Here is a 72089-nt window from a genome sequence, read left to right on the forward strand (position 1 = left end):
CTGTTAGCGTATTTCGATGTGAGGGAGGATGGGAGGATGTTACTTTTATTCCAAAACACTAATAATGCTTGTTAAATGAAGATATTGAGTTGAAATTAGTGCCATAGACATATTACAAACAAGGTCATCCTTTTATCATAATTGAAGTTTAGAAAGATTGCCCCAATATAAGAACCAACATCTAGCATTCGAAGAAAATGAAATGAATAGTATACACATAACTTATGTATTCGACCCAGTCAAATGCGTTACCTACAAATTCGTAATTTTCAGCATCATCTGGGAAATGGCTCACCTACAAAGACACGATTGAGTGAATTACCGATTTTCGATATGTTTTTGTACACATCTCCATGAAGTGACACAGACACATATACACACATGTACATACACGTACATTCACAGTCCCACGTACACTAACACATACATTCACATCCTCACAGACCCATTCACAGATCACTTTGCTCCGTAAAGCGCATCTCGAAGCGAGGGATAATGGAAAATTGCATCCTCCATTTCCGACAAATGATAACAATGTTTGTTGAACAAAAGCAAGTTAAATTAGTTTCTATATTCATTTATATGACGGACGAAGTCATGTTTATACATTATCATAAATAAAGTTTCTAAATATGGGAGCATATGTCTGCGTCTACCATTCTAACGAGTTCGGTGGTCTGGAGGCTGTCGCTTCTACCTTGTAGGCGGGAGGTCGTGGTTTCACTTCCGGGCTCGTCCCTTTCTTGTTTTGTGTTTCTGTCTTACTTCTTTCTGTGTTTACGGTGCACCGGGGCGATTCCTGCTGCTGTAGCCCTCCACACGGTCCCGGGGCCTCTGAGAGGTCGTGGAGTTCTCTGCGTCTTTCTTGAGTGGGTGTCCGGCGGGCCATCCCTCCCCTTCCTCAGCGTTTGCAGGGACGTGGCCGGGGCTGGTTTCGACTGATGGAGGGTGCATTGCTACCGTCTGAGAGTTGGGGATTGGTCCCAGATCGGTGGATGTGGGGGAGGATGAGAGTGATGCTGCTTCATGCAGTAGTCTTGGCTTGTGCCACCTGAGAGTTTGTGCGAGCTGCAGAATGCTAGTGCTAATATGTCTGCGTCTACCATTATATAAAATTGAAGAATATAGTGGATATAAACTATTATACCTCCATACATTTGTGAATGAGAAGATCTTGTTTTTGAACAGCAGGAATTCAATGTGTTGGTAAGTAAAATTTTGCATAATTATCTGCATTTTTATGTACTTTTCCATTCCATGTACTTTTCCATTTTAGGTATCCCGAGGAATGACCTGATTATAGAGTACTAGATCTACCAAACAATCGGACAAAGTAAGTGTGATCATCGAATATCTGTATACGTCTTAACGTTAACCAAACGATTCCCATTGTTAAACCTTTCCCCCACTCCAAAAAACTCCCGGGACACCTATGAGAGGTCGTAGAGTTCTCTGCATCTTTCTTAAGTAGGTGTACAACTAACTATCCTTCCCTTTCCTCAGCATTCGCAAGGACGTGGCCAGGACAGATCTCGACTGTTGGAGAATGTACTGCTCTCGTCTAAGAGATGAAGATTAGTCCCAAATCTTTTTCTGTGGTTACGGACGAGAGTGATACTACCCTTGTACAACAGTCTAGGCTTGTACCACCTACGATATTGTGCGAACTGCTCAATGCTAATGCTAATGCTAATGCTAATACTCCAAATTCGATACAAACATCGGTGTTCTAATTTTAGATTTACAACAGCGATTGATTCAAGGGGTTTTGTGTCACAGTTTATAATTGAGAATCTAAATATATTCACAAAGCTAATAGCTGATCCTGCTTATTTTAAAACCTTTTTGAAAACTATTAAACTCTACACCTTATCAATTGAACTGTTGAGTACTCCGATTCATCTTTTCAATAAAATTCTGATATTTTCATCTGAATCCTACACAATTTTAGATACATTTCCTGACAAGTTAGACATCCGAAACTGCATAAACTTTGGACATTCCATCAAGAAAAATCGTTAATTTTTAAAGATTTTTATTATCTTGAGTTTGACTGCCTCACCGGTTGTTTGCTCGAACTTTTATTATTGTCATTATCAACAAAACTTTCGGCCCTTGGCCGTATCTCGAATTTCTTGTTTAGGCTTTTTGAAATCCTAAAAAAAAATCAGGTTTATAAACTTTATGAGCCAAATTAAATCTATGTCGAAAAATTATTTAAATGATTTTCCATCATAAAAAAGCAAGCAAAGATTTTCCAAATAAGTTCGAACCCATTAGGGTGGCTCAAATTAGTATGGGAAAAACTTTTTTAAATGTTATGGCTATGTTATTAGCATTTCCCTGAAGTGGGGTTTGAGCAAATTTCGTTTCTTTTACCTTTGAAAAGAAATAAATTCACCCCTACAACACTCCAGTAAAATGCTAATATCATCGTCTAATAAACTCTTATCTTCTCGCGGTTTTCAGCATAACATTCTGTATTAAATTCTACAAGAACTGAATGAGTATCATGGTTCTTGATCGTAAATTGTGCCGTCCAACTGCAAATCACTATTTTTGGATGTTTCTGCATACATTTTTCCATATAAACATCCAACGAGTTTAGCACCGACCAAATGTTGACCGATTTGGCTGAAATTTCGTCCAGAGCATCAGGGCATCAAATAAAACCGAATAAGAGGGTGGCCCATCCAAAATTGTGAAAAAGTGTTTTTTGAGCCACCCTAGAACCCATATTAAACATTATTGCGCCATATTCTGTATAACTTGCCTTTTAATTCCATCACTTTGTAAACTTTAATAAGTGTCTCATACTTGACTCGACTTGAAAGACTAAAAACGTCATTACCGTCATTACTGTTGAGGTCGAAGTACGTATACTTGTAAAGATTGCAAAGTAATGGAATTAAATAATTCAGGACAAGTGAAGACATTCCACTATATAAGAACACAATTTTCTTTTCATCGTTTTTGTTGAATAATGTTTTGGCAATTCATAATTTTTGTGGAATTTATTGCTCCTTCAAATAGAAATTTTCGACCAAAAGATATTAGAGGGAGACATAATTTTTGAAAATTATTTGTATCGGCCTTATTAAATTCATATAAAAGTCAGTTTTTGTCACTGCAAATAGAATTAAAAATCACTATTTGGCCACTATTTCTGCAGCTGGAAGTCACTATTTGGTCCCTTTTTTCACCAGTGTTGGTCACTAAAGTCACTTTTTTGAGCGGCATTGACCGCTACCAGCCCTGCTTCAGGGATTTCCTCCGAAATTCCTTTGAGATTCCCCCCGGGAATTCATTTGAGAATTCTCTCCGGAGCTCCTTAGGGAGAACTTCCCCGGAGCTTCTTCAGAATTCCCCCGGAATGTCTTTCTGGAATCCCGCCCGAAATTCTTTCGGGGATTCCCCCTGTAATTCTTTTGAGAATTCCCTTCGCAATATTTGGGGAACTTCTCCTGGAGCTCCTTCATAATTTCCCCCGGATCTCTTTTGGAAATTCCGCACTGAAATCTTACGGGGATTCCCCGGAATTTCTCGGGTAATTCTCCTCATGATTCCTAAAGGATTTCCCCCATACTTGCTTCAGGAATAATTTCCCTCAGAATTCATTATGGACCTCCCGTAATTTATTCTCGAATTCACCCCTAAATTCTTTTGGGATTTTTCTCCAGATTTTATTCGAGAATCCTCTCGGCATTTATTCGAGAAATTTCCCGGTTTTCAATCGCGAATTTACTCCGGGATTCATTCTGTACTTATTCGAGCATCCCCGGAAGTTCATCTGCAACTCTCCCGAGTTTCCTTCTGGAATTCATCTCCCCCGGAATTCCTTCGGGAATTCCACTTGGAATTACTTTGGGAATTTAATCCGAAGAATTTCTTCAAGAAATCTTCCCTTCGAAATTCCGAAACCATTTCCGGTATTCCCCCTAGAATACCCTTGAGTATTTTTCGCGAATATTTCCCCCAGAATTCCATCGAGGATTCCTCTTCTAGATCAAATAGGGTCTCCTCCGAACAACGGGAAATTTCTCCGACGCTTCATTCACAGACAAACAGACATAACACTCATGAAACTTTCATCGTTCTCTGATTTACTGGTCAATTTAAATAATCATTAGTTGGCCAATAACTTACTCGTGGCGCGCACATCTAGTTCGTGCTTTGCCCAACTAAGTGAAAACAACAGATGTCGTTGGTGTTTCACGACGATGATTTTGTTGAGAGAATGTTCAATGTGTTATGTCTGTTTGTCTGTGCTTTATAGGTAATACTCTCCCGAATTGCATCGGGAATCTCTCCCCCCCCCAGAACACTATTGGCAAATCAACCTGGAATTCTTTGATGCATTCCTGCTGGATTTTTCCGAAGTTCCTTCGTGAATACTTTTGAAAAAAATATAGAGAAATATGAAAGCAGCAAATCTTTCTCTACCTAAAAGCGAATTTTAGTTATCTGAAAGGGTTTAGCTATACTTTGGTGCCAAATTCGGTCAACCATGGGAACACAGATTTTCCAATAATGATTGATCAGTTCAATCAGCTAGCAAAAAAAAGCTTATTAAATCCTAGGAAAAAGTTTAACTTTTAATGCGTATTTTTTTTCAATTGAATTTTGAATCCGTGAGCTATCTTGATGACATTTCCCCATACCTAATATCAGTCCGTAGTTTGACCGGTCCATGAACCTCCAAAAAGAAGAATGATTCGAAATTCAAATGATCTGGTTTTATAATACTGCATCCGCTCCAAGGGCAGCAGGGACAGCAGGGCAGCACGGGCAGCAGGGACTATGTCCAAGGGCTTGACGATCCCTCCCCAGGCCATCTGCGAGTTGTGGGGCTTGCCTAGGATGTGGTGGGGTTTGACAGTGGGCCCTGTTAAACCTCTATAAAAAGCTGCATGTATCCGCAAGTAGGCTCCACCAAAGCGACCGTGTGCCGCTCAAAGCGCACAAGCCCAAGTCCTGGTGTTAGGTGGGACGCTAAACAGCCCTGACACGACGGCCCTCCGACGAGACAGGAGGTTTGCGCAGGCCCAATAAGCCGCCTAGAAAACCAATCATTACGAACAATATAAGAGATAATGCGACTCGATATAATCGGCAAAGACCTAGGCGACGAATACAGGATCACGATTGGAAGCTTGGAACATGGAATTGCAAGTCGCTAGGTTTCGCAGGTTGCGACAGGATGATCTACGATGAATTACATCCCCGCAACTTCGACGTCGTGGCGCTGCAGGAGATTTGCTGGACAGGACAGAAAGTGTGGAAAAGCGGGCATCGAGCGGCTACCTTCTACCAAAGCTGTGGCACCACCAACGAGCTGGGAACCGGCTTCATAGTGCTGGGTAAGATGCGCCAACGCGTGATTGGGTGGCAGCCAATCAACGCAAGGATGTGCAAGCTGAGGATTAAAGGCCGTTTCTTCAACTATAGCATCATCAACGTGCACTGCCCACACGAAGGGAGACCCGACGACGAGAAAGAAGCGTTCTACGCACAGCTGGAGCAGACATACGATGGATGCCCACTGCGGGACGTTAAAATCGTCATCGGTGACATGAACGCACAGGTAGGAAGGGAGGAAATGTATAGACCGGTCATCGGACCGGATAGTCTGCACACCGTATCGAATGACAACGGCCAACGATGCATAAACTTCGCAGCCTCCCGCGGAATGGTAGTCCGAAGCACCTTCTTTCCCCGCAAAAATATCCACAAGGCCACATGGAGATCACCTAACCAAGAAACGGAAAACCAAATCGACCACGTTCTAATCGACGGTAAATTCTTCTCCGACATCACGAACGTCCGCACTTACCGCAGTGCGAATATTGAATCCGACCACTACCTCGTTGCAGTATGTCTGCGCTCAAAACTCTCGACGGTGTAACACGAGGGCGAACGAGGCACGATATAAACAGGCGCGGAACAGACAAAACTCGATTTTCCGGAGGAAAAAGCGCCAGCAGGAAGATCGAGACCGTGAAGAAACGGAGCAACTGTACCGCGCTAATAACACACGAAAGTTCTATGGGAAGTTAAACCGTTCACGTAAGGGCCACGTGCCACAGCCCGATATGTGTAAGGACATAAACGGGAACCTTCTTACGAACGAGCGTGAGGTGATCCAAAGGTGGCGGCAGCACTACGAAGAACACCTGAATGGCGATGTGGCAGACGAAGATGGCGGTATGGTGATGGACCTGGGAGAACGCGCGCAGGACATAATTCTACCGGCTCCGGATCTCCAGGAAATCCAGGAGGAGATTGGCCGGCTCAAGAACAACAAAGCCCCTGGGGTTGACCAACTACCAGGAGAGCTATTTAAACACGGTGGTGAGGCACTGGCTAGAGCGCTGCACTGGGTCATTACCAAGATTTGGGAGGAGGAAGTTTTGCCGCAGGAGTGGATGGAAGGTGTCGTGTGTCCCATCTACAAAAGGGCGATAAGCTGGATTGTAGCAACTACCGCGCAATCACATTGCTGAACGCCGCCTACAAGGTACTCTCCCAAATTTTATGCCGTCGACTAGCACCAACTGCAAGGGAGTTCGTGGGGCAGTACCAGGCGGGTTTTATGGGCGAACGCTCCACCACGGACCAAGTGTTTGCCATTCGCCAAGTACTGCAGAAATGCCGCGAATACAACGTGCCCACACATCATCTATTCATCGACTTCAAAGCCGCATATGATACAATCGATCGGGATCAGCTATGGCTGCTAATGCACGAACACGGTTTTCCGGATAAACTGACACGGTTGATCAAAGCGACGATGGATCGGGTGATGTGCGTAGTTCGAGTTTCAGGGGCATTCTCGAGTCCCTTCGAAACCCGCAGAGGGTTACGGCAAGGTGATGGTCTTTCGTGTTTGCTATTTAACATCGCTTTGGAAGGGGTAATACGAAGAGCAGGGATTAACACGAGTGGTACAATTTTCAATAAGTCCGTCCAGCTATTTGGTTTCGCCGACGACATAGATATTATGGTACATCAGACTGAAGAGGGAAGCTAAGCGGATCGGACTAGTCATCAACACGTCGAAGACGAAGTACATGATAGGAAGAGGTTCAAGAGAAGACAATGTGAGCCACCCACCGCGAGTTTGCATCGGTGGTGACGAAATCGAGGTGGTAGAAGAATTTGTGTACTTGGGCTCACTGGTGACTGCCGAAAATGACACCAGCAGAGAAATTCGGAGACGCATAGTGGCTGGAAATCGTACGTACTTTGGACTCCGCAAGACGCTCCGATCGAATAGAGTTCGCCGCCGTACCAAACTGACAATCTACAAAACGCTAATTAGACCGGTAGTCCTCTACGGACACGAGACCTGGACGATGCTCGTGGAGGACCAACGCGCACTTGAGTTTTCGAAAGGAAAGTGCTGCGTACCATCTATGGTGGGGTGCAGATGGCGGACGGTACGTGGAGGAGGCGAATGAACCACGAATTGCATCAGCTGTTGGGAGAACCATCCATCGTTCACACCGCGAAAATCGGACGACTGCGATGGGCCGGGCACGTAGCCAGAATGTCGGACAGTAACCCGGTGAAAATGGTTCTCGACAACGATCCGACGGGCACAAGAAGGCGAGGTGCGCAGCGGGCAAGGTGGATCGATCAGGTGGAAGATGACTTGCGGACCCTCCGTAGACTGCATGGTTGGCGACGTGTAGCCATGGACCGAGCCGAATGGAGAAGACTCTTATATACCGCACAGGCCACTTCGGCCTTAGTCTGAATTAATAATAAATAATCCGCTCCAAAAAATGATAACACATAAAATTACCATCACATGTTGTTAGTGACTGTTCGTGATCATGCGAATTGGCAAGGCTGAACACAAATATCTGTAAACCGCTACCAAAATTTATTTGATGTCAGCTTAATCCTACTCGCAGATAAAATACTTATAGATCGAATGTTTATTTAATATAATTGAACCGTTTGTTTGAAAAACTGCATATGTAACATTTTTGGCCAAAATGAGATTTTCATATATTCTGAATCCTCTTCCAAAAATACGTATTCTGGCAAAAAATACGAAAAAAAAAATCAGGAATGTATGATTTTTTTTCGTTTGTTTGAGAAACTACATATGTCCACGCACTTTGAAGAGCAATTATGGAGTACTGCTTACAGTTTTTGCACTGGAAGTGCCCCAGGGTGTTGAGTTTTGCCAAAAACTATTGATCTGTATCAAAGAAATCGAAAGGTTCGGTGCCAATTTGTTCAAAAACAGTTTTTTGTTGTTTTCTCGAAATTGTGTAAAATGGACTTATGCAGTTTCTCAAACAAATGATTCAATTGCATATTACGTCGAATAAATGTCAGTACCATCCTTCGGAATAAATCTTAGTATATGGCCCGGATAGCTCAGTCGGTAGAGCGTTGGACTTTTAATCCAACGGTCTAGGGTTCAAGTCCCTATTCGGGCGTGGGATTTTTTTACTACAATAGTTATGTATATTCATTATCTAGAATTAAATAAACATTTCTCCATTGAATCATGAATGACACGCTGCAAAAGATCTTGTCAGAAGTGGGATTCGAACCCACGCCCTCAGAGAGGACCAGAACGCTCTCGGGATGTAAGCCCACACTAAATCGCGCCGGTTGCGTATGGGGGCAAGATTGCTCTTGAGTCTGGCGCCTTAGACCGCTCGGCCATCCTGACATATTGGCAGCTGTGATTTCAAGCGTGAGTGCGCATTTAATGTTACTCAAAGTATTTAATAGATACGATTTAAGTTTATTTTAATGAAAATATTTACCAAACAGTATCAACATGCAAAGAAATGTAGCTTACTTTAAATTGATTTTCCGTTTATTTTTCATGTTTAATTTAATTTTGATATTTCATACTAAATTTTTACTGCTTTTTGTTTTACAATCAAATAGTCTATGTATTCAAAAATTTAAAAAAAAAATCAGATGAATCCACATAACGGCGATGATGCCTTTCTCGTGCATCATAGAATGTAAAATAGGAAAATAGAAATAGATCGAAATATTTTCTAATATTTTGCATGATTTTACATTCGGTTTTGAATGTTTTTTCAACTAAGAAAGCAATGATTTTTCAATAATTCCGAAATGCAATGTCCTAATATCCCATAGCAAACAATAGGACTGTATACCCCATCGAGTCCAACTTGTTGCTAGTAAATCGGGTAATGCTAAGTTCCAAAAAGTGTGTCCATAAAATTTGTACACGTACACACATACAGACATCACCTCATTTCGTCGAGCTGAGTCGATCGGCATATAACACTATGGGTCTCCGGGTCTTCTATCAAAAGTTCGTTTTTGGAGTAATGCTAAAGCTTTTCAGTACAACTTTGTTGACAAATGGTCAACTGTGATACTAATAGTTTTGCATGCATTCTATGGCAGTATTATAAACGCATAGTAATGATAACAATATAGAATCTTATATAGTTATAGAAATAATATCTATTGGCCAATTTGATAAAAAAATTCGCGTTGTCTAGCCTTTTAAATACAATGCACCTCCCCTCTTACGCTCCGTTTGATTCTTATAGGTAAACAACATCATTTTAAAGCGTGACGACGCGTTTTTCTCAGTCCGCGTAAAGTTATATGCAATAGTACCCATCCATTTGAGATCATTAAAATAACGGTCATGCGGTGTGATCGCATCCTGGTAATATGACAATGAAATAAAATTAACAGTCTGTAATCTGCATAAACGTTTTGCGGCATCCGAGAAGCTTAAAAAATTGATAATACGAAATAAAATAGAATTTCTTGTATGACAAAAAATATGATTAAATATATATGTGAACTTTGATTTTCTCGTAACACCAAATCAATTCGATCAATGAATCAACTCCGAAAACCCAAAGAGAGTTATATTTTGGAACATTTTTTCATTACGTCGCTAATCCAAAAAGGCTCCTGTCAGAAGTGGGATTCGAACCCACGCCCTCAGAGAGGACCAGAACGCTCGTTTCACACCCTCCGTTTATAATTCGTGGGCAAGATTGCTCTTGAGTCTGGCGCCTTAGACCGCTCGGCCATCCTGACATATTGCGATTTTATGTTTTGTTTAATATCTGGCGGATATTTTGTGTCGATTGCATAAGTTGTTAACAATTATTGCGACTCAGTATGGCCAACGAGATATTTCGACGTACTGTGGAATAAACGCTCTACATTGAACACAAACAATCCATTGATAAAATTAAAGCGAATCCAAAAATAGCTGAAAGGCTTTTCAAATTTGACTAGTAAGTTTACAAAATGTCCTTTCGGCTATGTATGCAAGTAAAAATATTGGCTTAGAGGTTTCAATATGCGTTCTTAAATAAATCGTTTGACTCGTATAATTTCGAAAAACTTTCTATTCTGTATCAAACATGGATAAATTGGAGGATACCCCGTACTAAACTTTAATATTTTCTAATCTCCTTTGTATATATGTACAAACTACATTTGGTCATAATTTATCACTCCCAATAATGGTGGGCCCTCGTTCAAAATCAATTTGTCTTCATCGTTCCGTTGTTGAACTCACTTCATCGAGTTGGCACGACTGTGACAAGAAACATTAGATTTTTGTACCACTGCAATGGAGGGGCTCCTCTCTAAAAGAAAAGGGTAACGACACATCTCAATTGATGATTGACGGTCATTCATTTGGCTTGTTCGTTCCAATTTCGAAGAACTTGTATCTGGTTAGTGACATATTGCGACACACATACTCGATGCTCTTATCGCATGGCCCCTTCTCCGGTTGGCTCGCTGGGATGCAATGTGACTCTTCCACCGGAAAATGTTTCCAATTAGTGCCTACAATCTTGTTGGAACAGTGATAAAAATAGCCATTCGAAGGAGCTTTTGCAAAGCGAATCACGAGTTCGATGCGTGCGTACTTGCGGTTCACTTCCGTGGAGCGAATTGGGCGGAACGGTTCTTAGGTCTACTGTCGCTCGCGGGTTGACGTTGGAGCACTTGCTGATTGAGTTAACAAGGTGGAAGATGTTTTGTTGGTGGGGTTGGATACATGGAGAGGACCCTACATGCTGCAATCGATACTTTGTATTTATTTATTGGCACACAAAGCTGGCTCCGCGCCAGTTGAGAATGAAACTGGTTACGCAATTTACCCACTTATGAAATGGGATATGACTAGATACGCCTTGGTTGATTAAACCGCAGACCGAGTTTTGCCGGTCGATAGATTTGCTTCATATTAAATCTCCATTAATTGTTAAACGATATGACATCTTGCGTAACTTTGAAAGACTGTGAAATACAAATAAAAAAGAAGAAAAGTTTGAAGGTAAATTCATGCTAAAGCAAGCATTTCCTGAGAAAACCACGGTATGTACCGACAAAAAAAAGCTTTCCTCTGTCAGGTTAGGGAATCAGTTTTAGAGAAAATCACTTCCATTCTACGTATCGCCCAAATCGCAAATCGGTCCCGAAGTGTAGATTAGAAACTTCAGAACAAAGTGTATGCTATGTATGTATTCCTTTTTGTAATGTAAAGCTCTAGAATCGTGTGAGATTACTAATTAGTGCTGATGGAACCTCCGTCAAGTATAATAGAAACAACGTACCTATGTCAGTTCAGCTTTACATTGGACTTCCTTCCATTAAATAATAAATTAGATGCCTGTAATGGGATTATTGTGTTTTTTAATAGGACCAATCAGATAGAATCCGAATGAATCTCCACAATTTGCTACCACTCGCAGAACATGAGTTTTGTTTCGTTAAATATGTAAATAACAATCAACGTCATCTTAAAGTGGAATAAAGAATCCGCGAAACGTAATTTCCTCTCCAATTGGGACTAAGGCGAGCTCGGGTAATGGGACTTTATGAATTATTTATGACGATCGATTCATGACGCCAGCTTGGACGAGTTGTTTTCCTCATATTGCTGGGGCTGCAAAAGTAAAGAACTACGTTCGTTAAGGAAGTTATAAATTGGAAGACCAAAATTCTAAAGACGAATCGTCTGATGTTATCGATCATTTAGTAATCTACGTTCGATCATTTAATAGTTTGTCAATAACTCATTTCAGAGACTGAATTTCAAAATCTGTTATATGGTGGACTTCTAGTGCATAGGTTTATCAACAACTCACAACACGATGTTTGAATTTTACTAATAATGGAGCTATATAGCTAGTAGCAGTAGCTTAAACTAAATTATTGATATTTTGTAATCATTCAGTATGAGCTACTGCAACTGGCATCTTAACTGTGGAATTTAAAGTGGAATTTAAACATCGATCTGTTCGGCAGAGTTGTAGTGAAACCTTCGCGCTAGAAGTCCACCATTTTTTCGGAATTTTTTTGACGTTTTTCGATTTTTTGCAATCGTAAAATGTACCCTAATATAGAAAAGACAGACGTAGTTCTACGTCAAAACAAATCTAATTATAGGATGGGATATATTAATAAGTGATGCTCTACTAATACAATATACTAGGCATGTGTCGTAGCCAAATGATTTGTCTTCCTTCTCCGTGGAAAACAGGCTATCAAAATACCGATAAAGAATCATCGTCCGTCCGCCTCAAAAAACGAACACTGAATGATCTTCATTTATATTCTGTCATCCTTCGAACAATCTAGTATTTCTTGTTAGCGTACTGCGATTGAATTTCAATTTTCTTTTCATTAGCTTCTTAGTATGCTGGCATTTTAAATACCTGCTTCTATTCAATTTCAAATTTGTTATCTTTTTTCATTATTGTCATTTGAAAATATTTTAGTTTATTTATTTATTTTTATTATGAAATAAGAAATACATTTTACTTTATCTATCAATTTAATCAAAAATGCGAATGATTTATTCAGGCTCACTTTATTCCCCACAATATTCACCGTCTCTACTCTTTCACTGTTTATTCTGATAAGCTAATTATTTGGAGTTGTTTATACGAAAACATGAATTTAATTGTATTCTTTTTTTTAAACCGGCTTTTTTGTTTAAATATCAATAACAGCTGGGAATTTATTATTTGAAGCTATAAAGCATTGACACTGTCCTAAAACTGCTCAGTTAACTCTGTTAAAAAATATTAATTTACTAAACCATTAACTAAACCAATCTAATCCTAATCCCATCCACATCCAATACAAATCAAATAAACAAAAACCAAATCCAATCCAAATTCAATTTAAACCCAATTCAAATCCAAATTCAATCCAAATTCAATCCAATTCTAATCCAAATCAAACCCAAATCCAATCCATATTCAATCAAAATCCATTCCTAATCCAATCCAAATCCAATCCAAATCCAATCCAAATCCATCCAAATCTAATCCAAATCAAAATTTAATCCAAATCCAATCTAAAGCCAATGCTAGTCCAAATCAAATCCAAATTCAATCCAAATATAATCCAAATCCAATCCAAATCCAATCCAAATCCAATCCAAATCCAATCCAAATCCAATCCAAATCCAATCCAATCCAAATCCAATCCAAACCAAACCAAACCAAATCCAAACCAAACCAATCCAAACCAATCCAAACCAATCCAAACCAATCCAAACCAATCCAACCAATCCAAACCAATCCAAACCAATCCAAACCAATCCAAACCAATCCAAACCAATCCAAACCAATCCAAACCAACCAAACCAATCCAAACCAATCCAAACCAATCCAAACCAATCCAAACCAATCCAAACCAATCCAAACCAACCAAACCAATCCAAACCAATCCAAACCAATCCAAACCAATCCAAACCAATCCAAACCAATCCAAACCAATCCAAACCAATCCAAACCAATCCAAACCAATCCAAACCAATCCAAACCAATCCAAACACAATCCAAACCAATCCAAACCAACCAAACACAATCCAAATCCAATCCAAATCCAATCTTAATCCAATCCAAATCCAACCCAATCCAATCCAATCCAAATCCAATCCAAATCCAATCCAAATCCAATCCATATCCAATCCAATTCCAATCTAAATCCAAATTCAATCCAAATCCAATCCAAATCCAATCCAAATCCAATCCAATCCAATCCAAATCCAATCCAAATCCAATCCAAATCCAAATCCAAAATCAATCCAATTCAAATCCAAATCAAATCCAAAGCAAATCCAACCAATCAAAACCAATCAAAATCCAATCCAAATCCCATCCAAATCCAATCCAAATCCAATCCAAATTCAAATCCAATCCAAATCCAATGCAAATCTAATCCAAATCCAATCCAAATCCATTCCAAATCCAATCCAAAGTCGAGTCAAGTACGAGACACTGAAGACGGCCTTACTGTTGAGGTCGAAATACGTATCTGTCAAGATACAATTAAGTGGTGGAATTCAATGGGATGGTATAAACTCGTCTTAGGACAAGTCTAAATCCAATTCCAATGAAGGGGTATGAAGCATTTTTTGTATGATTTGTTCAATTCAACGCAAACTCATTTTAATCCAATTTCTAATGATCAATTCATTTAGTACCTGGTGGATCGCAAGGAATATGGGGTTCTGTCAGGTGAGTCGCTAATTCAAAAGGTTTGGGAACTTCTGATCTAACAGCATTATAGGAAATGGCAACTCACTGAATCTCACATCACTTCGAGTCGAGCTCACGATCTTTAGATCAATAGCCCTTAACTCTTTATACGTCCAGTTGGATTTCACCTTTCAACTTTCAGATAGTGGACAAACTTCAAAATTAAATCCACGATGTTTCAATTATGCATTTCTCAATGAAGCTTTTTCCATAAAATTTGCTTCATGGCTTACCATTATTTTTTGCCATTTTCACTTATCATATGAATGGCTTACCATTTTCTTTTGCCATATATTCTATGGCTTACCTTGATTTTTTGCCATTCTGTTTGTTGTCTGCAGTTTACCTTTTTTTTACTACTGACATACTTTGGCTTATCATTATTTTTGCCATTTTGTTTATAGGTACATAGGCTTATCAATCTTTTTTTGCCTTATTTCGCTTATTTTTTTTTCAATCGCCTAAAAAAATATTACCTTGTAGGGGAGCAACAACTACACCATTGTCGTAGCCAAATAATTTGTCTTCCTTCTCCGTGGAAAACAGACTTTGGATACCGATAAAGAATCATCGTCCTTCCGCCTTAAGAAACGAACACTGAATGATCTTCATTTATACCCTGTCATCCTTCGAACAATCTAGTATTTCTTGTCAGCGTACTGCGATTGAATTTCAAATTTCTTTTCATTAGCTTCTTAGTATGCTGGCATTTCAAATACCTACTTCGATTGAATTTCAAATTTGTTATCTTTTTTTAATTATTGTCATTTGAAAATATTTTAGTTTATTTATTTATTTTTATTATGAAATAAGTAATACATTTTACTCTATCTATCAATTTAATCAAAAATGCAAATGATTTATTCAGGCTCACTTTATTCCCCACAGCTTGTACTACCTATGACACTGAATTTCTTGTTTTCTCAAGAGTTCCACTCCGTCCATACTCTCATACCAGTACGAAATTTGATGAATCGGTGGAAGCAGTCAGCGTACATCCAATCCATACATACAGAGCCCATTCGATTTTGGCAAGACGTTCGGAACGTTTATGTTGAGAAAATCAAATGTTGCCAAAATAATCAATAGTGCATATTAATGCAATAGCGTTGACTTCCTTGATCTAATGGTCAAAGAAAATGGAAAGTCCATCGAGAAATGGCTGAGATATTAGCGATCAAAGTCTATTATATTTTCGTGACGTTTTTCGATTTTTTTGCAATCGTAAAGTGTACCCTAACATAGACTAAGGCCGGAGTGGCCTGTGCTGTACAGAAAAGTCTTCTCCATTCAGCTCGGCCCATGGCTGCACGTTGCACACCATGCAGTCTGCTGAGGGTCCGCAAATCGTCTCCCACCTGATCGTCCACCTTGCTCGCTGTGTACCTCGCCTTCTTGTTCCCGTCGGATCATTATCCATCGGACCATTTTCACCGGATTCCTGTCCGACATTCTGGTTACGTGCTCGGCCCACCGCAGTCTTCCGATTTTCTCGGTATGATTGATGGATGGTTCTCCCAACAGCTGATGCAACTCGTGGTTCATTCGGCTCCTCCACGCACCGTCCGCCATCTGCACCCCACCTTAGATGGTACGCAGAACTTTCCTTTCGAAACCTCCCATTGCGTATTGGTCCTCTACGAGCATCATCCAGGTCTCGTATCCGTAGTTTAATTAGCGTTTTGTAGATAGTCAGTTTGGTACGGCGGCGAACTCTATTCGATCGGAGCGTTTCGCGGAGTCCAAAGTACGTACGATTTCCTGCCATGATGCGTCTCCGAAATTTTCTGCTGGTATCGTTATCAGAGAGAGAGCCCAAGTACTCGAATTCTTCAACCACCTCGATTTCGTCGTGGTGGGTGGCTTACGTTGTCCTCTCTTGAGCCTCTTCCTATCATGTCTTCGACGTGTTGATGACTAGTCCAATCCGTTTAGCTTCGCTTTTCAGTCTTCCACCATCCTCTCAAAGTTACGTGCTATAATATCAATGTCGTCGGCGAAACCAAATAACTAGACGGACTTCGTGAAAATCGTACCACTCGTGTCAATCCCTGACCTTCGTATTACTCCCTCTAAAGTGATGTTGAATATCAGACACGAAAGACCATCAACTTGCCGTCACTCTCCACGCGTTTCGAAGGGAATCGAGAATGCCTCTGAAACTCGAACTACGCACATCACCCGATCTAACGTCGCCTTGATCAATCGTATCAGTTTATACGAAAATCCGTTTCCGTGTAGATGCGGCTTTGAAGTCGATAAATAGATGATGTGTGGGCACATTGTATTCGCGGCATTTCTGCAATTCCTGACGTACGGTGAACACCTGATCTGTGGTAGAGCGTTCACCCATGAATCCCGCCTGGTACTGCCCCACGAACTCTCTTGCAACTGGTGTTAGTCGGCGGCATAAAATTTGGGAGAGTACCTTGTAGACGGCGTTCAGTAATGTGATTGCGCGGTAGTTGCTACAATCCAGCTTATCGACCTTTTTGTAGATGAGACACACGACACCTTCCATCCACTCCTGCGGCAGAAGCTCATCTCTCAAACCTTGGAAACTACCCAGTGCAGCGTTCTAGTCAGTGCCTCACCACCGTGTTTGAACAGCTTTCCTGGTAGTTGGTCAACTCCAGGGGCTTTGTTGTTTCTCAGCCGACCGATTGCCTCCTGGATTTCCTGGAAATTCGGAGCCGGAAGTCGCATGTCCTGCGCGCGTGCTCCTAGGTTCTTTACCATACCGCCACCGTTGTCTGCCATATCGCCATTCAGGTGCTCTTCGTAGTGCTGCCGCCACCTTTGGATCACCTCACGCTCGTTTGTAAGAAGGTTCCCGTTTATGTCCTTACACATATCGGGCTGTGGAACGTGGCCCTTACGCGAACGGTTCAACTTCTCATAGAACTTTCGTGCGTTATTAGCGCGGTACAGTTCCTCTGTCTCTTCACGGTCTCGATCTTCCTGCTGGCGCTTTTTCCTCCGGAAAATCGAGTTTTGTCTGTTCCGCGCCCGTTTGTATTGTGCCTCGTTGGCCCTCGTGCGATGTTGCAGCAATCTCGCCCATGCTGCATTCTTCTCCTCAACTAACTGCTCACATTCACCGTCATACCAGTCGTTTCTCTGATCCGGAGCCACCGTGCCTAGTGCAGCGGTGCGGTGCTTCCAATGGCGGATCGAATATCTCTCCAGCCATCTTGCTGGGCCTGCTCTTCCGTTGAGAGTGCCACTTCCAGCTGCTGCGCGTAGTCTTGGGCTAATCTACCGTCTTGTAGCCGCCCAATGTTTAGCCGCGGTGGACGACTCCGACGCGTGTTGTACACCGTCGAGAGTTTTGAGCGCAGACATACTGCAACGAGGTAGTGGTCGGATTCAATATTCGCACTGCGGTAAGTGCGTACGTTCGTGATGTCGGAGAAGAATTTACCGTCGATTAGAACGTGGTCGATTTGGCTTTCCGTTACTTGATTAGGTGATTTCCATGTGGCCTTGTGGATATTCTTGCGGGGGAAGAAAGTGCTTCGGACTACCATTCCGCGGGAGGCTACAAAGTTAATGCATCGTTGGCCGTTGTCGTTCGATACGGTATGCAGACTATCCGGTCCGATGACCGATCTATACATTTCCTCCCTTCCTACCTGAGCGTTCATGTCACCGATGACGATTTTGACGTCCAGCAGTGGGCATCCATCGTATGTCTGCTCCAGCTGTACATAGAACGCTTCTTTCTCGTTGTCGGGTCTCCCTTCGTGTGGGCAGTGTACGTTGATGATGCTATAGTTGAAGAAACGGCGTTTTATCCTCAGCTTGCACATCCTTGCGTTGATTGGCTGCCACCCAATTACACGATGGCGCATCTTACCCAGCACTATGAAGCCGGTTCCCAGCTCGTTTGTGGTGCCGCAGCTTTGGTAGAAGGTAGCCGCTCGATGCCCGCTTTCCCACACTTTCTGTCCTGTCCTGCCGATTCCCTGCAGCGTTACGACGTCGAAGTTGCGGGGATGTAATTCACCGAAGATTATTCTGTCGCAACCTGCGAAGCCTAGCGACTTGCAGTTCCATGTTCCAAGCTTCCAATCGTGATCCTTTATTCGTCGCCTATGTCGTTGCCGATTGTATTGAGTCGTATTATCTTCTATGTCGTTCGTAATGGTTGTTTTTAAAGGCGGCTAGTTGGGCCTGCGGCCTCCTGTCTCATCGGAGGGCCGTCGGGTCAGGGCTGTTTATCGTCCCACGGACTTGGGCTTGTGCGCTTTGAGCGGCACACGGTAGCTTTGGCGGAGCCTACTTGCGGATACATGCAGCTTTTTATAGAGGTTCAGAGCCCACTGTCAAACCCCACCACACCCTAGGCAGGCGCCACAACTCGCAGATGACCTGGGGAGGGATCGTCAAGCCCTTGGACATAGTACCTGCTGCGGTTTAGGGTCATTTGGCCGAATGCCATTTGGCCGAAAGGGTCATTTGGTCGAATTCTGTTTGGGCGAATAGTTGAAATACGTTTCCTTACGAAGGAAAAGAAAAAAAGAAGAAGGAAGAAGAAAGACGGAAAAAGGAAGAAAAAAGAAGGAAGAAGGAATTAAGAAGAAAAAAGAAGGAAGAAAGAAGAAGGAAGAAAGAAGAAAAGAAGAAGGAAGAAAAGACGAAGGAAGAAGAAGAAGGATGAAGGAAGAAAAAAAAAGAAGAATAGAAAAGGAAGAAGGCAGAAAGAAAAAGTAAGAAGAAGGGATATGGAAGAAGGAATAAGGAAGAAAGCAGAAGGGCAGAAGAAAGAAGGAAAAAGGAAGAAGAAAGAGGGAAGAGTTAAGAGTGAATAAGTAAGAAAGAAGAAGGAAGAAGAAAAAGGAAGATAAAGAAAGGGGAAGGAAGAAGGAAGAAAAAGAAGGAAGATGAAGAGTCAATTGAATTTTGGAGTAAAACATTTCTGTAGAAGACCACATATTGATTATTGTTCTTCTGTGCTATTTTTAGCCAGTGATATCCATTTAAATAGATTACAAAGATTACAGAACAAGTTCATGCGATACATTCTTAATTGCAGTAGATATACCCTCATTTTATGCATGTTAGAAACCTTATAATGGTTCTCTGTGAAAGATCGAATAATATTTAATGTACTGACAATGATTTATAAACTTAGTAATAATCTTTGCCTGAGTACTAGACCAACATAATAATTCGAGGACATAACATACATACACATTAGAGTGGGGCGCAGTTGTATGGGAAAACGCAAACTTCGTCCGATCAAGTGAGATCAAGGTTTTTTTGAATCGTTTTGGGACCCCAATCAACTGTGCAAAATATGGGCTCGATTGGTTGCAACCTCGCATGCCGCATCACGTTTTAAATTTACATGGAGATAAGTATGGGAAAACGTATTTTTTTACATTTATTTCAATTTATTCTTCAATTCTTCGCTTCAATTTATTTCAATTCAATCGCTTCAATTCAATTGCTTCAATTTATCATCAATCACGTGACTCAATACGTTAGCATATAGTCTGGAAGATGCCGAAAGACTTTGCCGAAGAAGGTACGTAGCTGGAAGGTCTACAAAAAATGTTATTACGTTTCGATAAATGATTGTTTTAACTAGAGGCCTTGATAAGAGAAACGCGAATTGGCATGTGCCGCCAATCGAACCGTCAAAAAACAGCAGCCAATCGAGCAAGAGACCTGTCAATCAGCCAAAACATCGGCTCAAATACTGAAAACGGCTAAATTCGATTTAACACCATTTATGAATGAACCAATTTTAAATGCATTTTTAATTTGTTTCGCAAATCAATGATAGATTATGAAATGCAATTGTTTTATTTGTTGGATTCAATTGTCACGTGATGTGAATACATTAAACAGTGGTATATAATATTTTACCTGGATAAATCATCAAATGCAATTTTCTTCTTTTCATGTGTTGCTCTTTAATGAAAAAAATTGGCTGCAGTGTTGGCAGAACTACATTTTCTATCCGCGTTTCTCTTATCAAGGCCTCTAGTTTTAACTATATGCAAGAAATCAATGTTTCTGCCAGCACTACTTGACAACCTGTAATTGTCAGAGGGCAAAACCCATTTTCCTTCTAGTTGGAATTTTTACTTTGTGAAATCATTCCGAATATCTCCCATTAGCTCCAAAGTACTATAAAATCAATAATTTTGAAATAAGACTCAGTTAAATTATTGCCCCACGTAGTTCGGCAGTGCTGGCAGAATAAATGATTTTTTGCATATGGTGTGAACACTCAATCTTCGAAGCGTTATAACTTTTTTCGTGGACGTTCCAGCAACGTGCCTTCTTCAGCAAAGTTTTTCGGCATCCTTTGGGTTATACTTTAACGTAATGTGCCACTTGGTTTACGATGAACTGAAACCTCTAGTAGTAGAAATGCAAAAATATACGTTCTCCCATACTAATTTCCATACAAACTTCAAACGCGATGCGGAAAGCGAGGAAGCCCCACTCTAATACACATAGAACCCGACAAATTGATGATTTACGTGTTGTGCCGTTTACTATGACAATGATGCAGAAATCAGTTTATTATAGTGGCATAAGAATGTATAATCAGCTGCCTAGAACTATTAAAGATGTTAGAACTATCTCCGAATTTAAAAGAAATTGCTCAATATGGATTAAAAATATGTATAGATAGTCAAGAATGTTATTTATGTAGAGATAAGAGTTTTATAATAAATTATCAAATGGTAAATAAATGAAATGAAATATGAATAAAAGGCTGAAAGAAGAAGAAAGGAGGAAGAAAAGGGATAAGGAAGAAGGAAAAAGAAAGAAGGAAGCAAGAAGAAGAAAGAAGGAAGAAGGGATATAGAAGAGGGAAGAAGGAAGAAAGAAGAAGGAAGAAAGAAAAAAAGAAGAAGGAAGAAGGAAGGAGGAAAAAGGAAGAAGAAAGAAGGAAGCAGGAAGATGGAAGAAGGAAGAAAGAAGAAGCAAGAAGGAAGAAGGAAGAATGAAGGAAGAAGAAAGAAGTAGGAAGAAGAAAGAAGGAAGAAGGTAGGAGGATGAAGGAAGAATGAAGAAGGGATAAGGAAGAAGGAAGATTTTTCTACTTTATTAAAGTGTTGGAAGAAGGAAGAAGAAAGAAAGAAGAAGGATGAAGGAAGATGGAAGACGGAAGAAGGAAGAACGAAGAAAGAAGAAAGAAAAAGGATGAAGGAAGGCAAAAGAAGGAAGAAGGACAAAGGGAGAAGGACAAAGGAAGAAGGACGAAGGAAGAAGGAAGAAAAAAGGAAGAAAGAAAAGGAGAGAAAGAAGAAGAAACAACAACGAAGAAATAAGGAACAAAAACGAAGAAAGAAGGAATAAGAAAGAAAGAAGGAAGATTGAAGAAAGAAGAAGGAAAAAGGAGGAAGGAAAAAGGAAAAAAAGGAAAATGAAGAAGGAAGAAGGAAGAAAAAAGAAAAGAGAAGGATTTTTTAAGGAAGGAAGAGGGAAGAAGGGAGTAGAAAGAAGAAAGAAAAAAGAAGGAAGAAGAAAAAAGAACGAAGAAAGAAGAAGAGATAACGAAGAAGGAAGAAGGTAGAAGAAAGGAGGAAGAAGGAAAAAGGAAGAAGGAAGAAAGAAAAAAAAGAAGGAAGAAGGAAGGAGGAAGAAGGAAGACAGAAGAAGGAAGAAGGAAGGAAGAATAAGGAAGAAGGAAGAAAGAAGAAGAAAGTAGGAAGAAGGACCACTCGTAAACAGAGGTCAGTTTTTTACCTATTCGGCCAAACGCCATTTGGCCAAACGACATTCGGCCAAATGGTTATTAACATATACTTGATCGACCTTTTGACCTTTTGTTCTTTTCGATTTGTTTTGTCACTTTCTACTCTTTATCCTTTTCGACCATCTGTCCTCTCGACCTTTGTCACACTGAACACCTAGTCGAGCTGGATAATACTAATTTAAAAAGTAGCTCTTTTAATTCTTATATCAATTAAGTCCATATGAAATTTTGCTACCACATCACGATTTAGCTGTCTGCTCGGGGTAGTCAACCAGTATCATCATGCTCGGCGTTTAAAGCATACCCCTCCACAATGATCCCTTTATAAGATTTCCGAATGTTCTTCACCTGTATTAAACATTCCTGTAAATAAATGTGTATACCCATCTCATGTGTATGATTTGTTACGATCTGGAGACATTAATTAATAAAAATACAACAAATAATCTAACTCTGAAAACCAAGGGCTTACGATACTAGTAAAACAAATTAGTTACGTTATTGAGTCTTTTCCGGAATCTCATGAACAATTCTTCAGAAGTAGCTCTTTCCAAACGAAGGAAGATATTGCATTTTGTTAAGCTATTTGAAAATTCAATGAAAAATGTTGAACTGAAATTGAAGAAATTTTAATTTTTAACCAATTGTCTTGTTCCTATTCACTTACATGTTGCATTATTATTGTCGAGCCGATCCCAAATTCTAATCCTCACACCATTATTGCGATTCATTCTCAATCCTACACCATTATTGCGTTTTATAATTGTGAAGCACTTTTATGACCACTAACTGTGAAGCGGCGGTGGGCAGATGCAAGAGTAATATAGTCACTTTTGGTCACTCATTTCAAAATATTTAGTTGCTATTTTTGGCCAATCTGAGTTCGCGACGTTAGGCATAATTCTGCCTTCTTTATGTGATGGGCATTTTATGCTCCAACGTCCCTTGAACCTGAAGGGGTATACCCGAATCGATCACCACTTGATGCTGCGATTTTCTAGATGATTAACTTGTGTACAATTTACGATAAAGTGCTCAAATTAAAGAAAATAGACAGATGGAAGAGTTTTTCCAAACCCCCTCCCCCCTTCCTAAACCAATCTTTAGTGCGCGAATTGCAGTTACCGGCAACATAGCTATCTGACATCCAACTGCAGCTCTTAAGTCAACCCCGTGTATGTTAAACAAGTTCAAAGAGGTTGGATGCTTGTTTGTGTCTTATTGCTGCTTAGCTCCACTGCAACTGTACTGTCGACCGCTGTAGTGTTTAACGTCTCGTGTTTAATTCTCCACTGAAAAACTTGTTCGTATATACTGGTTTTCCTTATAAAGAATGATGACACCTTTATCCATTGGAAGGGAGTTGGTTGCAAAATGCGCCAATAATTAAAACAAAATACGAAATTCAAATAGATAATTCTTTATTTAATTAATTATCCAGTCTACATATATACAAATAACACTGATTCAACAATAATAATACGCCACAATACTTGACTTGTTACGCGGCCACTTTTCTCCTCTCTCGGTTATGCACCTTGCCTTCTTTTATCAAACGAATCTGAATCGAACACTATCATTGATGCATTAAACTAAGAAACTCAATAACATCATTTTATTTCACCAAGGTCGTTGATTGGATGTCTAGAGACTCGTTGGTGCGGAACTGAAGACAAATCTATGTTTTATTAAACGTATTTTGAAGTAAGAAAGGCAACACCATAGCTAAATGGATTATTTCGATTTCTTAAATAAGATTCTTAAATAAGATTTTTCTTCAAATTCGTTTCGTTAAAAACAAAAGTTTTCTATGGGACTGCATTTTGATCCATTCTTCCCTATTTGAAGTGAAAATTAAATTGCATGATTCAATAACTGCTAATTGATTGTTCATACATACCTATTAGTATTTTTTAACTCTGAAGAATCTGATCCTCCGTTGCAAATTTAGTAGCTCTAAATGGTAATATTTTGTTAACACCTATTTACTTTGCTTATTCCATATATCCAAATATGATTTGAGCTTCGATTATTTAGTTGCACATACCATGTCAGTTTATTCACACGCAATTATTATATTACGGTATGCCCTATTATTGATATGGAGATTTTTTTGTGACCAATTAGGTGAGATTTGGCCTAAATGTTTCAGAAAGATTAGGAGTGACCAACGAACCTGCCTTTAATAAACGCTATTAAAGCTGCCGTTTCATCGTGAATGGCTTTATAAATTGGGGAGCTTTTTTTCATATGCTGTATTGAGATACATTAAATCGCGATTGTATTGTATTAGCCACAGATAAATAAGCATGACTCCGTGGCGCAACGGTAGCGCGTCTGACTCCAGATCAGAAGGTTGCGTGTTCAAATCACGTCGGGGTCATAATCAATAGATTTTTTTGGACTTTCAAATTAGAAATGAAAAGTATGTTTGTTGTGTCGATGGTAGACCGACCGTCAGGCAAGCAGAAGAGAGGATGATTTCTCCCAAAAGATCTTTAAATTAAAATTATTTTGGTTGTGTACTGTCACTGTGTTAAAAGCAGTAATACAAAACTAAAGAAAAATATTGCGCTCAAGTCATCCGTTTCTGAATATGCACGGAAGAAATAAAGTACCCAATAGTGAGTTTAATTCACCCAACCTCGAACATCCGTACGGGAAGCCAAAATTGAGTAAGTAGGGTCGAAGTAGTTTGCCTTTACTCCCATGTAAAAAAAGTACCCAACGGAAAATTTATTGACCCAAATTTAAGTTTAATTCACTCAATTTCGACCTCAGGTAATAAAACTCAAAATTGGCTTCCCGTATTGAACTGGCGTCGTTGGATTGTTTGGCTCTTTTGTTTTTGACAACAAAAGAACGAGTGGATGAAAGCGAAGAGAAAAAATAACTCAAAAGTAAGTTTAAAAGTACGCAATTTTGGGTACTTTTTTTCTTCCGTGTGGGAGCGTGCTATCAATAATTGATAGATAAATATCCTACATGGAGTTAAAAAAATTAAAAAAGGCGATCTAAAATATTTACACCTTCATTTGAAATTGAATGTTCGAAATGACAAATCATTCAGTTTAACCTGTTCAATATGATGATTCATATAGGTTGGTTTTTCTGTTTGGGATATTCCGTAAGTAAGATCATTATAGATAACCAATAACCTATGAGACATTTCTGGGCGTGTGAAGTCTGCGGATGACCTGGCACAGAAAACTCGGAACTGTAATTTGAGATGATGTCACGCACAACTCCACTTGTTTCGCTGCTTCAAAGGATGACTGATAAGGAGCGTTGCGTCGCCGATTCCTTTCGAATTTTAATTGGAAACCTTAGTCAACTGTTGTTGATAATCGATCGCCGCAAATCGACTACAGGTGACATTGAATGCATCATTGGCACACGTCATGCGCCTCGTGCCCTCGTGTGGTACGCACACCGCAGTGTGACTTAATTTAGGCGAACTGAATGATAAATATTTACCGTGTGTAGACATAGTGACGAAGCTTTTTCCAAATTCATGAACCGACACCTCAGAAGTGTTCGCCTCGCCAATTCGGAAATGTAAATACCTAGCAAATAGGAAAACTTGTCAAATATTTAAATATTGCTCCTCATCCACTACGAGAGGGTGACGTGTTCGGTACCGGTTTAATGTCTTGCGACGGATCGTGACTCATAAATTCAGCATTCGGTCGGCAATAGTGGGGTTTGTGCTCTTCCGTCGTGATTGTTTCGTCTTCAAGCTGCAATCAGTCATCGTTTGAGCACTATACTTACTGGCATGTACACTTGAGAAAACATAAACTACTGAAATAGCGTGTCACAGTATCGAATGGAAACAAAGAGCAGCACTTTATTGAAAGCAGTAAAATGCTGTAATAAATGCGGAATCCAGATGGCCTTTGTTCTAAGATCCTAGGTTCTAAGTAGGTACATATTATTGTTTTTGCTCGAGAAATTCCTTAATGTATTCAATTCAATGGAAGTACATAACAGCAACAATGCTTTACTTAGAAATGTAAAATTTGAAGAAAAAAATGCGTTGTCGAAATCACAACTTAAAAATGTTCTTCATAGAGATGAAGATAATCCAAAACAAAGTTTGATCTTCAGATAAATTTTTGGATTATTAATGATTATATTCGAATTTAATTTTCAATATAGCTCTATTAAGTGCCCTTGTAAATTATTTCGGTTCGACTTTCTAAGGGTTGCTTCATCATTTAAACAAATATAAAACTATTAGTCACAATCAGGTTTTGCAAGAAATCCGGTGATGTAATAATTCCGATTTTCCAACGCCAATTAAAAAGACTCTTGTCAGAAGTGGGATTCGAACCCACGCCCTCAGAGAGGACCAGAACGCTCTTCACCACCCCGTGCTTTTTGCGTGCGTCACGAGTAAGATTGCTCTTGAGTCTGGCGCCTTAGACCGCTCGGCCATCCTGACATTCATACCTTCCGAATTCTTCCATTGCACACGGTAACCGCGAAGCTCGATTCGTTATCACAAGTAGCCACTATATTTGGATTAGAAATAGAATTGACGCTCCAAGATAAACAATATTTTATCTTCATAGGGGGGATGCGGTTTGTCGTTGGAGTAAAAAGTTGTTCAAATACAAAAGCCGTTGAGCCGATTCGAAAACAGGTTTTCAAATTAATCAAAATAACTACCGCTGGTTGTGTAGCGACACAATGCCATCGGTAAATGTCGGTGAACGATTATCATGATAGCACTTTTAATTAATTATCTACTGCTAAAACCACTGTCAGTGGTTGGTAGAAATGCAAACATCAAAAGTAGCTTCTCAGTTTGCCTTGATGGCACTGGGTTGACACAACGGACGTAAAACCAGTTCAAACATATAACAAATTCCATTATGAACCTGTTTCCTGTTGCGCATGAAGTCTCGACTTTCTAAGCCTATGCAGACGTTGATGCTTATAGTAGTGGCTGGAATCCCGAAAAACTACTCTAAGCATAGTCTCACATGTGTTTCTAGTCTCTGTTATGGTATACTTGTTTATCGTCAAGGTCATTAGGTTGGAATTTATGTTCAATTTGAATTATTTGCTTTCGCGCACTCAAAGCAGAAGACAAGTTTGCTGTGACCTGAATTGGTTCGTATTCGATACAGTCTATGCTATGTTTTGAAAAATGGGCCTTCAGGATTACACAAAACTTGCCCAACAGAGCATATTGCGAGACACTTGGAATGTTTTGGACATGTACCACGGCATTCTGGGAGTCTGCTTCTCCTTCTGAAGGGAAGTGGCCTTTTTAATGCATTTTGAAGCCAATCTTACAAACTTAGTGTTTAGACATAAATTAATCTTTGTCCTAAGAAGTTGTAACGGTTTATGTGAAATGTGCACTTCTTGTCTTACTGTACAAAAATAAAAAACAAGGAATTATTCCACTTCTGGTATTCCTTAAGCTGTGGAGCTCACAAGTAGCGGGGATCTGATCTCATAGTGCAAACTACGCATGCAATGAAAATTAAATGAAGCTCCCATTTTTCCTGCCATTCCGCAAGAAAAAATATGTTTCACCCATACTTGAGTATCTGGTATTTTGACGTAGGACTACGTCTGTGTTTTCTATGCCGGGGTACACTTTGAGATGGTGTAAATCTAAAAGCGTCACGAAAATAAGATAAACTCTGAACGTTAATATATTATCCATTGCTCGAGAAATTTCTTTTGTTAAACTTTACAATTCGATCAAGGAAGCGTCAACTCTTCTACAGAGCCTTCTAAAAATATTTGTATTGATAAATATTCATTGATACCTAATTGGCGTTGAAGACGTTGATAGTGGTTTCCACGGACTATCTGATACTGATCAGTGCACTATGGTCATGGATGCAGATTGCAGAATTACGCGGAAAGATGAATTTTACGCCAAAACTATATTTTTTAGAAAAAAACTATTGTTCTATAAAATTGTTTGAAATAGTAAGGTCATCATTATGGTGCAACCAAAAAATAGGGTGGCCCACCATAAAAAAAAATTAAAAAATGTTTTTTTTTTAATATTGACATGTTATGTTCTACAAAGTTGTAGCGCAGCTTATTCCAATCAATTTTGCTAAAAAACTTTTCTGTAGCTCCTAATTTGGCTGATTTAGAGCAATTTTACCTAATTGAATTAGGGTGTACCTAAAAAAACAGTATTTTTGATATACTTTGTTTGTTTTGGTTTTCTCGAAAAAGTCGTCTTCAGGTGACTTTTAGAGCTAAAAAAAATGCAACTTTTGATGGGTGAATATGCTCAATATCTTCTACCGATTAAAAGTTATGATCGTTTTTCTGTCAAAATTACATTTTTTTTTTCAAAAGGTGATATCTCCGGTTAGGGCAGACCAAAAAAATATATTCACACGGCATTTGAAAAAGAAATTCATATTCCTTATTATGTCAAAAAATTGGGGATTCTCACAAATGTCACCTTCTGAAGACTTTCAGGGCTTTCCAAAACGCGTGTTTTGCTATAAGAATATCGTCTGTATCTTCTTCCATTGTCGAGTTATATCAATTTATTTGAAAAAACATGATTTTAGTAAAATTGGTAAAACTTGAGATAAAAAAATAACATATCTCCAATTTTATGACATAATAAGGAATATGAATTTCTCTTTCAAATGAAGTGTAAACATATTTTGGTCTGCCCTAATCAACTAATGAAAAAAATGTAATTTTGACAGAAAAACGATTATAACTTTTGATCGGTAGAAGATATTGAGCATATTTACCCATGAAAAGTTGCATTTTTTGAGCTCTAGAAGTCACCTGAAGACTTCTTTTTCGAGAAATCTAAAACAAAAAAAGTATATCAAAAATACTGTCTTGAGGTTGTCACGCGTACCCAAAAGGCTGTCTTTTTAGTCTTTTGTAAATGGTCTATGCCCGTTGTAATTCATTGAACCAAATTGGAAGAGCACCTACCTGGTATCTGGTTGGCTACAGCGTCGTTACACCTATGCCTGGCGTATTGTAGAGCTCCATAATCGTCGATCTTGGGCGATGTTCTTCCAGTTTCCCCGAACGTTCAGGGTCCCCAGGTCCGATTCCACCGCGTGCAGCCAGCGTGTTCATGGCCTTCCACGAAGTCGCCGGCCCCTATCTGGTTCTCTGTTGAATATTGTTTTCGCTATTCTTTCTTCCGACATTCGCACTAAGTGACCAGCCTTCTGAAATCCGCCGTATTTTATACGATTCACAATATTTACGTCTCTGTATACTTGTTACAGCTCATGATTCATGCGTCTGCGCCACACACCCTTTTCTAGTTTCCCTCCGAGTATTGTACGCAGTACTTTTCGCTCGAAAACCCCGAAAGCTTTCCGGTCGGTCTCTAGTAACGTCCATGCTTCATGTCCATAAAGGGCCAGAATCAGGTAGAATCAGAGTTTTGTATAGAGTAAATTTCGTTTCCGTCTGCATGCTGCAGGACCTAAGTTGGTTACGTAATCTGTAAAATGCCCTATTCGCAGCAGCAACACGTCTTTTCACTTCACGGGAAACGTCATTGTCACATGTCACAAGCGTTCGAAGGTAAACAAATTCTTCAATAACTTTAAACACATCCCCATCAAGCACTACCTCAGCACCAACACCACTAGGTCTTCCTCTATCTCTACCTGCCACCATGTACTTTGTCTTGGTAGAGTTATTGGTTAAGCCTATCCTCACTGTCTCCCTCTTCAGTGGAACAAAAGCCTCCACTACTGCTCTGCGATCGATTCCAATGAGGTCGATGTTGTCCGCAAAGCCCAGGAGCATATGCGACCGTGTGATGATAGACAGATCTCCTAATAGCGCCCTCGAGTGCAATGTTGAACAATAAATTCGAAGGTGCATCACGTCTGCCATCCGAATACTTGATTTCAAGCCATCCAGCGTCGCACGTATCAGTCTAATCAGTTTCACTGGAGAACCATGTTCGGACATTACCTGCCACAGCTCATTACTTTTCACTGAATCGTACGCTGCTTTAAAATCAATGAACAGATGGTGAGTCTGCAAGTTGTACTCCCGGAAATTATCAAGGATCATCCGCAGGCCAAACATCTGATCCGTCGTTGATCGGCACTCACGAAAACCTGCCTGGTATTCGTCGACGGAAGACTCTTCAAGCGGTCTCAGTATGTTAAACAGGATCGCGACAGGATTTTGTATGCGCTGAATTCAGAAGGATGATCCCTCTGTAATTGGCACACTCTAGTCTGTACCCTTTTTTTATAGATTGGGCATATGAGGCCATCCAACCAGCCAGCAGGCAGTTCTTCATCCTCCCATATTTTCTGGATAATGTGGTGGATTGATTGATGCAGCTCACTTCCGTGTTTGAAAAGTGTAACGGTTTATTCCGGTGGAGTCATCATAAAATATTCAAAAAGTAAAGACGAGAACAAATTCCGCTTAAAAACTTGGCTTTTGCGCCAATTCCTCGAAAGGAATTGCCAAGATTCATTTTAATTTGCCCAGCTTGCTAGTCGGCCACGTCGTGGTCCGAAAACCGTTATTGCGGAATCTGCTCAATCATATTCACTTTCAACACTAAACGATTCGTCAACAAAACTTCAAACTAATTACGAAATTTATTAACCGAATCAAACTTCCTCACATTTTACAAAGCTAGCCGTACACTTTCACATCGGATCCAAATTCCGAACTAAAAAAACCGACCGCTTTGCGCTGCGGAAAAGTAATGCCTGTCATTGATAATGTCACATGCTTGGCAAATATTCACTACACTTACGTCGGTTTCAGTTACAAAGTGCGTATGATCTCACTCGCCCACATCGTCACCACATGTTGCAAAAACTATTTAATTACTCTTATAATGTTGGTTGTAGTAACAACTACAAATCCCAACCGTTGAGCGATGGTGGTGGGTGGGGAAGTGCTGGCGAACCACTGTCCGTCTGGTCTGCATAGTTCACTCGTTGACTATCCATCCGCAAGGCACCAGCGATGGGTAGGCTTCTACCTACAGCACCCGCAACGACTGCTTGCCGCATCAGCAACTGCAGAATGCTGGCTGCTATGCCGGTGACGGCTTCCTTCCAAGGTTGGCTGCTTGTTCCGGGATGCTTATTTATAGTCGACTTTCGCTCTGCAACTGTAGTGAACTGAGTCCCGATTCGATGCATGGAGGCTTCTTTTATACCCGCGATAGGTACCGATCGTTCGCTTTGCTTTGTGTGAGAAGGCTTGATGCAGCGTATTGTAGCGAACATTGAGATGCGCAATTCACAGTGTGTCGTGATGAACAAATCTTGACACATATTTAAAGATGCGCAAATTTAATATTTTGTTGACAAAATCGTTACAGAAGCTCGACCGGGATCTCATCCTTCCCAGCAGCTTTACTGTTTTTAAGCTCGCTTAGAGCCTTGTTTACCTCGTCCAGCGTTGGTGGTTCCACAGCTTGACCGTCGCCAACTATGTCCATCCTGCCTTTTAATACATCTTCATTTTCACCAAATCTTCAACAAATCTTCCACCTGGCTGCCACCGTAGTCTTATCTGTCAGCAAATTCCTCTCTCGATCATTGCACATGGCGGGTACTGGCGCAGTCTTATGCCGCGCGACATTGACAGTTGCGTAAAACCTGCGCATATCGTTTCTATCCATGTTCTCCTGCGCTTCAGCTATCACACTCTCTCAGTGTTGCTTTTTTTTCGTTTTTTTTTTCGGTAGATTCGTTTCTCTTCTGCCCTTGCTATATTGTACCACTCTCTGTTGGAACGGGTACGAGCCACTAGCATTCGACTCCTAGCAACATTTTTCTCGTCCGTCACTCGATGGCACTCTTCATCAAACCAACCATTTCGTTGGCGTCGCTGTGCAGTGCCCAACACTTCCTGCGCTGTTGTAGTCACAGCTTCGTGGATATTTTCCCACAATGTGTTCACGTCGCCAGATCCGGTGGCTTCTGCTATCCGCTCGTCCAGCTTCTGGTGGTACTGTTCAGCAACTCCGTCACCTGACAAGCGTTGGATATTGAAACGTATCGTTCTGTTGTTTCGTGAACTAGCGCCCTTCTTGGTAACTGTAGAATCTTCGGTACGCTACCTTACCAAGCTTTTAAACCTATGCGCTACCTACATCGCGTTGAAGGGGCTGCCTTCTCGATGCTGACACTATGCAGCATGGTGTGGACAGTTGAGTTTAGAGTCCCTCGCTGGCACTCGGACGATGATCAGCCGCCCCTAACATGGAGACAGGCGGTGTTGTGATCCGCTTCTTACATGGAGAACAAACGCTCGGTCGGATTTGTACCTCCGGAGAGGAGCGAATCCCCCCTTCCCTGTCAGCATACGACCATAGTTCCCACCGGGGTTGGTTACCCGATCTTCCCTACACGGAAACAAATGCATACCCACAGGCATGAATAAAAAATCATGAAATCATGAATCAGGTCAGTTCATGAAACCATGATTATAATTCATGATTTCAGGAACATTATTCATGGTACTAGGCAATCCTCATCAGTCGACAGTATGCATAACCGGTTATACTTCCAACACTCCATTCCCAAGAAGTAAGAACTGCTGAGAGGTAGCACGCCGGACTCTCGCTCAGTGTACTCGAGTTCAAATCCTCTGTTGAACTTTTTTTTTATTCTGTCGATCTTAACAACCAAATTGTAACGCATTGGTTGCGTTACGCGAAAATAAATCATGAAATCATGATTTATATTCATGGTGTATTTTCATAGCATGAAAACACGACGGATTCATGGAATCATGAATTATTTTCTCATTTCTGGGAACGGATTTTTACCCGTGTAAGGTTGCTCGTATCCCGGCCAGCGCCACGGGGAGGTAGGGATAGGAGTTGCTGGATAAGAGGCTAAGGACCGCGAAATGGGGTCTATTTTATTCCTTCGGGAACGCGAAGTACCAATGATACGCTTCACCCAGCATTTGCCGTGCCGTTGGATAAGAAATCAAAACATATTTAGTTTAAATGATTACAAAAAGCTGAAATCCTAAAAAAAAAACAAAAAGATCGTACGTTATGCGTATTGATTTTATGGATTTGGATTTGGATTTGTGAAAGAATGTTTTAAAACTCCTCAAATTTTTTCGAATTTTTTCGTTGCCTTCTCAAAGTTTTATGTTTGGGCAACAAAAAAACCGAACATTTTTTTTTTTATTAATATTGGTATTGGCCTAATCATCGATTAGTAATTAAATTAACATACGAAATTCTTCAAACCATACAAATATTAAACAATTAAACTATAAACAATTGGGACACTGAAAAAAGATTTTTTTTCCTTTATTAGCGAGACTTTCAGCCCAAGGCTGGCTCGTCTCGTAGATACAGGCCTGGTAGCGGGTCACTTTTTAGTGACTTGGTCACTTTTTTCGGGCTAGTCACTAAAAAGTCTCTTTTTTCGACCTCAAGTCACTAAGGTCACTTTTTCTCGCAAAAAGTCACTATTTTCAACTATTTTGAAACTATTGAAACCAAGATTTTTTTATAAAGCTTTATGTATCCATCTGATGATGCTTTGTTCATGTCAGAAATGAAATTATAGATCTTGGAAAAATGATCGTTCTAAAACTTCGCCAGCCATTTAACTCGCTGCTCTTATTGGCATTTCACCAGGAGCTAATTAAGGGTATTTTACGTCACAATTTATAAATTGATATACAGTCATGCTGTCGATTTCAAGTTTTTTTTTCAACTCAATCTTTATACTATAGGGGAAGGTGGGACGATTTGACCCTTTGGGAGACATGCTTCTCCATCCAAGAACTAACGTAGTATTGTTATACCGTATTTTTATAATAGCTCCTCTAGACAAATCGTCGTTTTGTGGCGAGTTATTTTTTGATTGACAACCTTATTTACTCTATTATTTACTGTGTTTTGTTCCTCCTAAAGATGTTTTTATTGGCCACGCAAAATTTGAACAACTTCTCCCAATAATGACCATATGCTATCATTTCACAGCACAAATCCAAATGATCTCCATTGCTAAAAATGCCAACATTCCACCATAATTTCAGGAGAATTGATTCCTCATCAGCCATCCATATAAAAATTTGTCTCAAAAATTCAAGAAAATATAATTTGTTCTCAATTTTTTGTAATTGGACAGATATAATGAAGGGTTTGCTAAAAAAATATTTATTTAGTATATATCATAGAAAGGAGATCAAGACTCCCCAATTTTGAAGATTGCATGCGCTGTCGAATTTCATAGCAAAAATCGTTCATGAATAGGGGAACGGTTCGCCACTTCATCTCATAGCTCCTATTTCCATCCCATGAAAAACGAAGAAATGCAAAGGAATTTGGTTTGTTTATTATTTTTGTGATTTTTTTCAGCAGTGAGCACGCATGTTGACAAAAAGAAGCGACGAATTTGGTGCTGTATTGCTTTGTTTAGCTATGAGATGGATATATGTACAGTGAGATTGAGATCGGAACATTTCCCCTACGCACAGCAAGTTGGAAAATCTGCGTTTTTTGAAGGAAAAATAATTAAAAGTTCAAAGAGCATGGTCCTTATTACAAGCTGGAGGTCGAGCGTTGTAAATGAATCTTCATAATTTTTGTTTGGTTTTCTACCAAAGCGCTTCGTACTGTTATTCCTGTCGCATTAAAAATTCCAAAAGCTTCCGTGGCACCAGTGACAAATCGTAGAATTCTCTGCATCTTTCTGAAGTAGGTGTTCAGTTAATCCAATGATCGTAATTTTCACTCATTCTCAAAAGAAAAGAGTGCTCATTCTCGCAGATTTTCGCCGTGAAATCATTTTCCGGAAAGAAAAACAGGTGTTATAAGTGATAACCATATTTCTTTCACTTCCAGTGGCTTAAAAAAATGATTTGCTTGCAAGACTACTCACAGTTTTGAGTAGTCCTGCTTTAAACTGATATTGAGTAAAATTTCCGTGGGGTTAGAAGAGAGGGCAATACAATTTCACTTAGTATCACTGAATAGATAAAAATTAGAGTTAGTTTTGTATTCTGAGTTTGTTGTAAGAGATAATAGTGGCGAGTGCCGCCACAAATTACGGAAAAAATATTCTCCTTCGACCAAAAAACGCTTGATTTCGTCTCATCGAACTTGCAAGTGAAATTGGAAGTCACTATTTGGTCACTTTTTCTGCAACTGAAAGTCACTATTTGGTCCCTTTTTTCGTCAGCTTTGGTCACTAAAGTCACTATTTTGAGTGGCTTCGATCGCTACCAGCCCTGTAGATACAAAAAAAGTTAAAGAGCACCACTTTAATAAAATGGTCATATTAAAAAATTCTGGGATCTGGGAATCAGAAAACAATTTAGAGTGTTTTTAGGAAGAATATGAAAGTCAGTGGTTGGTTATCAACCTAAAAGAAATAAAATAATAGTGTAACCGTGTTATAGCTCTCCATATAAGCTAGTGGGGAAATGTCGCTTGCATTGAGAATAAGCATTCAAGAATGAAAAAGATAGACCGGTTAGCTAAAACATCACCATCTTTCCCAATTACCTAATTAAGGGAATATTTATTTATTATCTGAGCCCTCGTGGTCAGCTCCAAGCATTCGAGCGTTAAATAAGCTAGGTTTCGAGAGAGTCGATCAAGCCGAAGACCCATACGACCCCCCTTGCATTAGTGTGGACGAACCGTCAGAGAAATCCGCAATAGCGACGCGCATCCTTTCAATCCATTCCATACCGGCTCAACAGGTTGGTTTTGTTCTCAGAGAGGCGAGATAACTAATAAGCACTAGCTTTCGCGAGCAGTTTTTGATTCCTTTAGTCCAAGAAACGCAGGACAACTCAAGAGAGGCTAAGTTCTGTCGTTGTCTTTCGTACACTAAAAAGCATAAGCCGTGTTTGGATTTCCGATCGGTATTCCCTGAAGTCTGGAGGGTAAAGCTGGTAGAAAAGCACAAAGGTAATCCTGATTTTCTGAAATAAATGAAATACTTAAGAAATATTTTGATTTACTTTATACTTAGACAATGGTCCAACCTTTATGGTAGAGAAGATGCGTTGACTCTCCGCTCTAAAAGAATTAGTTACTAGTTGACGAATTGAGGATTCTATGTCTGTTACATCTATTTTGAACACTTGAACCAAAATTCAAGCTTAATTACCTATGTCTAAAACCCGATTTATTCATATGTACATATGTGAAAGATTTAGTTCGAAAAATGTATTGGCGGTAACTTTTCCTTCCAGCACTTCACTGTACTGTGTTCTGGCACATTCTTCCGCACATTCTTGTTATCGGTGATAGCGTCCATTCGGCATGTTTCCAGCCTGTGCAGGTACCCCCAGAAGCATCCATGGCCTTTTAAGAACTAGGCCAAGCCAAAGTTTTGCTCTCCATGGGGTCTACTAATCCATGCCGACAGGCGATGGGTCCACCTGATCTTTGTCGAGTTATCCCACTGCCTCTGTCATTTTGTGTAACCATCGTCAACCCTCCACTGCAGATCACCGGTCAAACTTGTACTGCAGAGTGTTATATCTATTATCGATCTCACTTCATTTCGCTGAAAGATACCCCAGGATCCGTAGTTGCACAGCACGATGTCCAGCTTGGCTAAGACCTACATTGGCTTCCCCACTCAAACCTATGTAAATATATCAAATGGATTTATTCAACTTATGTATAACCAATTTTAGCGTATGGATGTCTTGTATGCTGGCAAGGGTGAAGTGAGGACAGTTCAGTCAAAATTAGACCATCTGCAAAAGCTCGGCCTTATGTCAATGTCTGGTGCGTTCAATACAACTCCCGCGACGTGGCACACTACACATTAATCTTAAACAAGATTGCATTTACAGATTTAGGGTACTCGGTTTATTGAGAAAAAAAACCACAACACATAAAAAAGTTACCGCTTATGTTTAATTGGGACAAAATTGTCCCTGCTCCAAGTGACCTTGTTAGTTGTTTTCCACAGAACATTTTCAACAGTTTTCACCCTCAGGGGTTGATTGGACGTCTGTCTATTTGGAGAGAAGTTTTGTTTGTTTTGTTACACTAACGGCTTCCTTCTTGAAGGAAAAGCAGGTGTAAGCGTATACTCGCATGAGCTGGGACTGCGTAAACGATGGCTACTTTGCAGTTGAAGAGGACCTGAGGACGCTCAACGTTCAGGGCGACTTACTTGCTGGACAGACACTACAGCTGCACTGTTTTCCATTTGGGAATATTTGTCTTTACATAGAACTGCTATGTGTTAGTCAAGGCTTTGACAGTCCACTGCCAACTCAACTTTTACATAGCATAGCACATATGCAACGAGTTGAACAAGTTCGTCTGGTATGTAACTGATCAGTTTATGCACAACTGCATTTTCAGTAAGTTTTGCACACTGAGTGAAGCTGACTTCAGAATCCTGAACCTTCAGTGTAGTCCGCTGTTCATAAGCCGATGTGGTAAAAGGCTGGAAACTTTTATACCCTTACGCGTTGTATATCCTCTTCAAGGGCCACTATGTTTCCTTCCCATTCCCATTCTTTTTTGTTTACTTAATTTAATTTTCTGTCAGGTAGGGAAAGTGTACCGGTTTTGGCAACCTTAGTGCCTAATTTGGCCAACCCTAAAAAATGCATATTTTCCAAACAATTTCGAGTTTCAACAGCGAAAAAATTTAACTGGTACAGTTACTCTTTATGATGTACAAGCCAGTGACATCGGTCTCCCAAATTAGGAAAAACCCTGCCAAACAATCTTCTTATCTACGTATAAGATAACAATCTTTCAATATGCAATGCATTTAAATTTTTAAATATTCACACAAAAAATGAATCCAGTCTATAAAAGATTTTTGAAAATTTCTGTACAAATAGAACAGATTTTTGAAAACTAGAAATTGGTAGCGGTGCCCACTATGTTGATGCATTATCATTGCCTCTTATATGCCATTCGCTTACAGATTCTTTACCTAATCTGTTGATGGTCTAGTGGTTGGAGTTCATGTTTGATAATCGGCTCGTCATTAGTTCGATATTCGGGTCCCCCTCGTACACTTCGTTCTTTTTAACTGTTAGAAAATAATTATTAAGAAAAAAAAGGTGTAGACACACTTTTTGGCCGAATTACTCGTAACAAGTTGCATTCGACGGGGAATCCTGTCCCATTGTTTGTTATTGAAAATTGGCAAGATGGTTATTGAAAATTGGATAGACTATTTTTATGCGCAAAACATTGCGTTACCTTCATATGCTGTCAAACACATTGTAAAGACAAATAAAATAATATCAGATTTACGGAATGCTCGTTTGTTAAGGACATCTACCTCCAATTCCATCTCTCTTGCGTGATGCGTGACAACGTCAAATAAACGTATAAGTCTACTACTCTGCCCACAATCGCATACTTGTCCCATATGAATAGGAAATTCAGCAAAAATGGGACTGATCTGCGATCATAGGCAGTATTGATCTCAACTGTTTGATGGCCTAACGAGATTGAAATGTTTTCCACTTTAAGAATGTTTATTTTTCTTCAGTGAATAAACACGCTAAATAATCGCTTTTCATTTTCTATTTACAGGTAAGCATTTGACGTAAATTTGGGGCGATGTAGATGCGAAAACATTCGTAAGTAATGACCACAATATTAAAAGTATGATTGAACTGAAAGAAAAAAAATCGTTTCACGTCTTTTATTCGACCATGAATTCAATGCATTGACTCATTCAATAGTCAATAAATTTGCAGCATGAATAATTGCTAATCTGGTTTACTTAACGTGAAGATCATCTTATACCTACAACATACATTACAAGTTAACTTCTGAAAAAACATTGTTCAGTCTTTGTGGGTACCGTTTATTAAAATGCTGGCACCATAGCCAAGTAAAATCAACGCATCCCTCGCACGACGACGTTGGGATCAACACTCAAGCTTCATAAAGTTATAAAGTGGTGGAATTGAATGGAATAGTACTAAATCATTCTCTAGCAAGTAAAGACATTACAGTAAACAAGCTTTAAAATATTTTTTACTTAATTTTGTGATTTTTTTGCCCATGATTGATAACTTTTTACAAAACTTGTAACCAGAAGGAAAAAACAATCGACAATTATTTAGTTTTGTTATTTATTTAGGGGAACGGTTCGCCACTTCATCTCATCGCTCCTATTTCCATCCTATCAAAAACAAAGCAATGGAGAAGAATTTGGTTCGTTTATTATTTTTCTGATTTTTTCAGCAGTGAGCATGCATCTCAAAAAGAATCGAAGAATTTGGTGTCGTATTTCTTTGTTTAGCGAGATGGAGATGGAGATCGGAACAGTTCCCCTATATGCGTTTTATCACTGTTAGGGCTTTGGGCACCATTTGGGCCACCGCTGCCCGGATAGCTCAGTCGGTAGAGCGTTGGACTTTTAATCCAACGGTCTAGGGTTCAAGTCCCTATTCGGGCGCATTATATTTTTTGCCACATAGTGGCTCCATTAGTTTGAAACACCTTCATGCCATCATGTGCGCCTGTTACTTCTTGATCCCAAAATAAAAAGGATTTTGTCAGAAGTGGGATTCGAACCCACGCCCTCAGAGAGGACCAGAACGCTCGAAATCGGGAATTGAACCCACCTAGGATGGGTAAGATTACTCTTGAGTCTGGCGCCTTAGACCGCTCGGCCATCCTGACATGTTGAGGGGGGTGTGCCGAAATCCAATCACATTCGATTGAGTGAAACATGAGAGGTTCATTATTGATGACGTCATTATCGAACCACTTGCCACAGATAACTGATGTCAAGATGAGGTGCTTGATTATTGCGAACGTTACGAGTCACGCACACTAGGAGTGAACTTTTTAGAACCAGTGTGTTTAATTTTCAAATTCAACTCTTTATTCGAAAACCGCGTTAGTTGTCTTTCGCCTATAACTTTCTGGCGGTTAATTTAAAGCTGCTTATCGCGCATATACATACGTTGGCGCTGGCAGTGATTAGTAGGAAACCAGCCAATGATTGTGATTTATTGATCCAACATGTATGATCACCTGCGAAGATTTACTTATATTGGCTCAACCAAATGGCTGTTCGAATTTTCCATGTCGGCTAGAAATAGTATGAATAATTTTGGCGAAGCAACTTTCATGCGTCATTACTAATTACGTGTGTATTGATTACTCACCCTGCAACTTACGATCGATTAGTGATGAGTAGCAGGTTAGGTGATGTGTTTTCTGCTTAAGCGATCGAGTTTCATAGCCCGGTTAGCTCAGTCGGTAGAGCGTTGGACTTTTAATCCAACGGTCAAGGGTTCAAGTCCCTTATCGGGCGGGATCATTCTTTTTGTAAATATTACTCACATAACTTTTATATTTCTATTAAAGCTTAGCCTGACCTACTCCAAATTGCGATACATCCGACACATTTGCGTTAAAATTGCAACAACTTAAAAAGTGAGTGAAATGATCAATTCGTGAAAGTTGAGAACGATCTTCCAATATTTTTATATACGACTGGTGGAAAACAAGTTTACCTATCTACATGAGTGCAAACCAAAGTGCAACGAATCCATAAACTTGGTGCGATCATATTTTTGACGTAGGACTACGTCTTTGTTTTCAATATGCATTTGGGGGTACATTTCAAAATTTGGAAAATGCGACCGTCACGAAAAAAATGATAGGTTTCGTAGGTTCATAAATTGCTCATTTCTCAACGGATTTACATGTTCTATCATCAATCGATTGCAGATTCAGTTTCCAAATCGAAAAAAAATAATAGTAAACTATCGATTTATGCTCTATTCTCGAATACTATTTGCTCCCACAATCAGTCAATAATCACATGATTTCACTCCTCTCTATCAGCTTACACCGATTTATTCAGTTCATTTATAGCATATGTTCAATTACGGAACTGATGGGTGGGATTATTGGGTGAGGAAGAATGATCTTTAATGCACTTGCAGAGCAAAATGTCTCAACGCATACATCTGTCATACATTTGTTTTAACTACATTTTTAGAGCTATTTGTTTTGAATAGAATATAAATAATGAAGGCAGTGTCGTAAATTATGTTGTTGAGTACATTTTTAACGGATTATATTTATCTACGTAGCCATACGTCTACAGTTTGTACAGCCAATCATAGGACTGTCCCAATATAGTTTTTTTGAAGTGATCTTTTACTCAATTTTTGTGTTTTTTTACGAAATTTTCGACGCAATTTTGAGTCGGTCAGGCTTAGAGTGCATACTTCCCATTTCTTTCGAATTAATTGTCAAGGGCATGCTAAAAGTCATCTACACAAAGCGTGAATAATTTTCACGCATAATGACGACGCCTTGATAGAATCGCATACTGTGCGACAATGTTGTCGAAGAGAGATTTTTGAGACATGCACAACCGCTGTGTACTGCCTTGATATGAGTAAGGGCCTTTATTTCGAACTTCCACCGGATCACCTTTATGTCAACTATTTATTCGGAAAATTTTCCTTTTATTTCCTCTTGATATTCAAACAATAGAATTTTGCGACAATTATAGTTTTGTTTATAAAAAGTGGAAAAGCCACAGAATAAATATGAAAATTTTCGCTTCAACTTGAAAAAAATATAATTAGGTTAGGTCGGATTTTGACTGCTCTCTTGTGATAATCATTTTTAGCACGTGGCAAAGATCGCAAAATTTGCTATCAATTGATAACGAAATGAACGATGGCAAACGAGAGGCATAATCCCCTCAATAACGAGTCATAAAAACAAGTTTATCGCAACCTAATACAAGTGTGAGAAAACAAAATTTAAGATGCAGCCCCCACCCTCAAAGTTATGATAAAACGCTTCGTTATCAAATGCCTGTGCAGTAAATAAAAGTCTGCTCCATTCAACTCGGTCCATGGCTGCACTTTGCCAGTCCCGCAGTCTTCAGAGGGTCTGCCAATCGTAATCGATTCGCTGTGCACCTCGCCTTCTTGTGCCCGTCGGACCATTGTCGAGAACCATTTTCACCGGATTACTATCCGACATTTTGGCTACGTGCCCGGCCGCAGTCGTTCGATTTTTGGATGGATGGTTCTCCCAACAGCTATTAGTCCTCCACGAGCAACGTCCAGATGATGCATTTGGCTGTTCTATTCATTGTAGTGAATGTAATTGTATAATAAAATAATTATGATTATGACCATTTGAAGTTTTTGTATTTTTTGGCTGGTTCGCAGTGGCTGGTTCACAGAGACGTTAACGAAAACAAAACAAGCTGTCTTCTCTCTTAGGTTTGTGGTAGAACGTTCGTCCATTAATCCTGCGCGATAGTGCTCCACAAACTCCTTAGAACATGGTGGCCACTGAACCGGGAAAACCGGGAATTTGTTAGAACCGGGAAAAACCGGAAAATAACCAAAAATAAAAGTAAAATAATCAAATTCAAAATGTTCAGCGTAGCGTACTTGAAATGTATTCAAATATTTTCGTAAAATTGCAAAATTTGAAGAATGAATAAACGGAAATGTTTGCTTGATTTTTTTTTGATAGTTTTCAAAGTTTCTCGATTGTTTGCAATAATCCTGGAAATTGTTCTTTGTGGTTTTCGTACATCTGTAAGAATATGATATGTTATAATAAAAATCCTTTGAATCCAAACAAATCTCTTGACTGACTTTCGAATGCTTGGAAGTTCCACAAAAAAATGGAAGTGATTTGTTGAACGTTACGATTGAAATCCGCTATAAATCGGTAATTATTGGATCTGGAAAATAATATCCGCAAGGACTTATGATAGTGTTTTCCAAAACACGTAACATTGGCTGAAAATTGAAAGAATTTCGATTCAGCCATATGCAGCAGAGATTGCAAATAATTGTAAACAAAACAAATGCTGTATGGGAACGTATTCTGCAGTGATATGAATACCAATGGAAAGTTAGAATCCTTAGCTAAATTTTATCCGAAGTAACTAAATTGCTCTACACAAAGGTAAAAAAATTGCAGCATAAAAGTGCCCCGTAACTGCGACAAACAAAATTTGTACGCAGTTACGGGACACTTTTTAAAGCCCTTGAGTTGGTGAGGAAAAAAAGTTTATTTGTTTTAGAATCCTACAGCGACACAATTTTAAAAATAATGGCTTTCAATGGAAAATAAAAAAAATGTTCTTGCATGTGAAATAGCTGATTCCGCCTGATGGCCTTCGTGTGGCAGAACATGCTAATGACCCTGAAGTTGAAGAAATAACAGATGACCCTTAGTTTGCATACCCTTACGTTACCCCAGTAACATTACAGTTTCAAGATTGTTATAAAACCCAAAATGTTATTTGAGTAATTAACTGCAACCCAATGACGCCCAGCACTATGAAGCAAGTTTCCAGCTCGTGGCTGGAGCCAAACTTTCTGTCCTGTGCAAAAAGTTTTCTACAGCGCTATGATGTTAAAGTTGCGAGTCCAAGCTTCCATATTCCAATCTCCTAAACGTGGTACTTTGTTTGTCGCATTGAGGTCGTTGCCGATTGCATCGAGTTGTATTGTATCTATTATTGTGTTGTTCGTAATGTTTTCAAAGAAAAAAGTACATTTTTAAATTTTTTTAAACTTTCTTTCCCAACATCTAGAGAGAAAAAAACTGCCTAATTTACCTGGTTTCAATGGTTCCCCATAGTCCGATCTGGCCATTTTTTAATAGGAAACGATGGAACAAGATTCCTCCTCGAATGCTCTGTTCCTTACAAAAAATGGTTTTATTATAATATATATAATGATTTTTGAGAAATACTTTATTTGGGTCACTTTTAGAACTTTGAATAACATCTTTTTGGTAATCGTTTGTATTTGAAAAGTTATGGTCGTGATTCGATGAAAGCATTTTTACAAAAACAAGTAAAACAATTTTAACAGGAAAAAAACTCTGTTTTCCTACCATAAACGAAGAAAAGTGCCGAAAATCTGCTAAGTTCCAAAAACTGTGTCTACTAAATTGAAAGGACCGTGAAAAGCAGCTGAAACTCGACCACCGGATAGGGGAACTGTTCCGATCTCTATCTCACTGTACAGTGTACATATATCAATCTCATCGCTAAACAAAGAAATACGGCATCAAATTCGTCGTTTCTTTTTGTCAACATGCGTGCTCATAGCTGAAAAAAATCACAAAAATAATAAACAAATCAAATTCCTTTCTAGTTCTTTGTTTTTGATGGCATGGAAATAGGAGCCATGAGATGAAGTGGCGAACCGTTCCCCTATTTGAATAGCGAAAACCCATGACTCGGTTTTAACAATTCCGCTAATGTTGCCATTTTCCTATTTCGACATATATCGAATCTGTGATGTTACGTATGGGTTTCATTTCCATATTTTAAGTCTTTACCTGCATCTGTGGAACAAACCACTTGTTGAGTTTTCAGATCCTTGACCTTCAGAGAGTCAGTAGAGCTCTAGGCAGCTACTATCTTCAAGCCCGGATAGCTCAGTCGGTAGAGCGTTGGACTTTTAATCCAACGGTCTAGGGTTCAAGTCCCTATTCGGGCGGTGATTTTTTTTTTCATTAGTTTAGAATGGCCAATCGAGAAAAATCTTGATTGTGTTCTCGTAAGGATTTGAATGTGTTTCTATTGTGGCATTATCAATCAATTAATAAAAATTAAGGTCACATTCTTTTAAAACGTACGTCATGACCGTTTCTTTTGTTCCACGAAGGCGAAAAATAGAATGCTTTTTGTAAAGAACAGCTCCTCATGCTAACATTGACATTCATAAAATGTATTATGTTTCGTACCACCCAGGCCAGGCACGCAGCATAGGAAATATACCTCCTTTAACATTACTCCATGCACCAACCGGTTAGTGACATGTGAGTAGTGTCCATACATGCAGCCCTCTCACCAATCGTAATTCAATCTCACTATGCACAGCCCACCTGGGCCGCCTAGCTATATCCGCGTACTCACTCTGCTGCCTGTGAACGTCCGGCTTCGCTGATCGTGTTGGTGTGTCTGACTGTCTGGTGCTCACGTTTTGATGATAAAAGCGAAGGTAGCAAGCAACAACCAAAATATTGAGTGTGAGTGCTTTTATGTTGTATTCTCGTACATTCTCTTTCCTCTCGCGTATTTGCTCTACCTTTCGGTGCGCATGCCCATCAGAAATTCGCTAGCGGCAGAACTATGCGATACTTAATTCGTATCATATATGTATATTTAAGTCAAATAACTACAGCGAATGTTATTATGTAATTTTACTATTTTACAACTTCTGTGTTTGAAAGGAATGAGTTTATTAAGGGACTGTTATTGATAATCTACAATGTATTTAATATTTTAATAGCATGATGATAATAGGTCAGCTACCTTACTTGAGATTCTGTATCCATATCACTTTGAGTACCCTCCTAACGCTTTTGTAAATCTCTTGACACCAAAATTATGAAGCCCGGGTAGCTCAGTCGGTAGAGCGTTGGACTTTTAATCCAACGGTCTAGGGTTCAAGTCCCTATTCGGGCGGTGATTTTTTGTAACTTCTGTTGACTATCATACTGTTTAGTAACACTAATAGGGGCCGTATCATTAATTACGTAAGCAGCTTTTCTTACTTTTTCAACAAACCCCTTCCCCCTTCCCCCATGTAAGATTATCTTCATACAATTCATTTTTTATTTATATGGAGCGTAAGAAAACTACATACCCCGCCATATGAAGCATACGGTTTTCGCACTATTCATTTGGTCGATTAGTAACTAGGGGAAATGTTCCGATCTCCATCTCATTGTACATATGTCCATCTCATCGCTAAACAAAGAAATACGGCACCAAATTCGTCGCTCACATGCGTGCTCACTGCTGAAAAAAATCACAAAAATAATAAACAAACCAAATTCCTTACCATTGCTTTGTTTTTGATGGGATGGAAATATGAGCTATGAGATGAAGTGGCGAACCGTTCCCCTATGTAGTTAAAATTATATAACTATCTTGCCCTCAAAAACGAAACTGCTACTGTCTTCCATTAATCCCCATGTGTTTTCACACAATTGTTAAATGTCCTTGCTTAATGCAATCATCACGAATTGATAGCCACTGTTAGTTTGATCCTAAACTTTTTGAAGATCTATGCCCTGATCATATCATATTTTCATAAAGAAATACATACATATTTACATATAAACCACTATTCTTGGCAATTCAGTTCTTACTGAATAAGTTATACCTACCAAATTTAATTTGACTATTATGTCATCTAAGAACATCCAAACGTGATATATAGCCAGTGTTGTTCGCTCAAACGCATTCAAATCATTCACAGCACATGATCTCATGGTAACAACGAATTACAAATTACTACGCGTTTACTAGGATAATTTACTAGGGTTGAAATGTTTTAGATTTGTGATGTTTGTCCTTAAATCATTCCAAATACATATACGAAAGTACAATGGTTGTTACGTCAACTATGTATTCAAGGGCAGTTCAGAGCTTTTAGCATTTGCATACCGTTTGCTGCAATTACCAGTACGTAGTTATGGACAATCACGACAGAGTCCAGAAATTGCTGCAACTCATAGCCTTCCCTATAGCATGGTGTTTTAAAACACATAACATAAGAACACATAAGAAATAACTAACAAAAATAAATTAGTACACTTTTTAATGAAAGTAAGTATCAATGAGAAATGTTTATGTTTATGTTGAATGCTTCTTCGTTATTGTATTTATGCTCGCAGATCGTAGATCTCAAAACCTCATGAGACCTCACATAAAGTAACATGACGGTTTGATTAAAAGGTGTTCTTTGTAATCATCTATCATTATGTATCTTTGTGTAATCTCACGAAACAATAAGTTGCCGTGTGCACTTTACTGTACTGTGCATTGCATTTATCAAATCAATTAGATCCATTTTTATTATCCACATCCAATGCATGGCATGCATTATCAACAAGAGGAACAAATCTACACAATATAGCAGTAAAAAGATATCTGTCAGAAGTGGGATTCGAACCCACGCCCTCAGAGAGGACCAGAACGCTCGGGACCACCCTCTTTCCAAGGGTAAGATTGCTCTTGAGTCTGGCGCCTTAGACCGCTCGGCCATCCTGACATGTTGCAACCATTGCTGCTCAAAGCACTACGAATTCTAATTATCTCGCTGAGAGAGAGAGAGTGGAACTAGGTGCTCACTGCGGTGTCATGGGTGGAATTTATGAATGAAAAATATTTCTTGTTGTTACACTCATCTTTGATTCGCCTGGCGGTCGTAAACAGAGAGAGTGAGTGTTATGAGCGGGAAATACATAGAAACCAGATGTTGACGATGTGAAGATGTAGATGTAGAGTACCTGTTAATAATTACGATCCTATATCTATTAAATTTTTCGGTTTTTGATTGAGCCAAACTCAAAGCCAACAATTCAAATAAGCATTATATGTATTCAAAATCTTCTATTAAAATTTAATATTCTTTGAAAATTATCTGGAATTAACATAATATGAACCTTTTCATACAGGAATGTTACAACCTGCAATGGAAGCGGATTTCACTGTACATACATTACCACGGAATTATTTCAGTTTCAGATTTTTATCAAAAGATATTTTAGTTACAAGATAATGGATTTTTAGCGCCCTATCCTCGCCAGCAAAAGATGTTCCGGACAGCGACGACAGCGACAATCTTTATCTTGTAACTAAAATATGTTTTATCGTATCCGTATGAATAAAAAGTAGTAAGTTTGCTACAGTGAGTCCAAAAAGCATTCGTCTAGAATTATGCTTTCTAGAAAAAGTTAGAATATGCTAAGCTGAAAAGAAAGAAATTAATGCTGTCCAATATGCAGCTCGAAGTTGTTCCCGTCCTGCTCGTTCTTTTTTTGTCAACAAATGGACATGAGAGGGATGGGAATAACCAAGATTTTTTTTATATACAGGTTATCCGACTTCGTCAGTAGATGGGAATAACCAGCGCGGGGGGGAAACATACATTTTCAGTGCAAAACGTAAACAAACGAGCATAAATTCCATACATAAAACCAAGATGGCTGAGTTGAGGATATTGACAAGTCGGATAACCTGTACATAAAAAAATCTTGGGAATAACTTCGAGCTACTTCGAACTGCTCATTAGACTACTGATGATCACTTTAGGTGGTGGATTAGTCTGCTCATCTTTGTTATTGAAAATCAAACATAAAAACATAACATTAACAGAAACAAGTGTATCAGAACATAACAATAAATAATTTATTAAATAATTCATTCAATATGTACTCATGAAGTATTCGTCTTCTTAGGTACGGCGCAATTTTCAAACGAAATCAAGTGTTTTAGTAGAATAGAATTCAGTATTTCGGATTTCCTTCTGTATCTATGATGGCTTGTAGTCTACACGGCATGGAGCTGGCCAAATTAACCTTGACGGAGAGCGAGGGAATTTTCACCCACTCACTGTTTCAATATGAACAGATAGTGGTTCTGAGAGCTGTCCTCCCGAAGCTTATCAAGAATCATCCTCAGGCAAAGCATCTGATCTGTCGTTGATGTCGTGTTCACCGACAAAGGACTCCTCAAGCGGTCTCAGTGTGTTAGGAGACTTGATCAAAATCTGCAGCCCCTAAGCAGAATACGCGACAAAATTTTGTACGCTTAATTCTGGAAGACGACCCCTTTATAATTGGCACACTATAGCCTGTATCCATAAATCATTTCTCGCTTAACTTTTCAAAAGGGCCTAAGTAACATTTTTTTAATGAATTAATTTGAGTACTGCAATCAACAGAACAACATGCAAACTATTGATTGCAGTAGGGTAAAGTGCCCAATAATGGACCCCCAACCAATAATGGACCCTCCAGCCATTTTTGCATTATTACAGCACAATGTAAACATTTTGCTATGAAATTTCATCGGGAGAACCTACCTTACAGTCCTATGATTTGATTACATGCATTGGCCATGCTATCTAAAGTAAAATTAGATGATTTTTTACAATTCTATAAAAAATAAACACGAGAGTGTCCATTATAGGAATATTTTGGGGGGTCCATAATAGGGAACAAGAACGTCCCGAAAAGGAACATGAAAACCAAATGAAGTGTCGACTATAGGGAAGCAATTTCCTATTATGAACCCCCAGGGGGTCTACTATAGGGCGAAATCAGTCAGACTTTAAAATTTTAATTCCAACGAATAACGCCGTGTATTTGAGTGTTTTATGTATATATCGTAAAGAGGAGATGCAGAACTTGTTATTAGATATTAAGCAGAATTAATATGTTAAACATTTTTACTCCTTACACACTAACTTTTTCTTTCTCGAGCTCGGCAAAATCGGGCACCGCTGTAGCTCAGTAAATTTCAGAACTGAACTTCGGCATAAAATTTGGTTTATTACTGATTTTCGGCATAATATTTACCGTATCTCAGCAACTGAAACGTCACTTTTACTGAGATCTCGGCAAAAATCATGTTTGCTGAAACTCGGCGGTGCCCACCTCGGGAAAATAAACAAAAAATGCTGAGATCTCGGCGAAAAAATTTAAGTGTGTATGACAGGAAAAGCAAAATTCCGCTACTAGGGGGTCCACTATTGGCCATTTTACCCTACTCAAATTAATTCATGAAAAAAATGTTACTTAGGACCTTTTGAAAAGTTAAGCGAGATTTATCTCTGAGAAGCGTTTCAATCTTGGTGCAATTTATTTTTCACATATGCATGAATACTCAGGGTTCTGCAGGGTGGCTGCAAATTATCCGGACAGATTGCTTTGCAGGGCAAAAACAGACAATAAATGAATGAATCAGTAGTTGCATGGGCATAACATCTCAGCAATAATCTTTTTTCAAAATATTTTTAAAAAAATTTTGTCTTTATAAACGATACTTTTGTACGTGGTTGGATCATCATGTTTTCCAAAAAAAAAATTAACATCAAAACATGCCATTTATGTAGAACAATCTAAACCTGTGCGCCGATTTAAAATTTATCGGCGGCGGCGTGATAGATCATTTTCAGCCAGCTTCGGCATCATGCCATTATTAATCGGCGGCGGCGGCGGCGTGTGTCGGCGTGAGTCGGCGTGAGCCTATTTTTCGATTAGAAATTCTCTGAAATTCTTCCAAAAAATCTTCCGGAAATTCCACAAAGAATTGCTCCGAAATTTCCTCCAGGAACTCCCCCGAAAGATGCTCCAGGAAGTTCCTCCAGCAATTCTTTAGGAAGTAAATCCAGCAATTCCTCCAGGAAGTTCCCCCAGGTAGTTTCTCCAGGAATCCCTTCAAGAAGTTCCTCCAGGATGTTCCTCCAGAAATTCATCCAGGAAGCAGAAAGATCCTCCAGAATCTCCTCCAGGATGTTCCTCTAGAAATTCCTCCTGGAAGTTCCTTCAGGAATTCCTTCGGAAGTTCCTCCAGGCATGCCCTCCATGAACACTTCGTAAATTACTTCGCAAACTTTAAGCACGAGGACTCTTCAGATATTTCTTCCGAATTCCACAGATAACAGATATTTAGGGTAGAACAAATTTTATCGAGAATCTTGTGGAAACTTTCGAATTGATATACGTTTGACTGTCACATTTGGGTTGCGTTTTACACAAGGGGAGAAGGCGGAGCACTGAAGCCCTACACCGACATGTGCGACATCTGGATTTGATTCTAAAATGTAAGCAACAGTGTTAATACTCTACCACCTTTTTGTTATGGTTAGGCAATTTCTATGCACACTTTTGTTTTTGATATTTTATCAAAATCAAGCACTCAATCATGCAGCAATATAACGATGAGGTATGCTTGAGATACCTGCTTGATTATAAGGACTCGAAAAAGAATTTATTTGCAGTAACTAATCGAATATAAAAATGTTCGCATTAACGATTGCGCCCTAACACCGGTTCTAAGCTTCGATGCATGTACACGAGCTTTGTTCGCCAGTGACAGGCGTGTAAGGCTCTTGGTTTTACACAACGATACCCATCTCCAAACGATTGCCAAGTGCGTTTCCAATGTTCAATACATTTAAACCAACGGTTGCAGATGTTAACACACGTATCGGATACCAGCCTCAATAACTGTTATCTGTGCGAATTCCTTCCGAAATTCGCATGGAATTACACTACACTCACCTCCCGGGAATTCTTCCGGAAAATTGTCCTGGAATTTTTCAAAAACTTTATGCGAAAAATAGGAAAACTTACCCACATTCCTCTCGGAGTTCTTTTAGAAATTAACTCGGAACTGGATAAGATGTAATACTCGGATGTTGGCTTTCGCAGTCTGGAGAATCAGGACGATGTTTTTTTTTTACTTGCCCGACGATTACTTGTCGGCCGATGGTTTATGGCTTTTTTTAAGGGTCGTATAGTATACGACTTAGCCGAAACGGCGGGCGAGTAAAAAAAACCATAGTCCTGATTATCCAGACTGAGAAAGCCAACTTCCGAGTATTACTTCTTTACAAATTCCTTCAAGAATCTCCCCGGAAATTCATCTGGGAATTATTATAGTGATTATCCCGGCAATTTCCAAGAAAACTTCTCCAGAATTTCTGCTATAAATTGCCCAAAAAACCCTACAAGATTCTCTTGGGAAATTCTTTTGAAAACTCCTCCGACATATCATATGAAAATTATACCGGAAAGGATCCCGCTTTTTCTTCAAAGGCTTCTTTAGAAATTCTCCAAGATTTCCCATAAAAATACCTTCAAGGACATCCGCGAAAATTGTTTAAAGAACTCTTCCAGAAATATCTGTTCCCCTGAAAATTTCTCTAGAATACTCCTCGAAGAACAGCTTCAGGACATTCCTCTTTTATGAAGAATTTACGACAGGAATATCCGAAAGAGTTCAATATGCAATGCCTGAAGTATTTCTTGAAGGAAAAAAAATTCAAACTCAGATTTTTTTTTGTTTAATTTCTTGAATAAATTACGTGTGGATTTCCTGATAGACTTATAGGAGACATTTTCGTAGGAATTCCGAAAACAGTTTCTGGAGACATTTTAGAAGTAGACGTATTAGCGCATAAAGAATTTCAAAAAAAGATTGTTGAGTTTCCAAACAAATTTTAAATGAAATTCTGAAATATTTTCAGACTAAAATATTCTAGTACGAACTGCCGAAGAAGTTCTAGGAACAATTTCTTGAATCCCTGAAGAACAATTCCTTGTTTTTGTTTGACTGAGCATACGATGTACAACAAGGGATCTAGTGTCATATGAACTTTGCTGAAAATATGTACTTCGGACAGGAACTAGATAAATCTAGATTTTATAGCAAAAAAAGCCATCGGCGTGATAAAAAAATATTCGGTGGCAGGACGGCGGCGGCGGCGGCGGCGGCGGCGTGAGAAAATTGTCGGCGACGGCGCATAAGCCTAAACCAATCTCCTTTATCTGTGTGAAAAATACATCGAATTATCCTATTCTCTGATATTTATGCCAAACGATGTCGTGACAAATGGATTTATGTCGAATAACTCAGTCCCCAATAAAATATTGAAATGTTAGCGGGGAAGTACTTTCCATTTCCATTTACTTTCCACGAAAACTGCTACATAATCCAGCCACTAATAAGATTTTGATTTTCCGATGTATAAATAAATGTACCTATTTATTAGGAAACTGTTCCCATTTTTATCTCACTAAACATATATTCAACTCTCGTGTTTTTTTTAATCATATGAGTGCCCACTACTAAAAATCAGAAGGGTTATATACAAGATACGCCCGATGTAAACTACCTAAAACAGATTATAAGATAATTTTTGTTCATTTGATTGCCTGTGTCACTGGTTTGAGCATGAGCTTAGAGTGATTCAACTTTTTGCTCCCCTATGCTTGAACGATAACATTTGCTATTTTAATGAACCTTCTAAATTTTGAACTGAATGGTTGTAATTTGACTGAGCACGAGTAGTTTGATACTTGAATGGAAATTTAGAATTCGTCCCGTATGTGAAAGATCTTTTCGTGAAGCGGCCCAATAACTATTTAAATATAACTAACCCGAAGAATAAAATAGTTCCTAATCTGTAAGACAATTATTGTTGCGAAGCGAACGGATTGTTGTTGATATTTATGTTATTCTTTTACGTAAATAATTGAATTTCCCACGATTCAGTATTTCGCGAGTATGTTCTGCACCGATCGCGCACCAATTATACAGTCGACTCTCTACATCTTGATATATCTCCTTATGTCGTAGTTTTCTCGGTCCCTACGAACTACATACATTTTTGTTTTCTACATCTCGATAACCTCCCTATTTTGGCATTTCTCTATCTCGATGTGTACTGATCATGTTTTGTTCAGGATTCATTCTCTCAATGTCGATATTCAAATCTCTAGGCTACTACAGTTTTGGCTCTAATCCCGAACATGACTCATATTCCGAACACTGGCGTTTTGGCACCCTAAAACTACACGATTAAAGCCAAAAAGACCATTTAAAAGCGAGTGTTCGGAATATGAGTCATGTTCGGAATTTGAGTTAAAACGGTAGACCATCTTTGGACAATATCAAACATATCAACAAAAAAAATGACATTTGTTTTGTTGTGGTTTTCATAACAACGAGCTTTTTTTATCTAGTACCCTTTTTCTTCCGTTCCTCGATCTCTCCTTATCTCTATTTTTCGAGATTTTTCCCTTCAATGTCAGGATCTTTCGAGATTTTTTGAGATTAACTTTTTCGACCACACACAGAAGAACAAAATAACGAGACGAGTCTCGAGACTGTTCTGCACATCCATTATTTCGAGCTTCTAGTGTCATAAGACAGTTCGTACTACAGTCGCCTCTCCACATCTCGATATCGAAGAAGCCATCGAGATAGGGAATACCAGATTATAAAAAAAAACTCAAAGGTGCAGCCTAAACGGGTTGTACGCAAAGGTGACGTTGAACTACGTAGCTGTATGTAATGTACAAGGTTTCGACTTTTCTGTACGATGAGACCAAAGCAAGCGTTTTTCAAGCCCAGGGTGAATTTGCTTTCGTTGTTTATCCTGTGCTCCTGAGATTGAGTCAGCATTAGGAACCCTAGTGATGTATATAATTTTCAAACCATATATAACACCAAAACACAATGCCAAACATCCGATTGAATTTCATTGTTGATAATAAATTGGTATTAGTTAGGTTTACATTTAAATGATAATTTCTTGGATAATTTTGTGATAATTATCAAACAATTCCAAAATTTGAAAAGTTATCGTCGATGACAACTCGCCTACTTTCACACCTGAGAAGTTATCAAATGATATTTCCAATAATTATCGTATGAGAATGGTTCAGCACAACCCTGGCTGATAGTCTACCGCTACAACCATTACCGACGCAAACTGGAGCAGAGACTAAACACCCCCACTAAGTCAGTTTAAGACCCCGGTAGCTTATTACAGTAAAGCCCATCGTAAAAGCTGGACTGTCAACGGCATTTGGTGGTCATCCTATGGAGGAAGTCAGAGTAGACACGACAATGCAGCTTGAAAGCTTATTGATAATAATTATTATTCCTTCACGTGAGTTGCGTCGGACTTTGCGTTTACTCCAGCAGACACCTAGGAATCAGCGAAAACGAGCTGAAGAAAGTTTCCCAGAACGCATCCACTGCAACAGCGAAGAAGATTCCGAGCCCCTCTACAGTAGGGTGCCAATGGAATGTATGGGAAAAAAATTGTCATTGAATTTCAAAAAAACAACATTGCTAACAAGTTTCATTACCCCAAAATATGACCCCATGCAAAATTTGAGCACAATCAGACATGATTTAAGGGTGCCTAAAATTCATCAAAGTTTTGAAATTTTTACCCATGAAAATTTTCCCAAAGGGCGACCAAAGGAAAAGTCGAAAATCGAATTTTTGCTTTTGATGACAAATGACTTAAAAATGCATGAAACGTCGAGATCTAATGTTACTTTTTTTGTTTTTTGATGCCAAAGGACTCCAACTTGTTCTCCGGTTTACACTTCTTGCATTTTTGTGGGTAAAAATTTCAAAACTTTGATGAATTTCTGCCACCTCTAAATCATGTCCAATCGAGCTAAAATTTAGCATAGGGGGATATTTTTTGGCTACGAAAACGTTTTCGTATCGTCCGGTGTTAAAATGCGATGAAAAAGAATGTATAAGAGAAAAAAACCGATTTTCCTCAAAAAAAAAATTTAAGTGACATCAGATCTCGACGTTTCATGCATTTTTAAGTAATTTGGCAACAAAAACAAAATTCGATTTTCGAATTTTCCTTTCCCCCCTTGGGAAAATTTTCATGGGAAAAAAATCAAAACTTTGATGAATTTTAGGCACCCCTAAATCATGTCCGATTGAGCTCAAATTTTGCATGGGGTCATATTTTGGGGTAATGAAACTTGTGAGCAAAGTCGTTTTTTTTATTTAAAAATTTCATTTTCATTGGCCCCTACTCTACAGGCATCAATAGCGAGAAGCTGCTGTCAAACGCCCCCAAGCTTTCGAGAAAATACGCGCGTGTAAGTTAGCAGACACGAACTGCACCAGCTAAAAGCCTTGTAAGTTGAATTAATATTACCTCTATACTGGCTTGAGGTCTCCAGTCAAATTTATTATTTGGCGTTCTTATCGAAGAATGCCATGCCAAACAGCAGCCATTTTAAATTAATAATAAGAAGCAACAATAAAGTATAAAGAAAGAGAAAAAGTATGAAGTGTCAGCTGCCTATAGTTTGAAAATTGAACCGGAAAGAGGAAAGTTTTCTCTGGAACAGCAATAACTAAAGAAATGCTCATAGATTACTAAGTTGAAAAGCAGCCCAAGTTCCAGTTGGAATGTAGTGCTATGGAAGAAGAAGCTTACGATGCACTTACGAGATTAACTGATTTACCGAAACCGAGTGCTAAACTTTTAGCAAGTTTTCAATAGTAAATATTATCATACATAAATATTGCAACACACTGGAGTTGGTTTTTTCACGCGGATGATATGGGGCGCGTGAAGAAAAACAACGTGAAAAACCGCGTAAATCCCAAAATATGTCTGAATAAACCGCGGAAATCCCGAAATTCGAGTGAAAAAAATTGCATAAAAAGCGATTCCTGTAAAAATAACCGCGTAAAAAATGACTTCAGTGTACATCGGGTATGAAGCGTTGACTCTTCCTTGATCGAATGGCCCAAGAAAATGAAAATCCATCGAGAAACGGCTGAGATATTAACGAGCAAAGTATATCATATTTTCGTGACGTTTTTCGATTTTTTGCAATCGTAAAGTGTACCCCAATATAGAAAAGACAGACGTAGTTCTACGTCAAAAAATTGTGACCAGTCAAATTGTATTTTAATTAGCCATATATTATCAAAACTTCTGAAATAGCAAATGCTGTCGATTATTTTGAAGAGTAATAAATAAGCAAAACAGTCAATGCTTGAACAACACTAGTATTCATATCTGATAAAGGAATTCATTCACACTACAACGGTTATAAAAGTATCAGTAGGTTCATTGTACCACCTGCTCCTCTACCATATAGTACTTTTAACACGTGGAAAAGCTTGGCCGCGAAAGACTAATGACTAATGAATTATAGATGTACGGTCCGCGGGGTTAACTTTTGCTAGCGAACGCCAAATATGCGGATAACTAATAGCTGAGGATTTCGATTATAATTTTCCTTTTTATTTGCTTTATATTTTTCGGCACTTTCCTATGGGCGCTATATGGTCGACGGTCAGATGCGCGAAGAGTAGCCCCATCATCGGTGTCTGCAGTAAAAAAACTGCGTGTTCGAACAACGGTGGTAGATACTGGACCAATAGTTCAAGCAAGGTGCCGAATGGTCTGCACACAGTTTTCAGTTGGCAATCGACCTTCGAACCGGTCAAACTGCACTCCCTGAGGTAGATAGAAATTTTTCCTATAGATCAGCCAGCCTCACTCGGGCACTTAACCTTATCAGTGTGTACTGTTGGCAACGATTCCAACGAACTTGGGCCAGGGGTTGTGGTGGTTGATTTGGTTCGGGCTGAAGAACATCAACCAACCCAGCTAGATATCGACGGCCACTGCGTCAGCCCACCAAAGTCACGACGACGCTATCAATTCAAGAGCATGGTGATAATAAAAAATAACACCACCAACCGAAGACCAAAATGCGCGAAAATGTTGTCGTGTCGCGGTAGTGTTGTGATAACGGGAACCGATTAGTGCAGGACTGTGGACTACTCGCCAGTAACACTGCAGAGCTTTATTGAAGCAAACCGAAGGCAAACACAGACTTTTGTGAAAAATGGCAAAAATTGCTCTGTCCACAGTACTGCGAGTGTGTCGACGGCGGGTGCGTCCTGAACGTCGCGAGTTTGTATTTTTCACAAAGAACTAAGGTGCGTAGTGATAGTGCCTACCGAGCGCGAGTGACGAATATTGACCTTCAAATAGTGTATTCAGTGGATTTCCGAGCGATGGATATCTTGGACGTTGAGAAGCATGACCACGTCGAAGAGTTTCGACGTCAGTTCACACCGGAGCTGTTCGAAAAAGTAAGCAACGAATGAAAGCGAGCAGGGTTGTATTTTCTTGGAAGTATAGGTGGGAGGAGGATTTGCATTCGGAAATTAATCTTGAGGTGCGGCTTGCTGCATGATTCATTCTTCTACCAAAGCACAGTAGGAAACATGCAAGCGGGTGGGCGAAAATCCATTATTTACGTTTATACCAAGAGTTCCATGCATACTTTGTAACCTTGCTGCCGAATATTTTTCTAATTAACCAAAAAAATACAAATAACTGAGGTACGAAAATAAAGAATCAGTAGCCTCCAGACTCCCCATAGTGCGTTAGGGGTAGTCAGTGTCTGCCACTACTGTATTACGTAAGGATTGACTCATTGGAAGGTATACCCCCCCGGAACACTGAAAACAAGTTGAGTCATCGAATGAGAGTAATTCCTTGGTAAAAGCGGCCATCACATGGCGTGGCACGCCTCTCATTTCCTGCGAGGCGTCAGAAGCTAAGAATCCCGTTTACACTTTATGGGTGGTTCGATCGATCTGATTTCAGTTTGACACGTATTAAAACTTATCGTTGCGATACGCTTGTTGGTAGATGAATATTATGATTTTTTATGGACAGCTTTGTGCGCTGCACCGTGACAACGTTAAGTAAATATAAATATCTGTGATGGGGTTTATTGATGGCAACAATTGTAAAGTTTGGCAATATTTGTCGATCGAGATAATGTGTGCGTGTGTTATCACTTTGATTTTTTTTCTTATTTTGATGCCGAGTGCCTAATGCAGTGGCGTTAAAATTCGCTGAAAAAGGTGCAAAGGTGGGAGACCGTGTCCCCTCGCCCGCTCAAGAATGTTAGATTGTCGTTGGCAATTTGCGTTTATCGACTGACGTATAGTCTGCTTCGAATTCGATACATACTTAAATTGATGATTTGTAATATTATCTGAAATATATTCACGATTTATTTCATTATTTCATGTATTAAAAAGTATTTGCAGCTAATTCATTATCTGCACATTCAAATTCAAATTCAAATTTCACCATTCAAATTTCAATTATCTTCGGGTCATTTGGCGACTCTATGAATGTTTGTATACCGACTGAACTCATAAAATTCAGATCCTATTCTTTATGTGTCGTATGTGTCGAATCGATTTTCCATGGATATTTATTTTGATATCGATAACCAACATCAAAATTATTTCTCAATTCGTTCTCATCGAAGGAATAGTTCTCTATTGGTTCATGGTTTATGCTCTTTGTGATCCATAGATTCTAATTAAGTATTATTTAAACATTTGCACCATTCCAAGTCTTAGAAAAATTCTCTGAACCTGAAGTATGGACTTTAAAGCCTCCACGTGTAACCATTTTTTTTTTAATCATTCATGCGTTCCAAGACCAAATTGAATATGCCTACACCAGCTGCTCCATTCTGAGTGATCCATAGAGTGGTAGGTCATTTGACATAATGTCGTTTGGTACAATGGCCATTTGTCATCACAGCTCTGTGTAAACACCGATGTATGAACTAATGCAAAATATGTTGAATTCCACATATAATTAGTGTCTTTTGAACATCAGAAGAGAGGTGGTGGTTTTCATGTTTTGAATCAGAGAACGTACATAAAAATCATTACTCGAAAGTAAATTGGTAGTCTCCATAATGTTTTTATTCTATTCACCTCTGCTACTTATCTTTTTTTTGCTTCTGGATCAGAAACAAGATTGTCTTTAACGTGTTACAAAAAGGAAAACTACAAATAACATAATCGTAAAAAACTATTTTAGTTACATAAAAATGGCAATCAGATTTGGGGAAGGGTAGTTGAACAGAACGGTTAACCAAACAGTTCATTTGGCCGCAAACGTCATTCAACCGAATAGCTTATTTGATAGAAAATACCGTTTTCCAGAAATGAATATTTGACCGAAAATGTCATTTGGCCGACCAGTTCCCTTTGGTTGAACACATCATATAGTCGAAAATGTCATACGACCGTAAATGTTGTTTGCTGAACGGGTATATGGCCAAAAAATTCACGATAGTGAAAGTGAAATGATAAATGATAATCGAGAAGTGAGAAGCAAGACCAGAGAAGTGAAAAAAGCGACTTTTTTGTCCGTGAGATCGGTTCGGACAAATGATATTTTCAGCCAAATTGTTTTTTCTCGCAAATTTTTTCAGTCGTTTGTTTCGACCAAAAAGTCCTTTCGGCCAAATGACTATTTCGGTAGTATGACCCTTTCTGTCAAATGAGATTTGTAGCCAATCCATTTTCGGCCTAATTACCGATTCGGTAAAACGTTCAATTCAACCAAATGGAATTCGGCTAGATGACTATCAGCTTAAAGTGATAATCGGCCAAATGATATTCAGCCAAATGACTTCTGTCGAATGATCTTTGTCCAAATGACTCTTTCCCAAGAAATCATACGCTTCCTACTTCAAAGACTAACATAAAACTTCCCTAAAAACTAGAAATTTTCCATAAACGATTAGGAAATTGCCAATGAAGTAAATAAATAAACATAAAATTTTCCTAAATAATCCAAAATCTCCATAAACAATTTTTTTTGAGGATTTTATAATTGTTTATTGTTGATATTGATTCATTTTGGAAAATTTGTGTTATTTCTTCAATGGAACATTTTGATTTCTTTATGGAAAATTCTTATTTTATAATTGTAATTTTTGCTTTTTTATGGACATTTTATTCTGCTGCCTATTTCAAAGGATGCTTTTACGATGTTAAAAGAAAATAAGATTTCTTCTTTGCCTTTTTTCGGTCCAAGGCAAGGAAAGATATCTAGACCAACATTTGAAAAGGGCGTAACAGCCAAAATTTATTCATTCTGGTTCTTCGTCTACATACAAAGCTCTATATGTGGACGAAGAATCAGAAGGAATAAATTTTGTCTGTTACGCCCTTTTCAAATGTTGGTCTAGATATGATCCCTTGAAAAGATGCATTTTTCCGGTACCAGGCTTGTGAGAATGTGATTTTTTATAAATCTTCATTAACGAGCCTGAGGCTGACTCATTTCGTTGGTGAGAATATGATTCCTTCTTTTAGTCCATTTGCTTGATTACAAGAGAAGATATGATCCCTTCTTTCGAATATTGCATTTACCCGACATAAGGCTAAGAAGGATATAGTAGTTCCTTCTTTCAATTCGTAGTACCAGAGGAGATATGATTCATTTATTAAAAAGATGATTGTTGTGGTTCATGCGTTTGCTTGGATATGATTCCTTCTTTTAAAGTAAGGGGAGGAGGAAAGGAGGAAATTACTTCTTCTTCTTTTTTTTTTAACTAATTTTATTTGTTAATTATCTAATACATGCATTCATCTCTTAGACTAGGTGTTCCGTGTTTTCTTAACACTATCATCCTTATTTGCTATGTCATATTTTTAGTTATTATTAATACATTTCAATTGCCTCTGGCAGTTAGAATTTTTCCTCTGGTTGAATTGAACCATGTAGGAATTACAATGTTTTCAACTTAAACTAATCTTAACCTATTTTATACTAAGGGTACAAGGAGTTAATCGTTGCAATAGAAGATTGCAACGATTTTTGTCTAAAATTGGAAATTATTTTGTTGGACATTTGTTGCAATGTCTCAATATTAGAGATTCTATGAAGTTCATTGGTACTATACCACGGAGGCAACTTCAGAAATCATTTTCAGAATTTTATTTTGAATCCTATGAAGTGCCTTCTTTCTGGTATTGCAGCAACTAGTCCATATTGGCACAGCATACAACATGGCAGGTCTAAAAATTTGTTTGTAAATCAAAAGTTTGTTCTTAAGACAAAGTTTTGATTTTCTGTTTATAAGTGGATATAGACACTTAATATATTTGTTACATTTGGCTTGGAGGCCTTCAACGTGATTGTTAAAAGTTAATTTATGGTCTAGAAGATGTCCTAAATATTTGTCTTCGCTAGACCAATTAATAGAAACCTCATTCATAGTGACGATATGTTTGCTAGAAGGTTTCAAATAAGAAGCTCTCGGCATATGTGGGTAAATTACACGCTGAGTTTTGGAAGCATTCAGGGAAATTTTCCATTTTGCAAGTAAGTGGAGAAAATATCCAAACTTTTTTGCAATCTACTACAAATGACACGAAGGCTACGCCCTTTGGCTGATAGACCTGGGTCATCTGCAAACAAAGATTTTTGACACCCTGGTGGTAAATCAGGTAAGTCAGAAGTAAAAATGTTATACAAAATGGGTCCCAGTATGCTGCCTTGGGGGACACCAGCCCTTACAGGTAATCTATCAGATTTAGAATTCTGATAGTTTACCTGCAGTGAGCGATCTGATAAATAATTTTGGATCAGTTTAATAATGTACAGAGGAAAATTAAAATTCATCAATTTTACAATCAAACCTTCATGCCAAACACTGTCAAATGCTTTCTCTATATCAAGAAGAGCAACTCCAGTCGAATATCCTTCAGATTTGTTGAGCCGAATTAAGTTCGTAACTCTTAATAACTGATGAGTGGTTGAATGCCCATGGCGAAAACCAAATTGCTCATCAGCAAAAATAGAATTGTCATTAATATGAACCATCATTCTATTTAAAATAATCTTTTCAAACAGTTTGCTTATTGAAGAAAGCAAACTTATTGGGCGATAACTCGAAGCCTCAGCTGGATTTTTGTCCGGCTTCAAAATTGGAACAACTTTGGCGTTTTTCCATTTATCTGGGAAGTATGCCAATTGAAAACATTTGTTAAATAAATTAACCAAAAAGGATAAAGAGCTCTCAGGAAGTTTTTTGATAAGTATGTAGAAAATACCATCATCACCCGGGGATTTCATATTTTTAAATTTTCTAGTAATAGATCTCACTTCATCCAAATTAGTTCCCAACGAAGGGTCAAAAACATTATCTTGATCGAGAATGTCTTCGAAGCTTCGTGTAACCTGATCCTCAATTGGACTAGTGAGACCTAGACTAAAATTATGGACACTCTCGAACTGCTGAGCAAGTTTTTGAGCCTTTTCGCCATTTGTAATAAAATTTTATTTCCCTCTTTAAGCGCTGGAATTGGCTTTTGAGGTTTTTTTAAAAAAAATTTCGTTAATTTCCAAAAGGGTTTCGAACTGGGATCCAACTTCGAGACATTATTCTCAAAGTTGGTATTTCTCAGAATAGCGAAACGTTTTTTAATTTCATTTTGCAAATCTCGCCAAATAACTTTTACAGCGGGATCGCGAGTTCTTTGGTATTGCCTTCGCCTCACATTTTTAAGACGGATCAGTAGCTGAAGATCGTCGTCAATAATAATGGAGTTGAATTTAATTTCACATCTAGGAATTGCAATGCCTCTGGCTTCGACAATTAAATTTGTCAAAGATACGAGAGCATTATCAATATCACTTTTGGTATCGAGAGGAATATCAACATCAAAATTCCTATCGATATACGTTTTATATAAATCCCAATCAGCTCTATGATAATTAAAAGTAGAGCTGATTGGATTATAAATGGCTTCTTGAGAGATTTCAAATGTCACAGGAAGGTGATCAGAGTCAAAGTCAGCATGAGTTACCAATTGGCCACACAGCTGACTTGAATCCGTTAAAACCAAATCAATTGTCGAAGGATTTCGAGTGGATGAAAAACAAGTTGGTCCATTGGGATATTGAATAGTATAATATCCCGCAGAACAATCTTCAAATATAATTTTGCCGTTGGAATTGCTTTGAGCAATACGAAGAATTTTGATTTGTTGCGAGTCAGAATTTGAAGATCAGCTTTCAACAAATTCCTTTGCTGCCATTGCACTGGAAAGGCAAGTAGGCAGCTATAAAAGAGAATTGCCTAAAATTTGTTTCAACAGAAACACCCGAAAACTTTGGTTTCGAACGAAGAAAATAATTTATGTTTGATACATCTGTTAATGACAATGACGACCCCACCAAAGCCGCTGTCAAGACGATCATTTCGGTAAATAAAATAATTTGGATCTCGTTTAATGGATACTCCTGGTTTTAAATAAGTTTCAGTTATAATGGCAATATGCACATTATGAACTGTTAGGAAGTTGAATAATTCATCTTCCTTACCCTTTAGAGAGCGGGCATTCCAATTTAGAACTTTCACACAATTATTTAGATCCATTAAAACGGAGTCCGATAACAATTTTTTGTGTGTACTTTATACCAACCTGAACAGTTTCTGGTATAGTATTTGCTTTGAACATTGCATCAATCATGTGATGCAATTGTTCAGTTAAAAAATCAAAATCGGAAGCAGTCATGCTACCTGAATCGGCAACATGACCATTATTTTCCGTTGGGACATGGGTATAAACCTCATTTTGAGAAGAGAAATTTTGTCTGCCAGCAGCAATGTTTACATAGTAGGTACATTCGAAAAATTGGAATTTACTGAAGTGCTTGCTACCCGTTGACGAGCGGCAAAATTTGTTTGTGAATTGTGGTGGGTATGAATTGCTCGACCGGTAACTGGTTTCGAAATTTGAGCGTTTGAAAAATTTCTACCCATCGAATCTGGGATCCGATTGCAATTTCCGTCATCAATTTTGCACGGAATTAAATTTTTTTGCGTGAAGGGCATTCCCAGAAATTGGATTTATGATTGCCCCCCCGAAGAAGTTTCGGCCGTAAGTGCCAACTCGGCCGTAAGTGCCAGCTCGGCCGTAAGTGCCAGTATAGTGAAGTTCGGCCGTGAGGGCCAGATAAGAACTGTCGTTTAGTGAAGTTCGGCCGTAAGGGCCAGATAAGAACTATCATTTAGTGATTTGTGACGAAGCTCGGCCGTAAGTGCCAGTATAGTGAAGTTCGGCCGTAAGGGCCAGATAACAAATGTTACTCTCAAAAGAGTAATATTACAGTTAAAAGCGTAAGCTACTTATTTCTCCGATTAGGAGTGACCTTTCGCTTAGCTTTTATTGACAGAAATAGAGGTTACTTATTTCTTCTTTTTAGGGAAGAGACATTTCGCCTTATTCTGAAGTTTTCCTCAAGTAATTGCTACTTATTTCTTCGTTTTAAGGAAGAAACCTTTCACAAGGCTTGATTGAACCTTTTGCCGATCCGCACCAGGGTGAGTTCGGAGTCAAAAATGAGAACTCTTGGAGTCAGCTTAGAAGTTATTTATTTCGATTTTCTTTACAATAGTCATCTTAAATCTACGTGTTACATTAGCGATGGATTGTTATACTAGTATCTGAACTATGGCTAAATATTGTCTGTTTATCCTTTTCTAACTCGGGGAAGTCTATTATTAACATTTCGTTCTTTCTCAATCTTTTGATTTTATATGGAAACATACTATATCATTGCAATGCTTTAACCTCGTTTCACTCACTCCTTTTCCTAATTCTAGAAAGTTTCAATAAGTCTCCGTTGAGGGTGGAGTCTACTAGTCTAATTAGATTATTTTCTTGTAAGTGGAAATTATCTCCCTAATGATAGACAAAGAAGGATTGATTACATATATGCTCTTGTCGTGCGTGGGCGTGTTCTTACTTCCTTTATGGTTCTTTCGTTACAGACATATTATGCAACTCGGTATGCGTTTTTGTCTTATCTGTCATTTGATTTTCTTATAGCTGTAGCTAACTTATTTGGTCGTACGGCGCAGCGCAATATGTTTAAGAAATTAATTATCCCACAGCCACAACCACAAATCATGCATTTAGCATCCATGTGACAATGTTTGGTTCCATGACCCCACTTTTGGCACTTACGGCACTGGGTGGGGTTTTGGATATTTCCCCCAGGCCTGCGGAAATGTTCCCATATAACACGGACATGGGACATAATACAGGCCTTTTCCAAACTTTTCATATTATTTAGTTCACTTTTGTTAAAATGAACTAAATAAAATTCTTGAGAAATTCCCCTCTGGGAAGTACCAGAGTGGGATTTCTTTTTCATCTTAATTACTTGGACTGGTGAAAATCCAAGTAATTGAGAAATTTCAATTTTAATCTCATCCAGTGATTTGTCATCACTGAGGAGACCTTTCAAGACGACTTTGAACAATCGCTCAGTTTTGTCGTCGTATGTGAAGAATTTATGGCGCTTCTCAGTTAAATACTGAAGAAGACGTTTGCGATCGTCAACTGAATGCTCAGTTCGATTGGAGAAGAATTATTTCCGATATTAGAGTTAGAAGGAATATCTGAATTCTCCAGCTTCCTTCTACTTTTTCCGCGCTTTGGCAGGACGAAACCTTGTTTCTTTGAAGGAAGTGGAGAATTCAGAGACTCCCCCTTCCTCTTGTTTTTATTAATGCTCATTGCTGAGCGTGGAGACGTGACCTTCTAAGAGGTTTTTTCCCAGAACGGTGTCCCTGCAGGATTACCACCGCTTGTCGGAATTTTACTTCCGCAAACGGGTCCAACGTAAAACGAAGGCACGGGTCCTTGCATAGATCGTAACGGGATCAGTGGGTACAAATAGCGCTAAGAAGCACCGTTGAAATTAAAATAGCTTCGGGTAGTATTAAAAACTTCCTTCCGCAAAGAGAGAAAGAACCGCACAGCACGAAAGCACGATGCGGTCTGACTACTTCTTCTTTTGATTCATGCATTTACTAGAGTTATAATTCATACTTTTAAAGGATGCTTTTCCCAACAGAAGACAAGAGATGAAATTATAATTTGTTTTTTCGTTTCTCACGAATATGCTCGGAAATCGGAAGAAGGCTCGGATACCCGTAGTGTCTGTTTAGTCTAGGCTTTTTGAAAATATATTGTTAGCCACTTTGTATCATGATTTTGCCAATCGCTTTGTTCAATGAGGCCAATACATTCAAGGTTGAGGTTTAATACATATTGTAGGGTTCTGTCAATACGATACACCGCGCGGCTATGAAAAGTTACTTCTTTTGAAGCACATTTTCTACTGGAACAGAGAAATATTGCGATCGATTAGACACGCGTTAGCCAAGTCATTTGCAATGGCCAATAATGTTACGTTTCCGTTGAAATGAGCTCGTTATTTTGTAATAAAAAAGGCCGAAACCGCGTTTGTTTTTCTGATGGAAAAAGAATCTGTTTGTGACACCCAAGAAAAATTGTTTTCGCAAAGGACGCAGAAAAAAATTGTTTGCCAAAGCAACCCTCAGAAAAAAGTTTAAAGTACGTTTTGTGATACTAAACTGTAAAGCAGAAGTGTTGCGAATTGAGTTTTGCTATCAACTATTCCTCCAAGAGGGTATATCCGATAGGATAAATAATTATACATACCTCCGAGGGGGTTTCTCCAATTGGATAATCATTCCCCTGAGCGGGCATTTCTGGTCGGGTATACAATTATTTCCCCGGATGCAGCCGTGTCCTTTGAACACGACATTAGCCAAGTCATTTTACAATGGCCAACAATGTTACGCTCCCGTTGAAATGAGCTTGTTATTTTGTAAAAAAAAAAGAACGCGTTTGTTTTTGTGATGGAAAAAGAATCTGTTTGTGACACTCAAGAAAAATTGTTTCCGCAAAGGACGCAAAAAAATGTTTTCCAAAGCAACCCTCAGGAAAAAAATGCAAGTGCGTTCTGTGATACTAAACAGTAAAGCAGAAGTATTGCGGATTGAGTTTTCTTATTAATTAGCCCTTCAAGAGGGTATATCCAAGGTTTCTCTAATTGGGTAAACACTCATTCCACTGAGCAGGCATTTCTGGTCGGGTATGCAATTATTCCCCCTATAACGTAAAACATTATTCCCCTGAGAGCGCAAACAATGTTTTAACATATTCTGAACCTGCCAAAAAATCTAATCTCACCGCTAATTTTTCAGAATTTTTGGAGTCCTATTTTGCATTTGCATTTCAATGTTTCATTCAATCGAAAAAATAATGTATTGTTAATTGTTCAAACATGTAAATAAAAGATTTACGAACATAATAAAAATATGTTGGAGATTTTTTCTTTGCAAACAATTTAGAAAGATATAAGTAAAGGAATAATCGAGGAAAGAGGGTTGAATAATATTTTGATTCGTTTTAGTTTGGATCTGGGTCATTTGGCATAAAGTTATTTCCGATGCAGGGATCACCTCCATCATTGACTCATTCCGGGAAAAGGATGTATGACATTTTTCAGAAAGGATTCAGAAAAACCCTGATTAATCCACCTAGCGGTGTTGGTGCCTTTCTCGTGCAAAAAAACTAAAAAAATATGAGTGAGTGTTTTTTAGCGTGTTTTGCGCATAGAAAATAGTATTTTGGCCATAACTTCTGATCCCATAGTCCAATCTGGCCAATTTTCAATAGCAAACAATGGGACAGGATTCTCAGCCGAGTAATTCGGCCAATGCCAAGTTCCAAAAAGTGTGTCTACAAAATTTTGTACACATACACACATACACACACACATACATACATACATACGTTTTCGCGCAATGCGTGACCACATGCTTGCCACATGTGGTCTGGACACTACCCGGACAACCTAGTTCGGAGGATGTGTAAAGATGAAGTTGGCTGGAACGCCGTTTTATCGGCTATCGCCCACATCGTCTCGAAGCTACACAGAAGGTGGCGCGTGGACTCAAGGATGGCTAGTTCAGGCGCAAATAAGAGGTCGGAGTCGGCTTCATGGGTCATACCGGTGGTCATGCTCTGTGGTCGAACTCGATCCTTTTATCGAACAAGTGGCCGCGCGAAGAACAACATGGTATCGTCGCTTTCGCGGCGTCGTTCAACCGGGCGGGTTCTGAGCCCGAGGACGGAAAGGGGACCTCGTCAAGGCTGGGGCAGGCGTAGGCACCGCGTTGGTAAGTCCCTCTGTGTGCTGGCGAATAGGCCCTATCGCAGAAAGGTCAATTTGGGGTGCACGCGGCATCATCATTCTTGATACCAGTCGTGCAGAGGGAAGCAGGCGCGAAGTCGACCCTTCCCACCTTCCGAGGACATAGGGCGTGGTAAGGCCACCTGGAAAGCCGGCAACGCGCTGGCACGATACCATGGGGTTCTTCTAAAAAAGCGAGTTACGATGATCGATGCTGCAAGGACACGCAGCTAACCTCGAGGGTGCGTTGTGCACTGGCCCCCCTTTGAAGCATTACTTTCTGGTAGTACCGAAGGGACTATGGGCTTGGCGGCAATGGAAACGGTTTAGCGGGTCGGGGATGTAGTCCTGCCTCCCTCGTTTGCTGCTGGAGGTGATCCCTAACCCCGCACTTCCTGGACAACCCAGGATGTCTGTTGAGCAGATTCCCCCTCCATTGTTTAGGAAGAAAAAAAAACACATACATACATACACACAAACAGACATCACCTCAATTCGTCGAGCTGAGTCGATTGGTATATAACACTATGGGTCTCCGAGCCTTCTATAAAAAGTTCGGTTTCGGAGCGATCATATAGCCTTTACGTATACTTAGTATACGAGAAAGGCAAAAAGGATTAAGTATTCAATAGAAATTTAGCTTAGCCTTGACTGACTGCACATAGGGGTACTGCTCCTGGATTCCATCTCATGGCTCCCCGATGTTCATCATTTGATTTATTTTGTGATTTTTTCAGGAGCACACATGTTGACAAAAAAATACGACGAAACTGGTGCCGTATTTCTTTGTTTCGCGCAAGTATGTTATCGATCATTTAGTAATCTGCGTTCGATCATTTAATACTTTGTCAATAACTCATTAAAGAGGCATAATTTCAAAGCGTGTTGAATGGTGGATTTCTAGTGTGAAGGTTTTTCCACCAATCTGCCTAAAAAGTTGATGTTCGAATTTTACTATTCAAGGAGTTAAGGCGTTAGCGGCCGTAGGTCATACTAAATGATAAGAAAATTTCGATCATTTAGTACAAGTTACTGCTACTAGCACTATAGCTTTGTTATTAGTGCACTATTAGGCAGAGTTATAGATAAACTTTTGCACAAGAAGTCCACCATACAACTCATTTTGAAATTTTGCCTCTGAAGTGAGTTATTGACAAACTACTAAATGATCTAACGCAGATTACTAAATGATCGATAACATCCTAGGTTTCGCGATGAGACGAATATATGTTCAGTGAGATGGAGATCGGAATAGTTCCCCCATCTATGATTGCTTGTTTTTTTTTAATCTTCATTTAGGTGAGGTATGATTACTTGTCCATGATTGACCAGAATCAGTGAAACTGCACATAGAATCAACTGAATGATTAACTAGGATTGTTCAAGCATTCTAAGTGTGCAAATTTCAGCAGTGACTCAAGTAGTTAAATGATCAATAACGGCGACTGCCACGTCCTTGCAGCAGGGATGTAAGATGATATTTTCAAATGTCTTCCCAGTCGTTTAAAAATGTCTTAAAATGTCTTCAATATTAAAATTATGATTATCAGCGAGAAATTTTAAAATCCAATACGTATGTAAATTCAATAATCTCCTTGTTTTACTGATGCGGAATAATGTTTATTTTTTTACATTCAAATTGTTGGAATTCAAGAGACAGTGACTGTTGGGCTCTGAACCGATTCAACTTCGATGTTAATGGATTTGATTCCTCAGAGCCAACATTGAGCAGAGACTATGGCGAAGACTGCGAGCAACGATCGGCACTAAATTGCACTATTCGCCTATTCTGGCGTATCCTAGCCTCGGCGTATGATTCAGGTTCTTCCACGAATTGAATAACACATATGATTGAGTGAGACACTACATCACTAGTAAACACAATATTTATTCCGGACTTGAGAATTTTACTGCACTACATATACTTAGAATTAATACAAAATCAACGCGCGTTGCGGGCTGACCGCGGCAATGTGCTATACCCGACGACCGATAGGAAACTAAACTCTCCAGACAATTCTCTCCTCTATTATCTTGGTACCTATCTATCTGGTCAGTTGGGTTGACCTAATCAAGGATCTCTTCTCACATCATCTCTCACTACAATCTCTTTTTACATATACCTAATGCTATACCCTTCATTATTATATAAGCCCAAACCAGTGCCAGCGTAGCTGATGACGATCGTAGAGGATTTAGGTGTTTGAGAACAATGAACCAGACGTAAACAAACTGCAGGCTGGACATCGCTGCGCTGACCGTTCGCCGGTAACAATTCAGGGTTGTAGTTGGGTGGGTATTTCGATCCAACAGTGACAAGACAGTGCATAACGAGTTTTCCCTGGATTTTCTACTGAGTCTTTGATCAAAATTCAACCGGATTTTTTTACTGAATTTCCACGTGGAATATTTCCAAGTTTCTTTTTAAAAAAATCGTTGGAGGGATTCAAAATTAGATAAATTTCTAGAGCAACCTCCTTATAAACTTCTTCTTATTACTTATACTTCTGATAGCTTCTTATTACTTATACGCATTTCTTCTGGATGGAGCTTCTAATTACTTCTGGAAGACTGCTGAAGAAATTTTCCTAGGAATTCCTGTTGGAACTTCCAAAAGATGTATTGAAGGAACTTCCGGCGAAATTTCTGAAGGAACTTAAGAAGGAATTGCTGGAGGATTTTCAGGAGGAATTCTTGGAGGAACTTGAGAAGGAATTTCTGTAGAAACTTCAGGATTATTTCCGGATGGATTTTCTGGATGAATTCCTGAAGAATTTTCCTGATGAATTGCTGAAGAATATTCCTGAGGATTTTCTGAAGGAATTTCCGGTGGAATTCCTGAAAAAAAAAAAACAAATTCTGAATAAACTTCCAGGGGGCAATTCAATTCTTCAATTCTAGCATATATGCCTAGCAGTCATTTAGGAAGAGGGAAGGAATATTAGTAGGTGGTTTTTGCTGTTTGAAGACCGTGTTTACCTCTGCGTCTCCACGAAAAACCACAGAAAAGATTACACTCTAACTATCATGTACTCAGTGACTGAGTAAAATTGTATTGCCGTCTCTTCTCTTCCCACGAAAATTTGACTCAATTTCCGTCAAATACAATTTTACTCAGTCACTGAGTAGGTGAAAGTTAGCGTGTATCAGTTAGTCGGCATCGTTGGATCTGGATTCACTCTGATAAGTGATGCGAACATGCCAGTGCGGTTGCACAAAGCAGAATAAACTAACTAATCCGTGCACCGATCAAACGTGCACCATTGGATTTGCTTTTCGACCGCACAAAGTACAGTATACCCCCGCTGATCCGACAAATGTATAACCGGACTATCGAGGTTTCTCTCGGGAAACCCGGGAAAAGCTCGTTCGAGTGGTGCTAATATATGCACTTTCTCGAATGGGCGCAAAACCACCTCATCTTTTCGTACTAACAGAATTTACATTGACTCCAAATGATACATTACAGTCTTAAATCTACAATTATATACTACTTATAATAAACATATGTACAATTTAAAAAAAAACGCTATGCAGTATGCACTATATTAGAGCAAAAAAAAAACTAACTAACGTGTAGAGTTTGTGGTGGTAGTGAAAAGCAGGCTGAATTTCTTTTT

The 72089-nt window shown here is 39.0% G+C and overlaps 1 long non-coding RNA gene and 11 other non-coding genes across 12 annotated transcripts; 6 read left to right on the top strand and 6 right to left on the bottom strand.

Moving 5' to 3' along the window:
* Positions 1-8383: 8383 nt before the first annotated feature.
* Positions 8384-8456, top strand: Trnak-uuu (transfer RNA lysine (anticodon UUU)). The gene has a single exon. It is a non-coding gene; the product is annotated as a tRNA-Lys (tRNA).
* A 96-nt stretch (positions 8457-8552) lies between these two features.
* On the bottom strand, positions 8553-8695 carry Trnal-caa (transfer RNA leucine (anticodon CAA)). The gene is made up of 2 exons: positions 8658-8695; positions 8553-8597 (listed from the first exon to the last, which is right to left on the bottom strand). It is a non-coding gene; the product is annotated as a tRNA-Leu (tRNA).
* Positions 8696-9940: 1245 nt separating this feature from the next.
* On the bottom strand, positions 9941-10068 carry Trnal-caa (transfer RNA leucine (anticodon CAA)). The gene is made up of 2 exons: positions 10031-10068; positions 9941-9985 (listed from the first exon to the last, which is right to left on the bottom strand). It is a non-coding gene; the product is annotated as a tRNA-Leu (tRNA).
* Positions 10069-24583: 14515 nt separating this feature from the next.
* On the top strand, positions 24584-24655 carry Trnaw-cca (transfer RNA tryptophan (anticodon CCA)). Its single transcript has one exon. It is a non-coding gene; the product is annotated as a tRNA-Trp (tRNA).
* Positions 24656-26587: 1932 nt separating this feature from the next.
* Trnal-caa (transfer RNA leucine (anticodon CAA)) lies at positions 26588-26719 on the bottom strand. The gene is made up of 2 exons: positions 26682-26719; positions 26588-26632 (listed from the first exon to the last, which is right to left on the bottom strand). It is a non-coding gene; the product is annotated as a tRNA-Leu (tRNA).
* Positions 26720-30842: 4123 nt separating this feature from the next.
* LOC134202347 (uncharacterized) lies at positions 30843-31342 on the bottom strand. The gene is made up of 2 exons (XR_009977206.1): positions 31037-31342; positions 30843-30972 (listed from the first exon to the last, which is right to left on the bottom strand). It is a non-coding gene; the product is annotated as an uncharacterized LOC134202347 (long non-coding RNA).
* Positions 31343-39604: 8262 nt separating this feature from the next.
* Trnak-uuu (transfer RNA lysine (anticodon UUU)) lies at positions 39605-39677 on the top strand. The gene has a single exon. It is a non-coding gene; the product is annotated as a tRNA-Lys (tRNA).
* A 98-nt stretch (positions 39678-39775) lies between these two features.
* On the bottom strand, positions 39776-39904 carry Trnal-caa (transfer RNA leucine (anticodon CAA)). The gene is made up of 2 exons: positions 39867-39904; positions 39776-39820 (listed from the first exon to the last, which is right to left on the bottom strand). It is a non-coding gene; the product is annotated as a tRNA-Leu (tRNA).
* Positions 39905-40471: 567 nt separating this feature from the next.
* Trnak-uuu (transfer RNA lysine (anticodon UUU)) lies at positions 40472-40544 on the top strand. Its single transcript has one exon. It is a non-coding gene; the product is annotated as a tRNA-Lys (tRNA).
* A 4119-nt stretch (positions 40545-44663) lies between these two features.
* Positions 44664-44736, top strand: Trnak-uuu (transfer RNA lysine (anticodon UUU)). Its single transcript has one exon. It is a non-coding gene; the product is annotated as a tRNA-Lys (tRNA).
* An 898-nt stretch (positions 44737-45634) lies between these two features.
* Positions 45635-45707, top strand: Trnak-uuu (transfer RNA lysine (anticodon UUU)). The gene has a single exon. It is a non-coding gene; the product is annotated as a tRNA-Lys (tRNA).
* Positions 45708-47181: 1474 nt separating this feature from the next.
* Positions 47182-47301, bottom strand: Trnal-caa (transfer RNA leucine (anticodon CAA)). The gene is made up of 2 exons: positions 47264-47301; positions 47182-47226 (listed from the first exon to the last, which is right to left on the bottom strand). It is a non-coding gene; the product is annotated as a tRNA-Leu (tRNA).
* Between the last annotated feature and the right edge of the window lie 24788 nt (positions 47302-72089).

This window comes from Armigeres subalbatus, unplaced genomic scaffold, assembly GCF_024139115.2.
Source record: "Armigeres subalbatus isolate Guangzhou_Male unplaced genomic scaffold, GZ_Asu_2 Contig1180, whole genome shotgun sequence".
NCBI classification, from domain to species: domain Eukaryota; kingdom Metazoa; phylum Arthropoda; class Insecta; order Diptera; family Culicidae; genus Armigeres; species Armigeres subalbatus.